This window comes from Stenella coeruleoalba (genome assembly GCF_951394435.1).
Source record: "Stenella coeruleoalba genome assembly, chromosome: 12".
Classification (NCBI taxonomy): domain Eukaryota; kingdom Metazoa; phylum Chordata; class Mammalia; order Artiodactyla; family Delphinidae; genus Stenella; species Stenella coeruleoalba.
This window is the reverse complement of record NC_137158.1, coordinates 67,122,580-67,194,668: the sequence shown is the minus strand read 5'-3', so window position 1 is coordinate 67,194,668 and position 72,089 is coordinate 67,122,580.

The window sequence follows — 72,089 nt, the reverse complement described above, 5'->3', positions numbered from 1 at the left end:
GTAAATCTTCCCTGAGTAATGCCTATTCCAAATAGTTGCTCATATTTTTGGATTGTTGGACTTCATATTATTGAGTTATAAGTGCTTAAGATATTCCAGATAAATTCTGTTATCAGATATGTGATCTGAAAATATTTTATCCCTTTCTGTTGGTTGTCTTTCAAGTGTCTGTTGAAGTGCAAAATAATTTTTTTTTAATTTGAAGTCTGATTTATCTATTTTTTTCCTTTGGTTGCTCATCTAAGAATCCACTGCAAATTCCAAGGTCATAAAGACTCTCCGTTTAGTATTCTTCTAAGAATTTTATGTTTTTTGCTATTGTATTTAGGTCATAGACCCATTTTCAGTTAATTTTTGTATGAGGGAAGGGTTCAGATTCACTTTTTTGCATGTGGCTATCCAGTTGTCTCAGCATCACTTGTCGAAAGATTATTCTTTCCCCATCGAACGATCTTGGCACTCTTAGAAAATCTATGTGTCTATTCTTTTGACATGAATGAGACTATCTTGATTTCTGTTGCTTTGTATTAAGTTTTAAAATCAGAAAGTGTGAGTTCTCCTACTTTGTTCTTCTTAAATATATAGTTTTTGGTTATTCTAAGTCCCTTGCAATTCCATATAAATTTTAGAAACAACTTGTCAATTTGTACAAATAAGTCATCTGGGATTCTGGCAGAGACTGGGTTGAATCTGCAGAACAGTGAAGAATACTGGCATCTTAACAATAAATCTTCTGATCCATCAACCTCAGATGTTTCCCCATTTATTTAGATCTTCTTTAGTTTCTTGAATGATGTTTTGTAGCTTTTTGAGTATAAGTTTTGTACTTCTGTTTATTTCTAAATATTTTATCATTTCTGACGCTATTGTGAATGAATTGTTTCCTTAAATTTCATCTTTGGATTGTTCATTGCAAGTGTGCAGAAATACAATTGAATTTTGTATGTTGAGCCTGTGTCCTGCAACTTTGCTGAACTCATCTATTAGTACTCCTGGCTTTCTTGGTGGATTCCTTGGTATTTTCTATGTAAAAGGTCATATTATCTGTGAAGAGAGATAGTTTTACACCAATCTAAATGAATTATTTCCTTCCTAACTTCCCTCGCTAGAACCTCTAGTACAAAGTTAAAGAGAAGTGATGAGAACAAACATCCTTGTCTTTTTTATGATTTTCTAGGGAAAGTTTCCAATCTTTCACCATTAAGAATGTTAGCTGTGGGGTTTTCATAGATGCCTTTTATCAGATTAAGAAAGTTCCCTTCAGTTCCTAGTTGGCTCAGTATTTTTATTATGAAAGAGTGTTGGATTTGGTCAAATGTTTTTTCTATATTGATATAATCTCATTTTATTTACAAAATTTGTATGATATAATATATTACATTAATTATTGTTTGATGTTAAACTAGTCTTGTATGCCTGGGATAAATCTCACTTGGTCATAATGTATAATTATTTTTGTGTATTGCTGGATTCAGTTTGTTAGTATTTTGTTGAGGATTTTTGTGCCTATATTTTGTGCCTATCTCTAAAGAGACATTGGTGTGTAGCTTTCTTGTGATGTTTGTCTTGTTTGGGCATGAGGGTAATACTAGACTCTGAATGAGTTGGGAAGTGTTACCTACTCTTCTACTTTTTAGAAGAGTGTGTGAATATTTGGTATTATCAATATTTCTCAATATTTCTATCTTAAAATGTTTGGTTTAATTCAGTCGTGCAGCCATCTGGATCTGGGCTTTCTTTGTGGATAGTGTTTTGATAATTAATTAAATGACTTCACTTAATATATTTTAATTAGAGTGTCTAGTTCCTAAGTCAATTTTTGTAGTTTGCCTCTTTCTAAGTTTTTTTTTTTCATTTCAGCCAAGCTGTCTAATTCATTGACATACAATTTTTATAGAATTCTTTTAAAATACATTTTATTTCTCTAAGGTGAGTAGTAATGCCTTGTCTTTTATTTCTGATATGATTCTAGTGATTTGAGTTCTCTGTCTCTGTCTCTGCCTCTGCCTCTGTCTCTCTGGTCAATTGAGCTAAAGATTTGTCTATTTTGTTGATATTTTCAAATAATCAGCTTTTACTTTCATTGAACTTCTCTATTGCTTTTCTACCCTCTATTTCATTAATTTCTGTTCTAATCTTTATTTCCTTCCTCTGCTTGCTTTCTCCTTTGCCTTAAGGTAGAAGGTTAGGTTATTGATTTGATATCTTTCTTCTTTCTTAGTATAGGTATTTACAGCTTTTTAAATTTATCACTAAGCTCTGCTTTGTCTACACCTCATAAGTTTTGCTAATTTGTCTCTCATTTTCATTCATTTCAAAGTACTTTCTGATTTCCTATTTGGTTTCTTCTTTGATTCATTGGTTATTTAGGTTATAAACAACACATTTATATGTGTTGTTTAATTTGCACGTATATGCAAGCATTCTAAATATCTTTCTGATACTGATTTCTAATTTCATTCCATGTTGTTTAGAGAACATATTTTGTATTATTTATAACTTTTTACTTTTATTGAAGATTTTTTTATGGTCTAGTATATGGTCTATCTTGGAGAATGTTCTATGTGCTCTTGAGAAGAATATATATTTTGCTGTTGTTTAGTGGGTGCTCCTTATAGATATCTGCTAGGTCTAGTTGGTTTACAGTGTAGTTCAAGTCTATGTCCTTGTTGTTTTCCTGCCTTATTCTATCTATTACTGAAAATTAGATTATTGAATTTTCCAAGTATTATTTTTGAATTTATGTATGTCTCACTTCATTTCTGACAGCTTCTTTTTCACGTATTTTGGTGCTCTGTTATTAGGCATGTATGTTTATAACTGTTCTACCTTTCCAAAGGATTGGAACAATTATCATGCTAAAATGTCCTCTTTATAATTAGCAACACTTTTTGTTTGAAAATGTATTTGTCTTATAATATCATAGCCACTCCAGCTTTCTTATAGTTGTTGTCTGTATATCTATGTCTCTGAATCTAAACTATTTTTAAGAGCAAATAGTTGGACTTCCTTGCCCCACCCCAGTCTCTGCCTTTAAAAGCCTTCCATTTTGTACAGCCCCTTGGAGCTCCTCTCTACTTGCTAGATGGGGTGCTGCCTGATTTATAAATTGTTGAAGGAAGCCAATTAGATCTTCAATAAAAAGCAAATAGTTGGATCTATTTTTCATTCAGTCTAACTTTGGATGGTTAAGTTGATTCACATTTAAAATTATATTGATTTAGTCAATATGACTGCCATTTTAATGTTTATTTTCTATATGTCTTGTGCCTTCTTCCCCTCTATTCCTTCTTTACTATTTTCTATTGCATTAACTGAATAAGTGAATATTTTTAATGTATCATATACATTTCTCTTATAATTTTTCCACTAGATACCTTCAGTTATTTCTTTAGTGGTTCCTCTAGGGCTTTCCATATACACTTTACCATATCAATATCAGTTTTAGATTTATACTAACTTAATTCCAGTTAGATATAGAAATGTTACTCCTCTATTCTCTTTCCTCCTTTTTTGTGAACTTTTGTTCTACATATAACATCTATAAATATTACAAACCCAACAATACATTGTTATAATTACTACATTCTATAATTTGATATCTTATAAAGAAGCTACAAGGAGAAAGGGGAGCAAGTAAATATTTACAGCTTTTGTTTCATTAACCTTCTGATTTACCATTTCTGTTTCTCTTCATTTGTTCTTATGTATTTGAGTACCATCTGGAGTCATTTCCTTAGCCCAATGCAGATTTGCTCCCACCTGTCTCTTTAGTGTCTTTTTTGGCAAGTATATTACATTTCTATACGTTATAGGTTCAACAGTGCAAATATATATATATATATATATATATATATATATATATATATATATTTTTTTTTTTTTTTTGTATAACTGTTTTTTAAATCGGGGCTTCCCTGGTGGCGCAGTGGTTGGGAGTCTGCCTGCCAATGCAGGGGACACGGGTTCATGCCCTGGTCCGGGAAGATCCCGCATGCCACAGAGCAACTAAGCCCGTGCACCTACAAGTTCAGAGTTCTACAGCTGGTCTTCTAACTTCCCATTTCCAAAATGTGTTATGTTTTAGTAAATAAATTAAATAATTAAGTTTTGAATAATTGAGTGGTCCATTTAAGATACAATTAAGTTTCGTTGTCTTACTCTTTTAATTTGCTTTCCTGTTTTTTTTTTTTTAGTTCAGGGAAAGTAAAAGAAAAACAAGTATGACACTTTATTTCCTTGTGAACAGAATTTAACTGGAAAAAAGCTAATAGTGTTATGAAAGTTGGGGTTGGAGGAATGTGTTATATTTAATAACATATGTAGGAAATTAGAAGACTGGATGCTACAACATTTCTTTTTTAAGTCTTTTGCACCACTGCTTTTAATAAATGAGTCATTGAATTTGTTTTCATACAACTTATAATTTCGAAGTTTTTGAACAAATTTGAGACTATCAATTGTCTTTTTCCAAGTTCTAGAAATCTTGGTAAATTTATTTACACTTAAAGAACAACATAGCTATATCATGGTGTGGATTCTTAGCTTCAACTCTTCCTATGATGTTAAATTTCCAGAAAAAAATGTAATTGTTATTTTTGAGATTCACAGTAAGGATTTTGGGAAATAAGGTGGAAAATAAAATGAAGAATAGTAGCATAGATATCATAATGCCTAGATTTTATTAAGCTTTGAAAAGTACTAGGCTAGGGACAGCAAGTATATCACTGGCGGAAAGCAAATCAGTGTTAATGACTTATGCCAATAGAGTTGATTTGGGGCTCTTACCATATCTATGCGTGTGAATTTTCCCCCAATAATTGGATATAATGACATTGCAATTACTTTTGAAATAATTGACATTGTCTCAAGAAAGATTTTCTGGAAAAGACCGTTTATGACTACTATTTGATAGTAAGGGAACAGAGTGCCTGAGTTCGAGGCTTTGAGTGTGCATACAATTACTATTTACACAGTGTTTTAATCCTCCTTGAAGACACAAGTACAGGGGCTTCCCTGGTGGCACAGTGGTTGAGAATCTGCCTGCTAATGCAGGGGACACGGGTTCAAGCCCTGGTCTGGGAGGATCCCACATGCCGCAGAGCAACTAAGCCCGTGAGCCACAACTACTGAGCCTGCACGTCTGGAGCCTGTGCTCCGCAGCAAGAGAGGCCGTGATAGTGAGAGGCCCGTGCACCGTGATGAAGAGTGGCCCCCACTTGCCACAACTAGAGAAAGCCCTCGCACAGAAACGAAGACCCAGCACAGCCAAAATAAAAATTTAAAAAAAAATAATAATAATAATTAAATAAAATAAAATAATTAAAAAAAAAAAAGACACAAGTACAGTATATCACAAAAAATAAACAAAGAACCCATGTAGCATCTCTCAGCCAATATAGAGACAACAGAAGAACGCATGTATGTGTGTATAATTAATACTCTATTACATAAATAACATTCTAATTTATAGCACATCACACTGTTGTGTTACCTCATTTTTTTAGGCCTGGTTATTTTTAAAATCATATTTTAATATACGTGATCTCTTTTCATGAACTTGAGGAAAATTTTAAGTGCCTCACAATAACATGAGATATGTTATGGAACATAATTCAATTTTATATAATAATTAGCTTTCAGTTTCTTAGCAAATTAAATACTTCTTTCTTCTGAAATATATTCATATTTTAAAATTAGATAAAATTATTAATATATGTTGTATTAATAGGTAACATATAATAAAAATAGGTAAAATATAGTTTATCGTACATGAGTAAATTTACACATTAAAAAGATTAATTAATAATTAAAAAGTAAGGTGACACACCAAAAAAGTGGACAGCAGAAGCCCTGTAAGCTAGATAGTTTTATTGTTAGTAATTGAAAAAGTAATATGTGAAAGCAAGGATGGTAATGAATAAAACCATAAAAGAAAAGAAAACACAAAATTATTTCTTCTTTATTCTCTAAATATGTTGTAATGTTAAAACAAATAATAATTATGTAATCCATAATTAACTGATGAAGTTCAATAAGAAAACTTGTCAATAACAAAAGTCCAAAAGAAGCAAATTAAAGAATTTCAAATGTCCTAGAAATTTTAGATATTTTAGCTTTAAGCTCATGAAATGATATGTTAATTTCTAGATAATCTTAGAAGTTATATGCTTCATAGCACACACACACACATATAAATACTATAAAGTATAATGGATTTTATATATGATATATATTATTTATATATATATATCACAAATTCTTTGGTCAAATACTGACAACTAAATACATGTCTTGCCATTACTCACTAATTAATAATGTGTCATGATAATGTGTCCTCATAGAAAACCTATTATCCCTATTTCATAAAATCGTATCTCGAACAGAGAAACAAATTGGCATTTACAAGATAGAGGGTACAAACAAATATTCATATTCATTGAAAATAACATTCCAGTTATCACAATAGATATACATCTTACAGAGTCACCAAATCAGATGTGTTGATGAAAATACATGCTTGTAGTTTCTAGCTTTCATAGAAAGCCTTTGGATATATTTTGAGAAATGTGAGTTTTATCTATTCTAAATGTATTTGTTTTAGCAATTCCTTTTTATTATAGAGTATCTCTGAGGTTCTTGAACTTGAGCACATGAGAGTTTGATATTTCTCTGCAGATATTGATTTTGTTTACAAAGATCTTCTTCCAGGAAGGAGTACAGTGTTTGAATTTATCTTGTCATCCTTGCTTTGTCACTTGCCAGTCAACTTGCAGACATATATAACAAACTAGACATAAAAATGTCTTAAAAATCTAGCTGTATAAATGATCGTATTCATAGGTTTGTGTTCCTGTTTTTATTTGTTTCATTAAAAATAGATGCAAAGCGTAAAGTCTTGTGGGAACTGAAATGAATGTATACGGCATCATAGTGACCTCTAATTCTCTTTGCAATACACAAATTTTACTCTGTTGCTCTGTGAAATGTTAATTTTCCTCTCAAAGGTTATTAGCAAGTCTAATGAACTAGAGTATGGCAATATGTTTAGTGACCAAAAATCAAGCTGGAAGCCAAGAATATCTTTGGTTTCTGAAACTTCCTCCACCACTTTGTCAATGCTCACCAAGAGGAGATTGAAGGAGCCACCTTTTCAATTCCTATGGTGAACACAAAACAAGATATTGATGGATGAAATGGTTGCATACAAAACAAATTTCAAGTCAAAGCACTCACTTTAGGCTGAATAGAGTCTGACTGATCCACAAATAATCAATGTCTTAAGGTAAAGATTGTGTTATTGTTGACTTGTTGCTAAATATAATCCATAACAAGTGTAACAGTCACTAAATGTCCTTGTGATATAGTAAACTATTATTAACTTATTTGAAATATAAAAGTATTTTAAAACTATATAGTTATTATAAGATTTTTATAAAATTATCACGTCAGAAATGGTATTGTCAGATTTATCACTTGGCATTATCTTCCTGTGTTTCTAATAATTTTTTTTGATGCAACGTTTTTAAGAAGTTCCCAATAGTGATTGCTTTTGGAAATCTCTGTAAGTGTAGCCTATCATTTCATATCTTGTTATCTTTGAATTTTAAATATATAGTTGCTATAGTTGCTTGTTTTTTCACACGTAGTGTGTGAGTATAACAGCTGCACCATGGTACTCAATTTTATTCCATTCACTTATTAATGAACTACATTTGTGCTTGGGAAGGTATTTTTAGAAATGCACTCACTGAAAATGATCTCTCATCTATAATTTCTACCATAAGGCAGCTAAAATTCCCTTTTGAGTAAGATACATGTGCAAATTTAGTATTTTAATGAGAAAGTTTAAATTTATTTTCAAGAACACTTCACTTAGCCTGGGTTATTTTGAATGTGTATAAATACAAGCACTCAATGCTTCAAACAGGGACCACTAGTTGATTATAGTTCTAGGATGTAAGTAGTCAGTTTGGGCACAATATAATCTTCCCTGAAGATCCCTTTACTATGATTTCTTCCACAGAATGTTCTATTTATTTACCTTTGAATGAGTTTTACTCACCTCTGAATGACCTCTGTTTAGATTGTGCACAATATCTTTCTGTCCCTGGAGCTAAGCTGATAAATACCCGAGGAAGACCATCCAATCCTCCAAGCCCTCTCCTGAGGATCTCTCCAGAGAGATGTCTCAATCCCAGGGGCAGGGATACAATACTTGAGCTAAGCAGAGTAACTTAAGTCTATAAGACTTGGAAGTTGGGCTCACCACTCACTGACAGAATCCACATGAAATAGCAGTGGGGAGATTTCTTTCTCTCCCATTTATGCTAATGTTTGAATACAATTTTCTATATCCAACATGTTTATAAAGAGTGTATTTGCATGTTTATACACATTTATAAATTGCATGTTTATAAAGAGTGTATAAGATGAAGATAAAAAGATGTATATAAACATATAAAATAATAACATCTTTTATTGGGGAAAGTGTTATAACCCTGATTTTTCTTAAGTCTGAGTTATTGTCACAAACCAAAAAGAGATATATAGAAGTTGACAGATGATTATACTTAAGTTGCAAAGACAACTATCTCCAGCTTGGAATGAAAGTGATGACTTCTATATGCCAACTGTCTACTTGGATCAAAATAACATTGAATGGACCAATTAATAAAAGAGAAAAGACATAAACAGATGAAACTAGAAGAATATAAAGACAAAATTTCCATATAAAATATAGTGCTGGGTTATAAAATTATATTTCTTTAAAGCATATTCCCACACAGACACAGAATTGTGTGTGTGTGTGTATATATATATATATATATATATATATATATATATATATATATATACACACACACAGATTTATATGTATAATGTATATATTATGTATGAAATTATTTTCTTTTTCAAAAAGGTTTATGTTCTGAATTTGAGATATTGATTCCCTATAGACATTGAATCCTAGATGAGAAAAACACAGGAGACATTTATCATAAAAATTACCTTCCAGGAACAGATGAACTCCCCTTCCAATTAGCACTAGGTCAAAAACTGTATTTTTGCATGTAGAATTTTTTTTTTATTTGCATTCATTTTCTATCTCTAATCAAAAGGGAAAATAGACCCAAGTAAGATCAAATTTCTTTTAGGGTATCAGCATATCTTTACAACAATGAATGTATATATAATATTTGTAACAATGAAAGTTAATATTTTCTATGAGGATAATGTACATTTTAGAGGGTTACCCATCATTATATTTTATTATTTTTCATATATATATATAAAAGTAGAGAGACTAATATTGTAAAATACCGTCATGCATGGTCACTTAGCTTTAACAATTATCAACTTATGGCTAATTTATTTTTACTCTCCCACTTCTCCTTCAAAACTTTTGGGGGCAAATCCCAGGTGTAATATTATTTAGTCCATAAATATTTCAGCATACATCTGTTAAACATAGAAACTTTTAAAAAAATACAACACAATATCAATATAATACATAAGAATTACAACCTCTGTATATTACCAAACACATATTCAATGTGAAAATTTTCATAATTAACTCAAACATTTCTATTTTTGTTTTCATATGTGAATCAGATATTCAAATAAGTTCCATATGTTCAAACTAGTTGATGTGCCCATTATGTAAGTTTTTATCCATAGGTTGTCTTTCATCTCTCTATTTTCTTTGCTTGCTATTTAGGAAAGAACAGAGTTGATTGTCTTTATAGAGTTTCCCACAGTTATCATTATTCTATCTCTACTATAGTTCTTGTAAATTGCAGCCATGTTTAGAGGATTTATCATATCAAAGTTTTTTTTTTTTAATTTTGGTAAGAATTCTGCATAGACCCTGTTGCATTATTCCATCAGGAGGTAAATAACATATAGTTACTTGGTTATCAGCAATTGATAGTTATTGCATAGATACGTCAGTACACTAAGCTTTTGAAAACACTTTTATAAAATTGGATTACTTCTTTTTCACTTATTAGCAGAATATTTTTCTGATGTAAAACTTTCATCATTAACTATTTGGTTACACTGAAGTGTAGTTTGTATAGAAAATGTGGTATGTATCCTTGATTCTTTTCCTTTTATAACATTATTTTTTTCAAGTGTTGGTTCCCTAACATCTTCCTAATGTGACTGTTCCAGGTATCCACTGTCGTGGAATAAAACACAGTAAATCTTAGTTGCTTAAAACAGTGACTGTCATATTTCTTTGGGTTGTGAATTAGGGAGGGGCTCAGCTAAGCAATTCTGGTGCTTGAGATCTCTAATATCGTTGGAGTCAAAGAGTGGCTGTAACTGGAACAGTAAATGATTAGATAATTGGGGCCTGGCCAGGCACCTGCCTCTGTGTGTGAATTTGACGTTTCCATGTGGACTAGTTTGAATTTCATGTCAGCTTAAGGGTAGTCACTATAGACTGAATGTTTGTGTCTTCCCAAATTTATATGTTGGAACTTAATCCCCAATGTGATGGTTTTTGGAGTTGGAACCTTTGAGAAGTGATTAGGTGATAAGGGTAGAACCCTCATGAATAAGATTAGTGCCCTGATAAAAGAGACCCCAGAGAATTCACTCATTCCTTCCACCAAGTAAGGATACAGCAAAAAGACGACTATCTATGAACCCAGAAATATGTGTTCATCAGACACTGAATTTGCTCATGCCTTGATCTTGGACTTTCTAGCCTCCAGACTGTGAGAAATAAATTTCTGTTGTTTATAAGCCACCCAGAATATGGTAACAGTCAAAATGCTTACTTGGTGACTGACTACCTCCAGAACAAGTATTCAAAGAGAAAAAGAGGGTCCTGTGTGGAATTTTGAGGATAGCCCTGAAAGTCAGTCACATAGCATCACATTGGTCCTATTCAATGGATAGGGGTAGTCAGAAAGGGCCACCTAGTTTCAACAGAAGGAAACATAGACTCCACTTCCTAAAAGAATGTTATATTGTAAGAAAAGCATGTGGAATGAGAGATTTTTGTAGATACATTTCAAAGTAACTTAAAAACCATATATTATTATGAACTCATGGATTTAAGTATATTTGATGTGGTCTAATCTGTTACAGTTATAATTCATATTGATGTTCAAATTATTCCGTGTTTGGCTGATGAAAGGAGATTATTCAAGCTCTATACAGATCTCTATAACATGACTTAGTTCTCCCTGATAACTTTGTATTTTCCTTGATTTCTATAATGACAAGTTGTCTTATGTATATCTTGTGTACTTACCTTCCAATCATTGCTCACTACTACTAGGTTGGTCATTTCTGAACATTTTTTATGGTCATACCTAGAAAATATTTTCCTTCTTATTTTTAAAGAGAAAATACATTTGGTGTTCATACTTCTTCACTCAGCACAAATTAAAAATGACAGAGATTTTACCCAAGTCATCAATCTTATATCTCTATAACCTTTCTCTCATTCATAAATTCTAGTTCTTAATGAGACAAGTATAATTACTTATTTGCTTTCACATAATGCATACTCAATCTCTTTATTCTCAGGATGAAAACACAGATACATCAACTACGATTATAGAAAACAGATAAAAATATTCTGCATTTTTGTTTGTCCTATAAGTAAATTTTACTCAGAATATCTAATCAAATTATTATGTTTTTAAGTCATCTGGGACACTTCTCTGTGTGCTACCAATTTGATATGTTTGTTCATTTGTTTTATTCTGCTTTCAATTTTAAATTTAAATCTTGTTTTTATAACTGTAAAACATTTGTATATCCCCAAAATATAATGTATAAAAATATATTATACATATGGCTAAACTCTATCTCTATCACCTCTCTTCCACCTATAGATAATTGTTCTTAAAATGTTGTGATTTATTCTGCCATATTTATCATTTAGGCAAACACACACACACATGAATATCCACATTGCCCTTATATACAGCTTGGACAATACTTTATGGAGAACCAATAAATGGTAGTACATAAACACATTCATCATTTTTTTAAAAATTTCAACTGCATTGGGTTTCACTCTTTAGATATTATTTAGTTTATTTAATGAGTCCTCAATTAATGGTCATCCAGTTATTTCTGGTCTTTTGGTAAGGAAAATTGTGTTACAATATATAGAAATCTCTCATATTAGATTTAGAATGCATAGATTTTTATATTATGTTTTCCCTAAAACTAATCTTATATTGATAATCCTCAAAGACATTATAGCTAAATTTTCAACTGTAAATATTTTGACAAGAAAAACAGTTTAAATTATTTATAGTAAACTTAATAATTCAGTATCTACTCATATATCTATTTTTAGGGAAAAGTATAGGCAGAAAAATTTAGATTTTGTGCTGGTGAGAAGTGTACTGAAAAGTGTAATTGACATCCAGTCCCAAAGTGGACATATCTAAGAGAAACACTTCCAGATAGAGGTGGCACTAGGCCTTTTCTTGTGTGAGGTGTCACATGTTACAAATTCATTTCTACTATGATATCTATCTACATCAAAGAGTTTGACAGCTTTCCTGTATTTAACAGGTGCCTGCATTCTTTTGAATTGCCCTAGTTTTTCATCAAAGAGATATGCTAAATGCAAACAGAGCAATAGCCTGTTAAAATAAACTTAATAGCATTAAGTATCTTCTAACAATACTCAGTATGTCCAGGTAAAGAAAATCATTTGTCACACAAAGCACCAGGAAGATCATAACTTGAATGAAAAAATAAAATTAACTCATGACAATATCAACAGAATCAGTTGTTCAAGATATTTGACACAGGTTTTAAAGCAGCCAACATAATACTGCTTCAATAATAGTTATGAATTGCCTTGAAACAAATGAAAAAATTAAAAAGTCTCAGCAAGGAAATAAAAGTCATAAAGAAAAGAATTGAAGAGAAATTATAGAACTGAAAAATATGATAACACAAAAAGGAAAAGGAAAAAACAAACCTTGCTGGTTAAGCATTGCAATAGAGTGGAGATTACAGAAGACAGAATCAGTGAATTTGAGAACAGATCAATAGAATTCACTTAATCTGAACAACAGAGAGAAAATAGTCTTAAAAGTAATGAACAAAGTCTTAGGGTCCCCTGGAACAATAATAATAAATTTAACATTTATATCATCAGAGTCCCAATGTAAAGGAGAAAGAATGTGCTGCTAGAAAAGTATTAAATAATGGCTGAAAATTCCACAAATTTGACAGAAGACATATACCTACAGATTCAAGAAGCTGAGTAAACTCTAAATATTGCTACACCAAAAGAAATCCAAGCCAATGCATCCTAATTAAACTTCTGAAAACTAAAGACAAAATAGAAATCTTATAAGTAACCACAAAGCAGTTTCATATAGAGAAACACTAATTTAAATAACAATGGATTTCTCATGAAACAACTGAGTCCAACTTTTCAATCATATATTTAAAATTTTTTCCTCACTTTTTAAGAGTTCCTTATAAATTATATATGCCATTCCTTTATCTGTGGTTTATGTTGCAAATATTTTCTCCAACTTATTTGTCTTTTGATTATCTTTATGGTATTTTGATTTATATGTAATCTTAATTATATATTTAAATGTATCAATCTTTTATTGTGCCTGGTTTTAAGTCACAATTAAGCTTTTCTTTTTTAATATCCTATTTATAGAGGAATTCATCCTGTTTTTTTCTAAAACTTGTATGGTTACATTCTAGATCTCTGATCGATTTCAGTATTGTGTAATGTATGTACAAATTTTATCTTGTTTCTCAAATGCTCTTCCAGCTTTCCTAGCACTATTCATTTTTAAATTCTGTTTTAACTCCAAAGAGTGTGATTCCTTTTAAAATTTTCTAATGAACTTCTATTATCTGCTTGTCAGCATGCCAGTATCACTTTAATTATAGAAGCTTTATGTAATATTTAAATATCTGTCAGTGTTAATATTCCTAGCTTTTCTTCTTCAAAGTTCTCTTTGCTGTTTTCGAGAATTTATTTTTCTAAGCTTATTTTATTTCTATAACTCCATAAAGCCTTGTTGGTATTTTTATTAAGATTATATTGAATGTGATGTTGAGTGATCCCCACTCAGGAACAAAGGAGTCTTTTAATTTGTTCCAATCTATTTTGTACCTTTCAGGAGTGTTTATAGCCATATTTAAGTAGATTTTGCACATCTTGTTAAATTTATTTCTAAATATTTTAGTTCTTTTGTACTACTTCATATGAGGAACTCTCTACGTTATATTCTCTATCTCACTTTTATGTATATGAAGGGCTATTGATTTTTAAATGTTTATTTTATATCATTCCACCTTACTAAAATATTTTATTTTTAGAATTACATTAAGCCATTCATCCTCTGGGACTTTCTAGGTATACGATCACACATCTGTGTAGTGGATACTTTGGCATGCCTCTCAGATTTACCCCTTCAGGATTTGTACTCCAGTTGCTGGAGTATTGGAAGATGCTGGCTCCCAGTGAGTCCTACTCCATGAATTCTTTCATCTAAAGGGAGAAGGCCTTATCCTAAGTCACACTCGCTTTGGTGATACCCCATATCCAAAGACTACTGCATGTTGGTATATGAAGCCTCAGTACGCTTTGCATAAAGATAGGTCATCTCTGAAGCACCACCCCAGCTCTAAGACTCCCTGTAGAAATGGAATCAGCTGAGGACTATGTTGCTTCACATTTCTACACTTCCCTCTAACCAGTCCTACATGTTTTGCTCCTTGACAGGTATTAATTGCAAAGACACTCCCTCTAAAACATCCTAAATGCAAATCTCCTCATCTATGTTTACTTCCTGAAAAACACAGTCTAGGACAACCTTCAAAAAGAAATATTTTCAGATCTTCTTTTCCTATTCTTAAGACTCTAATTGACTTGATTCATTAGCTAAAATCTGTAGTGCAATGTTGAAAAGTAATGGCAATAGTGGACATCTTGCTCTTTTCCTGATTTTTGTGGCCATGCCTCTAAAATTCCCTATAAGTGAGGTGATAGCTTTATGACTAGGATATATATTCAGAAAAAGAATATCCATAAATTCTTATTTTATTGAGTATTTTAAAAATTATCAATGAATGTTGAATTTTGCTAAACATTTTTCAGTATCTATGGATTTTTTTTTGCCCTTAGATCTACTAAAGTGGTGTATGATGTTACTAGATATTCTAACATTCAATCAGCTTGCATTCTAGGAATAAATCCACTTTGGATGGCACATATTTTTTAAATGTGTGTTAAATTATTTTGCTTATATTTATAGTATATTTTTGTATAAATTTTTACAAATGATACTGATCTGTGATTTTGTTTTTGTGCTATCTTTATCATGTTTCAGTATTACCTTTTCTGCTGAAATTAATTTTAAATTTTTAGTGTTTTCTCTCCATTAGCTATGCTGAAGGTGTAGAATGTGTGTTGTTTCTTTTGCTCTTTTAGTTGATCTGTATAGTTTGTGGATATTACATGGAAAGATTTGTTTTTAGGCCATTAGCTGAACTATCTGAAAGTCCAAATGTTTTATTTCATAATCTATGATGGTAATACCAAGAATTCACTTGGTTAAAATTCATGGAAGTGTGGACTTACAATATTTGCCCTTTATTTAAAGTATGTGTATTATAGTTAAATTGAGATAGTTTATATGTACCAATAGTATTCCCATTTTACAAGGGAGGAAGCTGGCTCCAAACATTTAAATGACTTGCCCCTGGTCACACGGGTAGCAGAGCTAAAATTCAAACCCAGAGATTCTCTGTACCTGCAACTGTTTGGTAAAAGCTACCTGCTATGAACTGGATGCTTATGTCTCTCCAAAATTTATATGCTGAAGCCCTATTTCAAAATGTGATGATACTTGGGGTGGGGCCTTTTTAAGGTAATTTAGGTTCAGATGAAGTCATGAGGATGGAGCCCTCATGATTAGATTAGTGTCCTTATAGGAAAGGAAAGCCTAACAGCTCTCTCTCTCTCTTTCCACCATGTAAGGATACAGCAAGGAGGCAACCATTTACAAGCCAGAAAGAGGGCTCTTACCAGAACCCGACCATGCTGGTACCCTGATTGCAGAATTCCCAGCTTCCGGAATTGTGAAAATAAATATCTGTTGCTTAAGCCAATAAATGAATGAATAGATAAATAAATAAATACATGTTTACCATGAAAGGAAAATAAAAAAGAATGGGTTGTATTGTGGGAGTTAAGTCAAGAGTCTAATCAGGGAGATGAGTTAAATGACTGTTGTAACAGTAAAGTCAGTTGATCGTACCAAAAACTATAATGTTGTAACTAGAGTTACAGAGAAGTAGATGGATTCATGTCATACTATGCATACAGAGTGTGAATTTGGAAATAGATTAGATATGGATAATAAGAAAAATGACAAAAAGTAATGATTACTCAGAATTTTTATTCCATGGACTGTGTTCTTTTAAACTACTGGTGGTGGGATAGTTATTATGAGCACTAAGGACATGGGTGAAGATGTGGAAAGTGGATAATAAATCACAAAGCAAATAGAACAGTGAGCAAAGTATTGGAATTCAGTTAATATTGAACATTTACTAGGCACCTATCATGTTTTGAAGAGAACAAACATCTAATATATAAGAAAAATTTTTCAGAAGAAATTAAGTTTTATACCAAGTAAGCATCCAAGAAAATCTGGGCATTATGCATTTTAGGGTTTCCATTAGGAAGTTCACCTTTCAGTTAAGATAGAAACACTCACATTCATCATTAATTCAACAGATGTACTTTTTGTGTGTGCTAGAGATGCACAAGCAATGAATGGGGCACATTTTGAACTTCTCCTATGTTATACCCCTCACTGGTTATATGGATATATTGGGATCTAAGAGATTTCTCAGTTCCACATGTCTTATATCATAAGACTCTTACTGAGCCCAAATATCTCAGCCCTCACCTTCCTTGTGTCTTATGTCTTTGAAGTTTTTGAGAGAAGCAAAAGGATCTCTTTTTCATACTGTGAAGTGAGGTGGTGGAAGTTTGAGACAATAGAAAATATGTCACTGAAAGGATATGTGAGTTACAGAGCGTACAAAATCTTTAATGTAGCTGGCAAAGGAGGCTACTTCATTGAGAGGCATGAAGGAATCAGTGTCAATAACTAGACAACGAACAGGCAGGAGACGTGTGGCTCTTCATTGCCACTCAGTCTGAAGCAGCACACAGGGATCTAACAGCCTTGGCTATAGACCCTGGAAGGACTCTCACATCTCTGTTATGAGGTTTTAAGCTGTGGGATTAAGGAATACTACCCTCCCTCAGCATCATGGATGCTAGGATCCCAAAGCAGTATAATATAGCAGAATCCCAGCCTGCAGCCTTATTCTTTCACTTCAGCATTCATGGTTAACGGATATCTGTATATTCCCCAGTTTGATCCAGCTGTGACGTCCAAGACCCATAACTGTAGCTTTCCGATGTACTATACCTTTGGTGTTGGATCCTGACCGTCCATTTCTTTAGAGCTCCATGGGGCTCTTCAAAAGGACAACTGTCTCTCTGGAAGGCTAGTTTACAAGGAATCAATCTTGAACAAATTAACACATTTTTAAGCAAGTGTGCAATGTGGTGGATCAGAAGGTATGGTTCTTGCAGTGAGGTAATAATTTCATTTTTAGCTCCAAAAAGACATGGAGAAAGTGGGTCAAGTGATAGGAAAGTGGCAAATGACATGGGATAGTCACTCACTGATAGCTCAGAAATTTAGGAGTAAGCCTGAATCTTCAGGACAAGGCATGAATCTGCAGAATAGAGAGGCAGTAGAAATAAAGCAAGAGATGACAATTTTGGCAAATGTGCCAAGCTTTCACTATTTTCAAAACTTAAAAAAAAAATAAATTAAAAAAGCTAATGGGGCTTCCCTGGTGGCGCAGTGGTTGAGAGTCCACCTGCCGATGCAGGGGACACGGGTTCGTGCCCCGGTCTGGGAAGATCCCACATGCCGCAGAGCAGCTGGGCCCGTGAGCCACGGCCGCTGAGCCTGCGCGTCCGGAGCCTATGCTTCACAACGGGAGAGGCCACAACAGTGAGAGGCCCGCGTACCGCAAAAAAATAAATAAATAAATAATAAATAAATAAATAAGCTAATGACCAAAGTTCCCTATGTGGATGGAAGAAAATGATTTTAATGTTATTCTTGGTCCACACAGTGTATTTTCCAATTCTAATTTGTATATTTTAATTGTTCTTTTCACAGCATTCATTTTATATTGTCATCATTTTGTTAGTTTCCTAGCTTAATACTACTAATGTCCCTTAACTATTTTTCTAACTCTTTTTTGTTGTCTTGGATATATATTCTATTGCTTTGAATTCAAAAAGACCCTTTTAATGTTTTTAATTTATATAATTTCTTTTGAGATAACATCAGGTGCACAGGCAAAGAGCCAGATGTGCAATTTCTGCAGAGCTCTGAAACCGTGTGAAAACAGGGAAGGGATAGATTTGTTGGCCTTGCTCTAAAATCATGAGAAGACAAGGACCTTCTGCAAAGGAAATTCATGTTTTAAATAGCAATGTTCTGAGGAAATTTTATTTCAGTACTATTTTAAGAAATTAAAAAATAAAACTTTATTGTTTTATATGAGAGATATTGTGGAAGAGAGAGAAACGACTGAGTTTTAAATTGACAACGGTAATGGAAATTTTGCATTTTGACTCATGATATAATGTTGTTAATATTTATGTAGAAAGGAGACATTTTGAGACTAAATAAAACCTGTTTCTCATCATGTTGCAACCCTTTTAAGGTATGTGTTTCTTTCATAATCATGTATACTTTGATTTTCCTCTTCCCCTCCCACTTGTCTTTTCCTATGCAGTAGTTTTGTATGTGCGAAGGAACAGACACTCCATGTCTGGACATACTCCTTTTCTGAGGCACCAGAAAAGCCATTATTGCTTCAGAATAATCCCTCATCCATCATACTACTGATGCCACTGTTAAAGGTCTATTCCATCAACTTCATGAAATGCAAATCTCCCTGGGAAGGATAACACAAAAAGTTTAAATGAGTCTTTCAGAACATAGTATAAATTAAATTGGGGTATTTTTTTCTGAGAGCAGAGGTTACTAGGTAAAGTAGGGAAGGAAAAGATTATAAAATCACCAGGTACCCAAGGAAGAACAGTGAAGAGGCCAGGGCCATCAAGGACTAATTCCCCCTACTTTCAATTTTGGACAAGGCTAAAGAGTATGGAAGGACTAAATCATAATTTTTTTGGAGGCTGATAACTATCAGGCATAAATTTTAGTAACTAAGTCTACTCAGTTGAGAGCAAAACACTCCCGTTTTTTAATGCTTTGCCATAGGAATATTGCAAAATGAAAACACAAAGCTGGCAACCAGGGGAATGTTGACCATTTAAATAAAGTCAGACTTTACCATTCTGGAGAGATGCAGATTTGAAGGAATTCTAACTGGGCACTGATTTTTTTTACCCCACTATTACACTGCACACAGATCAAAGTCAAGAGAGCTAGTTCTTTTTACTGGGGGAACACTGGATCACCTTAATTTTCCTATCCAAAATGATTGACTTATCTGCGGTATCTGAAATAGACAAACTATGGAAGCAGATAATTCCAGTTTAAGGGTTATTGCATCAAACTTCTATAAAAAGTTCAACACACCATGCAATTTCAACCCTAAAAAGGATCATCTTGCATAGACACTGCAGTTGTGTTGTAATAATATCGCTTTCATCACACATTAAGTAAATATGCTTTAAAGCCTGCTTTAAAAAAGAGACTAATGGATGAGGGGATTATCTTCTTATTTTCTTGACGTTGAAGACATTTGGACAAAACTTCCAAAGGTATTCTAAAGCTTTATTGAAGTGCATAGACTTCTTCCTAGACGTGCAAAAATTGTCTGGCTTTGAGTGTGAGCCACCAAACTCAGCCCACTAATGAGAGTAGGGTAACTAAGGGAAAAATGGCAGCTTGGGCTTGGTGATTAGAGATAACCAACTCCGCACCGATGCTACTGATGATCTCCCATGTATTCTTGGGTTTCCTCTTCACATCACACGTCCCTAAGGTGCCTCCAGATCAACTTAGTTCCTCGCTTTTATCTTAACTTTTAACCATTTCCATGCGAAGCATGGCCTTTAACTCACATTTCTTCAGGCACATGGCAGGGTTTTTATCACCAAATTTGTACTTAGGGGACCTGCGTCATGGAGTCTATTCATAAATAGGTTGATTACCTGCATTCTAAGTCCTATGTGATGAACCTGAGCTGACATTTAATGGTAAGGATGGCTTATGGCAATGGATGTTGAATGCTGTATATTAAAAACCCTCAGTTATTTTAGAGGTATCTTCACCTTTCTAAAACTGGAGTAATATCATTTGCTGACTTGATTTTTCTAGGATTTTTGCTTTGGGACCAAAAATCTACATAAAACACAAGTGTTTGAGGGTTTTTCTAAGGCAATTATAATCTTATCTTAGTTTCAATGCTTATAAACAAATATGAAAGGGCTATGTAGATTAAAGTACAATAACTTACGAGTTGTAGTTACTATATTTATTGTTTATACACCACTCAAATTGAGTGAGATTTGTAATATTTAATGTAGAACTATATCATCCAATTGTCAAATAGCTCTAATCATCTCAGGACTTGACAGATATTGATAGAACATTTATAAAATAAGTATTGAAAAGTATAGTTTTCTAAAATATGTACATAACATTTAGTTAATGAATTGCTATTAAAGAAAAAAAGTTACTTAAAATAATACTGTGAATCTAAATTAAAAATTCCAGTGCCTAGGCTGGTATACAAATAGGCTTTAGTAAAAACATTTCATCTGTGATTAAAAATCAACACTCTAATAACAGAGATACCAAACTCCTATTTACTTGAAATATTGATAGAACATTATAATGGAATATGAGCAGGCTAAAAAGGCATAACATACAAATCAATACAATTTTCAATTGAATAGCTAAAGAATGAAAAATATCTAGACTATATAATTTTTAAATACAAGAGATGTGTAATAGTGGTATTTGTTAACATTATGATGATTTGTCTCACATATTTCTGTATGAATTCAAATATGCTATTTTCTTTTATAATTTTTGTTTCATGCCATAATGCTATATATTCTTCCATATCTCCCAGTTTCAGTAATTTGTTGAAATAAAAACTATTTGAAATAGAAATTTAGAGGATAGTATAAAATGCACTCATCTCACCACTGAGATATATGAAATGTAAACATTTTGCCATTTTTACTTTATAACTTTGTTTTGAGAAATTTTTGTTGAAGTCCACTTTGTACCCTTTCTAGATTTCATTCACCTTCACACCTCACTATTTAAGATTTAATGTGTTTTCCCCCTTTTCATTCTTTTGTTTACCAGCTGGCAAGAGCTTTGGGAGCAGAGGCATCATGTCCTCAATCTCTGAACTGCAACCATGCCTGTTGCCCTAAGATAACCATCAGAACACAATGGATTCTGCTTCTATTCTATCTTCCAGATCTAGCTCCATCCCTCTTTTTCTCAACTATAAACTAGAAATACATTAGAAGGGAGATTCTAGGAATTGTACTTCTAACCTAGTTGACAGTTCAAAACCACATGAATATGACAAGTCACCTTCCTCTTTTGTTCTCTTCCTGCTTCCCTTTTTCTCTTTATTTGTCCCCACAAATTTTGTTGAAAAAATGTGTTTCCGTGAAAGTCTCTGAGATTACAATGGAAATTGCCTCAAAGTTTTAAACATATCTCCATTTATTTGCACCCTTCATTAAAATTTTAACATGTTCTTTCTTGACTTCTGATTGCATTAATCAAAACAGTTTAGTACTATGTATTTTACTAGTATTGTAAATAAGGTCTTTATTTAAAAAGCATATCTTAGAAATAGTCTAAGCTTGTGTACAACACTCTTGATTTTATTGCTCATTTAAGTTTTATCCTGCCACATTGCTGAATTTTCTAATAAGATCTATTGGACCTATAGATACATTGGGTTTTCTGTGTAGATGGTTACATTGCTTATAAGAGCCAATATTTTGTTTCTTCCTTTCGCATAACTATCTTCTTTAAACCTTTATTTAGTGCAATCTTTATTAGTGTGTGTAGTAGCAGTATCTTTGTATTACTTCTGAATATAAAACCATGATGCTCATATTCTACTCTTAAGTATATCTCTTTTATGTAGGTTTTGATGACAGCCCATTACTGGGAAGTGGTCACTTTCTGCTTTTAGTTTGCTGAGAGGTTTCTACTGCTTAATTTTTGGTATTGGTGTGTGCATGTTATGAGTGTGTGTATATGTAACAGTAAATGAGTGTTGAAATTAAATGTTTTCTCTATATATTGAGGTATTTTAAATATTTTGGTATTTTAAGAAGTTAATGTGGCAAATATCATAATATATTTTCAATATAAAAGTGTTCTTGCATTCTTAAGATGCACCATACCTATTCATCATTTGGTTGTTTCCTGTCTGTTGCTGGTTTTGTTGCTGGTATTTTATTTTGGATATCTGTATCTGTGTTCACAGTTTTCCTTCCTCATGATATCTTTATTTTTTTCTGGTTTGTAATAAGAGTTTATGAGGCTCATTAAAAGTGTTGGGGAAATGTTCTAACTTCTAAAGCATTGAATATGAGGGAACAGCTTTCTGATCCTTGACCATTTAATAAAATGAACTATCAAGCCATGTGTACTTGATATTGTTGAGATTTTAGATATGTTAATTTGTCCTGTGGTTAGCTTTTGTGTGTATTTTTTTTCTTCTCTTTTAATTGTTTTAATTACAGGCTTTGTTAGGTATTCTTTCTCTTGAAGCAGTTATAAGTAGGTTTTCCAATACAATGACTTAATTAAATTAATTTTTCTTGCATTTATTGACCTCAAGCTCTTTATTGTGTCCTTATATAATGTTTAAATGTGTGTTCACATCCATATCCCATTTTACTTTCTTAATATCATGTGTATATGTCTTCTCTCTTTTTTTCTTGATAAATCTTACCGTCTTTGACCAACGGTATTTTTGGAGTCTGCTTTCGGTTTTGTTATTCCACTCTGCTTTTGCTTTGCTTTCTGTTTCATTTGTTAAATTTATTGACGTTTCTTTATTTTACTTCCTTTGGTTCTGTTCTATGTCTTTTTGAAGTTATCGATTTGAGTGGCCAAATGGCCAACTTAACAATATTTCATTCTTTCTCATTTGTTAATATAGGCATTTAAGGCTCAAATAGTATTCTAGCTTCATTCCACAGAGTCCTCATTATTGTTCAGTCCTACTTAAGTGTAATTTCCATTTTGTTTATACATTTTCTTATTAAGACAGATTTTTTTAAATGAACCTACCAAATTTTGTGAGGCCTTATTATTTTCTCTAAATTAATTGTGTCATAGCATGTAAACAAGGTGCTTTTCTTAGTGATTTTTTGCCCTTGTTGAGACTGCCTTTGCAGATTAACACATAGTAATTTTCTTTGACAATTCTGTGTGGGCTTGAAGAAATATAAAAAGATGTCCCTTATATATTTGGTGCCAGTGCTCTATGTTCCTTTGATAAAGTTTGTTAACTGAGTATTTCAAATCTTATGTACTCAAAACTCTTTGTCTCCCTGCTTCATTAATTTTTAAGAGAGTTATAAAAATCTACTTTTATAATTGATGAGTTATGAATTTTTCTTAATTCTGAAAATTTTTATTTTATTCATGACACTATAATCATTTTGTCTGCATTTGGTATTAACATATTTTCTTCATGGATTTCTACATATATCATCAACCACCTTCTTTATATTTAATAGTATTTTGGCTTCAAAAGCACTTCATCTAAAATTTTTAAAGCTAGACCTGTTTTTGTTTTGTCTTTTATTTTAAATTGGAACATTATATATACATATATGTTTTATATATTTTATATATAGTTTTTCAACTTGCATAGATAATCCCAAATTGTTTCACAAGGTGATTGTATACCACGAGTGTGTCAGTTTCCAGTTGCTCAACATTCTTGTCAACACTTGATACCGTCAGCATTTTTTGATGTGTATTTCCCTGATCATTAATAAAGCAGAGCTTTTAAATGTGACCATTGGATCCCCTCTCTGCTGATATTCTTGTTCAACTCTCTTGACATTTTTCTATTGGTTTGTGTATTTTTGTATTTATAGAACTTTACTGTGAAAACTGGATACGAATTCCACAAATATCTTTTCCACTATGTGAATTGCCTTTTCACTTTCATACTCTTAATTGTATGTATTTGTGTGCGTGTGTGATGAGAAGTCTTAATGATTTACTCTTTTACCAACTTTCATATATAACATACACCAGTGTTAATTATGTTTATCATGTTATACATTACATCCTATTATTTATTTATCTTATAGCTGGAAATTTGTACATTTTGAATGCCTTCATCCAATCTCTCCCCCTCACATTTCTGATAGCCACAAATCTGATCTCTTTTTCTATTAGTTTGTATGTTTGGTTTTGAAGTATAATTGCCCAGCAAAATTATGTTAGTTCCTCTTACACAACATAGTGATATTTTGGCGGTGCATTTCAAAATGATCATCACAATAAGTCTAGTTATGATATGTCACCATACGAAGATATTACTTAGTTCTTGGTATATATCCCACACTGTACATTCCATACACATGACTCACTTCCTTTGCAACTGGAATTTTGTACCTCTTAATCTCCCTCACCTATTTCTTTCCACCGCCTACTCCCCTCTCCATTGGTAACCACCTGTTTGTTCTGTTTCTATAGCTCTGTTTCTGTTTTGTTATGTTTGTTCATTTGTTTTGTTTTTTAGATTCCACATATAAGTGAAATCATGCAGTATTTGTCCTTCTCTGTCTGACTTATTTCACTTAGCATAATACCCTCTGCGTAATCCATCCTGTGACAAATGGAAAGATTTAATTCTTTTTTATGGTTGAGTAATATTCCATTGTGTCTGTATACCACAACTTCTTTATCCACTCATCTATTAATGGACACAGTACCATTTATTGAAACTACTATTCTTTCCCCACCCCTTTATATTATCATTTGTTTGGTAAATAAACTAATCATACATGCATGATTCTATTTCTAACCTATTCTGTTCCATTGGTCCACTTATACATAAAAAGACAACAAAAGAATTGAAACTATGGAGAAATGTTCTTGAGTCAATGCCATGTTGTTTAATTTAATATAGATTTATAATGAACATTTATATCCAGGAAAGCAAGATCTTCCACCATAGTTCTCTTCAAGCATGAACTATTTTTTTTATCATATTTTCTTAATCACCTTGAGAAGTTCCAAAAAACAATGAAAAATGTTGAATTTTTGATTGGGATTACATTTAATTCACACTTAATTTGGGGGACATTTGACATCTTTGAATTTTCCAACTCATGGACACCTAGTTCATATTATATTTTTACAATATTGAAAATCTGCAAGATCTATAGTAAAGAATTTTTTTTTTTATTCCTGATGTTGTTTTTTTGGGCTTTCTCTCATTTCTTGATAGCTCTCTTCAGATCAAATTTCAGAGGACTATAATTTAACTTTTGGTTCTGTCTGTTGTACATTGGTTTTCTGTTTTATTAATTTCTACTCTTATTTTTCCCTTCTTATATTTTTTGGGGTTTAATTTTCCAAATTTTTCTAACCTCTTGAGATGCACAGTTAGCTCAATGAGTTTCAACTTTTCTTCTTTTCTGAAATATGAATTAAAGCCATAAATTTTCTTCTAAATACAGCTTATCTGTATCTCATAATCTTTAATGTATAATAATTCATTATGATTAATCTATACTATTATTATACCAATTTTGAATTTATTTTGATCTATGGCTTATTTAGTAGTACATTTCTTAGTTTCCAAATTATGATTTTGTTAGCAATCTTTCTGTTTTTGATTTATAGCTTAATTTCATTGTAGCCATAAAACATACTCTATAATTTTACTTTTTTGTAATTATTTGAGACCTGCTTTGTGGTGAAGCATACACTCAGGGTTTTTTTTGTTTTTTTTTAAGTTCCAAGTACAATTTAACTATTGAGTATCTTGCTTTTAAGTGTGTACAATGTTTCATATATATCAGTCAAATTTGCGAGTTATATATTGAAATATTCTATATTCTTGATTTTTTTTTGATCCACTTACTCTGTTACTGAGAGAAGTATATTAAAATCTCTTACTATAACTGTAGATTTGCCTTTCAGTTTTATAAGTAGTGTTTTGTATCTATTTGAGGATATGTTAGTAGGTTTTTAAAATATATAATTTCCATGTTCTTGGTAAAATTAACATTTCATCATTATGGTGTGTTTCTTTTTATTATATGTGTCTGTGTATATGTGTTTATGTGTGTGCTTTGTGTGTATACTCTAATAGCCATTGTCTTTTAATCTGCACATTAGCTGAGTTAAAATTAATGCAGTCATTCATATGTTTGAGTTTAAACCTACCATCTTACTTTTTGCTTCTAATTTGTCCCACCTGTCCTCTATTTCTTTTTTCTTTCTTTCCACCTGTAAGAGAATTATTTTTTATGTGTATTTAATTATATTTCCTCCTCTATTCACTCAGAAATGTTACTCTTTCATTATTGTTTAATGCTTAGCCAAGAGATTACGACATATGCCCTTCAATGACTTATGTCTAATATTCATGTTTACTCTGTTCCTATTCCTGGGCAATGTAAGCACCTTAGAAGAATTTAAATCAGTCATTTTCTCCCAAATTACATACCATTGCAGTCATATGCAAGTTAGTCCTGTTCGGTTTTAAATGAAACAAGATATTATTATTGCTTATGTAGTCAATATTTATTTATTTATCCCTATTTTCCAATAGGGATATTTTTTATGCTTGAATAATATTTTTTAGTCCTTTCATAGAGATCTGTTTAAGCTGAGTTCTCATAACTTTTATTTGTCTAAAATATCTTTACTCACTTTGATTTTTCTCATCAATTTGCTGAGGAATAATTTATGTACAGTGAGTTATATCCATTTAAAGTACACGACTTTTTGAATTTTGACAGATGTAGAACCCCAGACAATACCACCAAAATCAAGGTACAGAACTATTACATCACCCCCAAAAGATTTATCATGCCTCTCTGTCCCTCTCTGTGCCCCTGGGCCTAACCAAACTGCTAAGCTTTGCATCAGTTTATGTTGGTTTGCATATTACACAAATTATAACTTGTGCTTTGTATTGTCTGGCTGTAAATCCTTCTTCCGCCTCTTATGTAGTGGACCCAATAAGCAAATACCTACTTTTTAATATGAAATTTAATTTTCTTTAAGGGAAATGTCCTTTTAGAATTGATATTCATCCATATTATCTTTAAACATTTCTCTGTAGTTTCAATTCTTTTGTTATCTTATTTAATATTCTTATCTACTCCGATATCCAACAACTTATCTCACAATTATTTACATACATTCAGAGTACATACAAAATTGATGTGAGATCTATGAATTATTTAAGGACTTCAAATGATCTAAAAGGAAATCTGTATTTTAAAAACAGAACAAATTTATATTACATACACTTTAAGATCAGTATCTGACAAATAAATTTCCTGACAAGAAAGCTACTTATTATCTTGACAGAAATACTAGAGTATCATAAATCTGTAATAGTATTTCATAACTTTCCACATAGATTCAGTGCATCTAAAATTGATGTTATTTGAAATTTTTTTTATTGATATAATAAAAAGGCTAAAGACAGATAGCATATGAATTTATTTACCAATATTTATATATAAAAATTTTCATCTCAGAACCTCAGTAAGTATTCTTTTATTCATTCAACAAATATTTTCAAACACCTTCTTTGTTCCAGAAACTGTCCTTTGTGTTACGTACAGTTTAATGAACAAAACAGACAAAAGTCCTTGCCTTCATGAAGCTTATATTCTCATGAGGGGAAATAGACCATATGCATAATGATAAACAAATTTTTTAATATTTATGGAGGAATAAGTGCTGGGGAAAATAGAGCAATAAGGAAAATGAAGAGAACAGACAGGAGAATTGCAATTTAATTAGAATACTTTGTCATCATTGAAAAAGTAGCATTTTCAAAGCAAAATGATTTATTTGCATTATAAACTTGTAATTGCCAAGAAATCAGACTAGGAGCACATGTGTTAGAGTCATTCCATCTGAATGGAAACTGGACGTGTGGCTGTTACAGCCATGGCCCAGACTTCCACGGCTGGAAGTGTGATTCCACTTCCAGAATCACAAAAACAACAAAAATGAATGCACTTAGACTTGGAGTAGGACTACAGCTGATCTTACTACTTTAACATGCAGTTAATAAAATCCATGATTTTGATTATAGGATGAGAGCAAACTGTGGGAATGTTTTGGTCATTAACTTGCCTCATGGTAACCTTACAGTCTTGTTCAGATTTTCTAACAATTTATGGGAAATTATATATGTCGCCATTGATTTAAAAACAAAACTGTGTTGTTTGATAAAATATGAATCAGAAAAAGTTGTTTCTACATCATCGCACTAAGGACTAATATTTTATTTAAAACATTCTATGAATATTTAATTTTCATCATTGACATGTGTTCATTTCTTAACAAGTTTGAAGGCAAAATTATATATTTTCTTTTAAAAGAAAAGAGAATTGCCCTCATTTTACCTTATTACAAACTCTGAACCCTTTTGTGGCAAGTCCCTCATATATAAACACTCCAGCTGACACCTTTTCCATAAGAAATATTCACTGAGTTCTGTTTGAATACCATATATCAAGCGAACATGTAAGTGTCCTCATTATTCATGAATCAGACAGCACCCCAAGTGTACCTAGCATTAAATTGCTTTTGAACCATCTATAATCTCTAGAAATGTCTGCTTCCAAAATACATTTTGCAGAGCAACTCAATTTGAATTCTGCATCTACTGTAGCAACACACAAAAGTCTAAAGATAGGTTTGAAGGTCACTTTGACTTTGTTCCTTTAAGTAAAACTTTGCTCTATTTATGGAACAAAACCCAGGAATGTTCTGCATGTCACAGCATAAGATTATAAGATGCTTGCATGGTCTTTTCTGAATAAAAAGTAGTAAACTCACCCTTTTGTTAAAAATAGTTGCTTGTTCTTTCTAAAACAGAAACAACACACAGCTTTGAAGGAGACAAGCTGAAAGCCATGAAATGAGTCATCAGCTGTGTTCGGTTACAGTGGGTTTATCTGTGACTGTGTGTGAAAAACCACTCACAAGAAGTCAGCAAAAGTGCAGCCAGTTGCTGCGAGCTAATCATGCTGGGTTATTCTTGGAGGAGGCTGGTGTTTGGAGGGAGCACTGACAGTTACCAATTATTACCTCTACTTGGCAAAATGGATGGGTCTGAACAGTTATCTTGAAGGTGTTCTCAGCAAGAACTATATTTAAACTGCTGACACCAATAATTGTGTTTCACTCACCCAATCCTGAGTTTGATCTTAAGTGTTTTACAGTAGGCAGTCAAATGCGCTTACCTTGGGTTTTCAGTGTCCCCAGAGTGGGTCTGATAAACAGCTTGCACTAAAGTGCATGTTTTACAATGTTCTTTTATCTACTTTCTGTTGAGTATCATAGGAATGAAAGGAATGTTTTTACTGTGGTTGCTACTGAAATTCTCCAGTATAAATTTCTATCATCAAACCATTTCTAATCCTCATAAAATGGTACCCTAGTGCATAATAATATCTATATGTGGTTTTAAACTGATAATTTATAACTGTTGAGATACAATAATAAATTTGCCTTGGGAAATATAGTCAGTGAAAGGGGTGAATTTATTTCTGTTGATTACCTTGAAGGTACACAACATAAAGGGAAACATTACTGGTGTCTTTGTCATTATAGAAGAAAACCTCTCCTTCCTTGTTTGAGGTTGTTGTAGTGATTATTGCAATCAACAATGTGTCCATCATCGGATGAATGGATAAAGAAGATGTGGCACATATATACAATGGAATATTACTCAGCCATAAAAAGAGACGAAATTGAGCTATTTGTAATGAGGTGGATAGACCTAGAGTCCGTCATACAGAGTGAAATAAGTCAGAAAGAGAGAGACAAATACCGTATGCTAACACATATATATGGAATTTAAGAGAAAAAAAAATGTCATGAAAAACCTAGGGGTGAAACAGGAATAAAGACACAGACTTACTAGAGAATGGACTTGAGGCTATGGGGAGGGGGAAGGGTAAACGGTGACAAAGCGATAAAGAGGCATGGACATATATACACTACCAAACGTAAGGTAGATAGCTAGTGGGAAGCAGCCGCATAGCACAGGGAGATCAGCTCGGTGCTTTTTGACCACCTGGAGGGGTGGGATAGGGAGGGTGGGAGGGAGGGAGACGCAAGCGGGAAGAGATATGGGAATATATGTATATATATAACTGATTCATTTTGTTGTGAAGCTGAAACTAACATACCATTGTAAAGCAATTATACTCCAATAAAGATGTTAAAAAAAAAAACAACAAAAAAAACAATGTGTCAAAGAAGCTTATTACTTTTTGTTGAAACTTTCTACTTCTGATTTTCCCAAGATACAAGTAAAATTTAAAGAGAAGAAAAAATAAATTATAGGCATAACATGACTGCAAAAAGAAACATTATTTTTAAAATGCAGTATGAAAAAAATAATGAATTAGGACACAAAATCAGAGGAGTAGAGAGCAAACAACCACCCTCATGCTGACCTGAAGGAAAAGCAGATCAAGGCACGTCTACAAGCCAGTGGTGCTGGCCCATCTCCATTCATGTCTCGCCTCTATGATCAGTGAGATCATATGTCATTTTCTTCATTTTTTTCTCTCCTTCTTATTGGTTATTTTAAGCTTACTATATTTTTCCACTGACTCGCAAACCCTCTATTATCATTTCATAGGAGAAAATCCACAGGTATGGATAGTTGTTTATTTTGAGGAAAAGTACTTACATTTTCTGTTCATTTTGTTTTTAGCTGGCAAAGTGAGGTAAACTTAGGAAAATACAGAGAGTTATAAAGAGGAAATTTAAAAATAAATGGTTTCCATAAAAGGATGATTTCCTTGCTTGAAATATTTTAAGTACACAAGTAAATAATTACACTCTTCGATTCCATTAACTATCATAAATGCTGCTCAACTGTAAAGAACAGTATTGACTAGTTTAACATTATTTGGTTGGATATCTCATTCTTCTTCAATTCTTTTTGTCTATTGTTTTGTAATTAACTAAGTAGAAGAAGTGAAAATTATATTAACATATTTGCTGGTTTGTTTTTGGCATTGATTTAGGAAAAAATTAGTTTTGTACCTTAAAATGGCACCCTTGAAAATGAATGCAGCAGACTATTGCTGCCATGAGGATGTTCCCAGGGATTGTCTTTATTCACTGTGAAGATAATACAAGATGTGTTACACTTGGGTTCTTTAAATAGGACCTATTTTAAAGAAACTCCTACTTGCCTGCAGGGATTGTGTGACATTCCAAATCTTCTAATGCTTCTCCCACCAGATTGAGTCTCCCTGCCCCCATAGTGTTAATGAATGACCATATTTACAAGAATTTCTGAAGACAATAGAATTTTGGTTTATTTAGGGTGAATTTACACAATAACATATGTTGTTTATTTTGAACAGAAACAAGAATATGGCCTGACTAATACAGAAAGTAATGTGTAAATTTCCAAGCAGGCAAATCTCATGCCAACTGAGCCACTCAATCATTTGAGGAAACAAAATTTTGCATAAGTGTGAATCATATGCTTCCTTCTTTCTCAGTATTAGCTTTCAGTTGAGCAATTTTTCCCCAGTTGTATTCTATGACCAACTCTCCTTTGTCCAAGAAGTCAGAGAAGAAATTGTTTTATATTTTACATTTCTTAAAATACCACCCATCTGCAACAGCATCTGCACTGCATCTCTCATACGTTTCTACTAGGGATGTAAAATGTTACAGTCCCTCCAGAAAACAGTTCGGCAACTTTGTTAATAGTTAAACATACGCTTAACCTACGACCCAACAATCACACTCCTGAGTATTTATCATAGAAAAATAAAAGCTTATGGATATGAAAATCTTTATATGATGTTCATAGCCACTTTATTTGCAATATCCCAAACTGGAAATCACCCAAACATCCTTCAACAGGTGGATGTGGATGGACTAAAAAAGCCATGATACATCCATGCAAAGGAAAACTACTCAACAATGAAGGGAGCAAATTATTGATGTACAAAACAACTTAGATCAACTCAAGGGCATTATGCTTAGTGACAAAAGCCAATATCAAAAAATTACATACTGTATTTTGATTCCATTTGTGTCACATTCTCAAAGTGACAAAAGTGTAATGATGGAGGATAGATCAGACAGAAATTGCCTAGGTTGAGGATTAGGGTAAAGCTGTGACTTAAATTGTTGATATAAGGAAGTTTCTCTGTAGTGATAGATTAGTCTTTATCCTGATTGTGGTGGTGGTATTGAGTCTGTGCACATAATAAAATTTCATATTATTACATATCACAACACACATGTACACACATGCACACGCACACATACACACACACACACACACACACACACACACATCCCACATATATTTGAGTGCATGTAACAACTGGTAGGAATTCTGAAAAGATCCATAATTTACTTAATAGTTTTGTACCAATGTCAGTTTCCTGGTTAAAGTGTACTATGGCTAAGGAAACTGTTATCAGTGTGAAAAAATGAGTACCGGGTCCTAGGGGATTCTCTGTACTGTTATTGCCACTTCTTGTGATTCTCAAATGTTTTAAAAGTACACTACCTATTGAATCTCTATATAGCCATGATGGGGTGAAAGTTTGCAATTGCCTACTAAGTCACAGGTATTGTGTTAGGTATTTTATCTCTCTGAAAAAGGACAGTTTTCTCTACATTTTATGATAGAAGAACCTAAAACTCACCAGTTATATTTTCCCAAAATCACACCTATAAACTGGGCCCACCATCCAAGCCTGGGATTTTTTTTTTCCTCAAAATTTATCCTGTTTTTGGTCTTTCCATTCTATTCTCTTGTCTCTTTTTTTTCACTAAATATTTCCAAGATCCTTGAAACTTCGTTTCCCACTCCATACCTCTTCAGTTTTTTAATGCTTTCTTTCCTTGTTCTCGAGGAGAACTCAAATATAACATGTTCAGAGTTCTTTCTCAAACTTGGCACAGGGCTCAAGCACTCTGGAGGTATTTTCCTGTAAGTTATTGCCCAGAAGATTTATAAAATCAGGAACCATTGTGAGTTCACAGAAATGTGTCATCAAAACTAGATCTGAAAATGTGCCCTGGTCTCCTGAGAACCATTCAGGACACTCTCACTATGTAATAAGAGATGTTCTGTAAAGCACATTTGATTGGATAGGCCTAATCTCAACAACATTACTTTCTATGTATAATTCCATGACTTAACAAAAGTGAAACTTCCCATTGCTCAAAAACCTTAAAAAGAAGTCAGTTCTGTTAATAATTCTGCTGAAATTATTTTGAGAAGAATAGAGATAAAGGAACCTAAGAGCTGTAAGCTTGAAAAAATGTCCTTTTTGAAATATTGATTCAATTTTCAAACCTTAAATATAGTTTTAGAGTTTATATTTTACTCTGAAGGCAATTGCATACATTTTTCTTATTATAATACATATTTGAAATGAATTTTAAAGGAAATACAAATTTTGTGGAATCAAGAGCTAGTGAAAAACATATATTGCAAACCCAGGAGAGTAGCATATTGGATAACACCATTTTTGATCCAGACTAATATGGGCTCAAACCTTTGCGCTGCCATTTACTAGTGTTGTTTTCTTTAAAAAATCTTAGAAATCTTTTATTTCTTAATCCCATTAAGACCCTACAATACTAAGAGAATGCACATTTTACATGTACTAGATGTTAGTCACATTGTGATAAATAAGCTCAGTATCAAAGAGCATTATCACAAATTGGTGAGAAAATTGATCCTCCAAAAAAAAAAAAAGAAAACCAAGTCATTCTTCAAAACAGTTGTTGAGTCATAGTGTTCTATATTAGTAATTCAAACAAGGCATTGGAAAAATATTAACTTATGTATGGCATAAAGGGAGCAGATAAGCCATTTTTGTCCCATAAAATATTAGAGAATATAAAAATTGTAATACTGTGGGATATTGAGTATATTTTGTACATCATATTTAATCTAAATGCTAATGTTGAGAAGAAAAAACTGAATTATTCTAAAAATGTGTTGTAAGCTTTAAGAGTAATGTTTCTAAAAAGGTGTGGGACATTTACATGTGGAAACCTTAGTTTTTAATAGAATTTTGTATTCGTCTTCTGATAGAATTATTAAAAGGAAATGTTACTAAAACAGTCAGCTAGGTTCAAATTAAAAACAAAATTATATAGATTTATAAAATCAGAACCTACTAAACATAAATTATACTTAATGGTGCAACATTAAAGAAAATTTTAATGTTATTTAACTTTAAATACAATTTAACTATGGGTGAATGAGTGTTATGCATGCTCACTATTCATTTAGCTTTTAATCAAGCCAAGTGTTTGTTCAAACCTACTAGTAAAGATTATTAAAAGAGTTTTCACTAGTTTTAATTAATCATCAATTGCTTTAGAGAAACTTGAATTTTGTTACCAGTGGGTTAATCTACCTTTTGTCTGTGGCATTATCTTTCCAGAGTTCACCAGGTGTGTGTAGGTACTTTTAGAGCCCTGTTTGATTCCCTCATGCCAGAGAATCAATTAACAAAAGACAAGGAAATAGAATAGATTTATCAAATTAAGAAAACTGTATGCCCATATTTGGCCTAAATGAATATGGAGCCCTTGCAACAGAGTCCTGAAACTGAAATGAAGCCACTTCTGATCAATCTTCTCATTGACAGAAAAGAATCAGAAACCTTTAAAAGGAAACATCACATAATGAATTAATAACCACAAGTTGTGTGGTGGAAAGTTAGTATGACATACAAAAACTATAATTATAAAGCTTTAGGTGAATAAAGGAAACCAAATAGGTCATCACAGTCTCTGTTCTCAATGGATTATGGATGCTCTTCCTCCTCCAACTTTTTCCTTTCTTATTGCTCTTTAATCAGTCATTTTTTTGGTTGCATGTTTTATGTTTCATCTTTTATTACATCTTATTTGACAAAAGTACTGTTTTCTTTAATATTTGTTGCAAGATTTTTGGTTTAGATTACATACCCTAGTATTGGTATTGTCAGGGCAGTAAAATATAAGCACACTTTCTTTCCTCTATATTGCTGAGAACCCGGGTTTCACAATCAAAATGACCTAGTCTAGGCTCTCATCTCTGTGTAATGCTAGCTGGTTACTCTGGACCATTTACATAAATACCTCTCAGACTTAGTTGCCTCATCTGCAAAAAGAAGACAATAATACAAACTATATTACAATAATACAAACTAGGGAAGACATAAATAAATGCCACAGACTGGGTGACCTAAACAGCAGAAGTTTATTTTCTCACAGTTCTGGAGGCTGGGAAGTCCAAGATCAAGGTGTTGGCAGATGGCGGCCTTCTGGCTGTGTCCTCACCGGGCTTTTTCTTTGTGTTTGCATATTCCTGTTGTCTCTTACTTTTCTTACAAGAACATCAGTCTTATTGGATCAGGGATCCATGCATATGACCTTATGTAACCTCAATTACCTCCTGAAAAGCCCTATCTCTAAATAAAGTCACACTGGGGGTTAAGGATGCAACATATGGATTTTGGGGGACACAGTTCAGTCCTTAACACAAACCTTGAAAGGTTTTTTAAAAGTATATAATTTTTAGCAATACATTGGTATACATAAGTGATCAACAAATATCAGCTAATGTAATTTATATTTTACTTTGGTGAATTAGGATGCAATGGTAAGTAAGTTGTAGAAGAGAAAAATCAGTAGGTTTATTAGTTAGCCTTTGGTGCATGAAAAACAATCCAAAACTTAGTGGTCTGAAACAACTGTTTAATGCATGATTTTGTGGGTCGACTATTTGAGCCTGATGGCTCATCAAATCTAATCAAGCTTAGCTGATCTCAGCTAGATTTATTTTGAATTTTCAAAGAGCTGGTGGTTTTTTGAAGCTGGGAAGTTTATGATGGTTTTGTCTGGGATGGATGGGATGAGTGTGGTCTCTCTCCAGCTGGTATCCATATAGTCCTTCAGCAGATGAGACCAGGCTTCTCCACGTGGCTATCAAAGTGTTCTAAGAATAGCAAGAAAACCAGCCCATGCAAGTGCATTTCAGTATCTCCTTGTGTCACATTTGCTAATGTTATATTAGTCTAAGTATCATGAAAAACCCAGAATCAAGGGGTGGAGAAATAGAATCTATATCATGGGAGGATCTGCAATGTCCCAAAGTATGAAGACAGTATGTGAAGACAGGAAGGGGAAGATTTGATGAAAATGGGCAGAAGAGCTAAATAGATATTTTTCCAATGAAGATATACAGATTGCCAACAAACACATGAAAGGATGTTCAACATCACTAATCATTAGAGAAATGCAAATGAAAACTACAATGAGGTAGCACCTCACACCAGTCAGAATGGCCATCATCAAAAAATCTACAAACAATAAATGCTGGAGAGGGTGTGGAGAAAAGGGAACCCTCTTGCACTGTTGGTGGGAATGTAAATTGATACAGCCACTATGGAGAACAGTATGGAGGTTCCTTAAAAAACTAAAAATAGAACTACCATATGACCCAGCAATCCCACTACTGGGCAAATACCCTGAGAAAACCATAATTCAAAAAGAGTCATGTACCACAATGTTCATTGCAACTCTATTTACAATAACCAGGACATGGAAGCAACCTAAATGTACATTGACAGATGAATAGATAAAGAAGATGTGACACATTTATGCAATGAAGTATTACTCAGCCATAAAAAGAAACAAAACTGAGTAATTTGTAGTGAGGTGGATGGACCTAGGTGTCTGTCATACAGAGTGAAGTAAGTCAGGAAGAGAAAAACAAATACTGTATGCTTACACATATATATGGAATCTTTAAAAAAAAAAAAGGTTCTGAAGAACCTAGTGGAAGGACAGGAATAAAGATGCAGATGTAGAGAATGGACTTGAGGCTACAGGGAGGGGGAAGGGTAAGCTGGGACAAAGTGAGAGAGTGGCATGGGCATATATACACTACCAAATGTAAAATCAACAGCTAGTGGGAAGAAGCCACATAGCACAGGGAGATCAGCTCAGTGTTTTGTTACCACCTAGAGGGGTGGGATAGGGAGGGTGGGAGGGATACACAAGAGGGAGGAGAGATATGGAGATATATGTATATGTATGGCTGATTCACTTTGTTATAAAGTAGAAACTAAAACACCATTGTAGAGCAATTATACTCCAATAAAGATGTTAAAAAAAAAGTCTATTACAGACAAGACCTTCCAAATGGCTTAGGAGTAAGACATAGAGATCACCTTTCTCCCCATAAATACATCAGATATATATCTACATGTGGAACAACTCCTACAGAACACCTACTGAACGCTGGCAGAAGACCTCAGACTTCCCAAAAGGCAAAAAACTTCCCTCATACCTGGAGCAATATGGCTGACAGCGTCTTGATGTTCCGGCCGGGTGTCAGGCCTTTGCCTCTGAGGTGGGAGAGCCGAATTCAGGACATTGGTCCACCAGAGATCTCCCATCACCACGTAATATCAAATGGCAAAAGCTCTCCCAGAGATCTCCATCTCAACGATAAGACCCAGCTCCAGTCAACAACCAGCAAGCAACAGTTCTGGACACCCTATGCCAAACAACTAGCAAGACAGGAACACAACCCCACCCATTAGCAGAGAGGCTGCCTAAAATCATAATAAAGTCACAGACACCCCAGAACACACCACCGGACGTGGTCCTGACCACCAGAAAAACAAGATCCAGCCTCATCCACCAGAATACAGGCATAGTCTGCTCCACCAGGAAGCCTACACCACCCACTGAACCAACCTTAGCCACTGGGGGCAGACACCAAAAACAACTGGAACAACGAACCTGCAGCCTGCAAAAAGGGACCCCAAACACAGTAAGTGAAGCAAAATGGGAAGACAGAAATACACACAGCAGGTGAAGGAGCAAGGTAAAAACCCACCAGACCAAACAAATGAAGAGGAAATAGGCAGCCTACCTGAAAAAGAATTCAGAAGAAGGATAGGAAAGATGATCTAAAATCCTGGAAATAGAATGGAGAAAATACAATAAGCATTTAACAAGGACCTAGAAGAACTAAAGAGCAAGCAAATAATGATACAACATAATAAATGAAATAAAAAATACTCTAGAAGGAGTCAATAGCAGAATACTGAGGCAGAAGAACGGATAATTAACCTGGAATATAAAATAGTGCAAATAAATACTGCAGAGCAGAATAAAGGGAAAAAAATGAAAAGAATTGAGGATAGTCGTAGAGATCTCTGGGACAACATTAAACGTACCAACATTTGAATTATAGGGGTCCAGAAGAAGAAGAGAAAAAGAAAGGGACTGAGAAAATATTTTAAGATTTTATAGTTGAAAACATCCCTAATATGGAAAGGAAATAGTCAATCAAGTCCAGGAACTGCAGAGTCCCATCAAGATAAATCCAAGGAGAAACACACCAAGACACATATTAGTCAAACTATCAAAAATTAAATACAAAGAAAAAATATTACAAGCAGCAAGGGAAAAACAACAAATAACACACAAGGGAATCCTCATAAGGTTAACAGCTGATGTTTCAGCAGAAACTCTGCAAGCCAGAAGGGAGTGGCAAGACATACTTAAAGTGATGAAAGGGAAAAACCTACAACCAAGATTACTCTACCTAGCAAGGATCTCATTCAGATTTGACAGAGAAACTAAAACCTTTACAGGCAAGCAAAAAGTAAGAGAATTCAGCATCACCAAACTAGCTTTACAACAAATGGTAAAGAAACTTCTCTAGGCAGGAAAATCAAGAGAAGGAAAAAACCTACAATAACAAACACAAAACAACTAAGAAAATGGTAATAGGAACATACATATCAATAATTATTTTAAATGTAAATGGATTAAATGCTGCCACCAAAAGACATATACTGGCTGAAGGGATACAAAAACAAGACCCATATATATGCTGTCTACAAGAGACCCACTTCAGACCTAGGGACACATACAGACTGAAAGTGAGAGGATGGAAGAAGTTACTCCATGCAAAGGGAAAGCAAAAGAAAGCTGGCATAGCAATTCTCATATCAGACAAAATAGACTTTAAAACAAAGACTATTACAAGAGGCAAAGAAGGACACTACCTAATGATCAAGGGATCAATCCAAGAAGAAGCTATAACAATTGTAAATATTTATGCACCCGACATAGGAGCACCTAAATACATGAGGCAAATGCTAACAGCCATAAAAGGGGAATTTGACAGAAACACAATAACAGTATAGGGGACTTTAACACCCCATTTTCACCAATGGACAGATCATCCAACATGAAAATAAATAAGGAAACACAAGCTTTAAATGATACATTAAACAAGATGGATTTAATTCATATTGATAGGACATTCCATCCAAAAACAACAGAATACACTTTCTTCTCAAGTGCTCATGGAACATTCTCCAGGACAGATCACATCCTGGGTAAAAAATCAAGCCTTGGTAAATTTAAGAAAACTGCAATCATATCAAGGATCTTTTCCGACCACAAGATATGAAAGTAGCTATCAATCAGAGGAAAAAAACTGTAATTGTAACAAACACATGGAGGCTAAACAATATGCTACTAAATAACCAAGAGATCACTGAAGAAAGCAAAGAGGAAATCAAAAAATACTCAGACAAATGACAATGTAAACAAGGTGACCCAAAGCCTATGGGATGCAGCAAAAGCATTTCTAAGAGGGTAGTTTATAGCAATATAATCCTACCTCAAGAAACAAGAAACATCTCAAATAAACAACCTAACCTTATACCTAAAGCAATTAGAGAAAGAAGAACAAAAAAACCCCCAAAGTTATCAGAAGGAAAGAAATCATAAAGATCAGATCAGAAATAAATTAAAAAGAAATGAAGGAAACAATTGCAAAGATCAATGAAACTAAAAGTTGGTTCTTTGATAAGATAAACAAAATTGATAAACCATTAGCGAGACTCATCAAGAAAAAAAACCGAGGAGACTCAAATCAACAGAATTAGATATGAAAAAGGAGAAATAACAGCTGACACTGCAGAAATACAAAGGATCACATGCGATTACTACAAGTAAGTATAAGCCAATAAAATGGACAACCTGGAAGAAATGGACAAATTCTTAGAAAAGCACAACCTTCCAAGACTGAACAAGAAAGAAATAGAAAATATAAACAGACCAATCACAAGCACTGAAATTGAAACTGTGATTAAAAATCTTCCAACAAACAAAAGCCCAGGACTGGATGGCTTCACAGGCAAATTCTATCAATAATTTAGAGAAGAGCTAACACCTATCCTTCTCAAAGCCTTCCAAGATATAGCAGAGGGAGGAACACTCCCAAACTCATTCTACGAGGCCACCACTACCCTGATACCAAAACCAGACAAAAATGTCACAAAGAAAGAAAACTATAGGCCAATATCACTGATGACCATAGATGCAAACATCCTCAACAAAATACTAGTAAACAGAATCCAACAGCATATTAAAAGGATCATACACCATGATCAAGTGGGGTTTATCCCAGGAATGTCAGGATTCTTCAATACATGGAAATTAATCAATGTGATACACCATATTAACAAATTGAAGGATAAAAACCATATGACAATCTCAATAGATGCAGAAAAAGCTTTTGACAAAATTCAACACCGATTTTTGATAAAAACCCTCCAGAAAGAAGGCACAGAGGGAACTTACCTCTACATATTAAAAGCCATAGATGACAAACCCACAGCCAACATCGTTCTCAATGGTGAAAAACTGAAGCCATTTCCTCTAAGATCAGGAACAAGACAAGGTTGTACACTCTCACCACTATTATTCAACATAGTTTTCAAAGTTTTAGCCACAGCAATCAGAGAAGAAAAAGAAATAAAAGGAATCCAAATTGGAAAAGAAGAAGTAAAGCTGTCACTGTTTGCAGGTGACATGATACTATACGTAGAGAATCATGAAGATGCTACCAGAAAACTCCTAGAGCTAATCAATGAATTTGGTAAAGTAGCAGGATATGAAATTAATGCACAGATATCTCTTGCAATTCTATACACTAATGAAAAATCTGAAAGTGAAATTAAGGAAACCCTCCCATTTACCATTGCAACAAAAAGAATAAAATACCAAGGAATAAACCTACCTAGGGAGACAAAAGACCTGTATGCAGAAAACTATAAGACACTGATGAAAGAAATTAGAGATGATACAAACAGTTGGAGAGATGTATCATGTTCTTGGATTAGAAGAATCAACATTGTGAAAATGACTATACTACCCAAAGCAATCTACAGATTCAATGATTTAAGTCAGAAAGAGGAAAATAAATACCATACACTAACACATATATATGAAATTCAAAAAAAAATGGCTCTGAAGAACCTTGGGGCAGGGCAGGAATAAAGACGCAGACATAGAGAATGGACTTGAAGACATGGGGAGGGGAAAGGTAAGCTGGGAGGAAGTGAGAGAGTGGCATGGGCTTATATATACTACCAAATATAAAATAGATAGCTAGTGGGAAGCAGCCACATAGCACAGGGAGGTCATCTCGGTGCTTTGTGATCACCTAGAGGAGTGGGATATGTATGGATGGCAGGAGGGAGACACAAAAGAGAGGAGATATGGGGTATATATGTATATGCACAGCTGATTCACTTTGTTATTAAGCAGAAACTAAGACACCATTGTAAAGCAATTATGCTCCAATATAGATGTTAAAAAAAAGAATCTATTACAAAGACCCCGACCAATATTCATGGTGCTATTTACATAATGCCTGTGATCATCAGTCAAGATGCCTGATCAAACTGTGCTGTGATAAGATCATAGATTTTACATCAATGCCACTATGTTCTTCAGTTGTTCAGAATAGAGCGAATGATGTGCTGTTGCTTAGGAGTGTTTTCTGAAGGTTTTACAAAGAAAGACACTATTTCTCTTCTTAACTTCTGACTTCCTGCCTTCCCATTGCCAGGATAATAATAGGCACAGAAAAGAGACGGGACAATATAATGGTTTTGAAATCATCGATTGTAGTCATGTTAAATCGTTAAGAACCTAACCCTAGGAAACAAACATCTATATATAAAGCTCTACTAATTTAAGGATACGGTTTTTTCAGTCTTCTATTTGTGGCTGAGATCACCACATTTTTTTTTTTTAATTCCCAATTCCTTTCATAGTCCTTTCACATGTTGCCTCAGAGGAGAGTCAAATTCTGGAATGAAAGAAAGAGTTACATCTTGACTTTTTAGTTTAAAAATATTTCCTGTGGTTAGCACTCAAAGGATATAGAAAAATGTGATGAGCCAGAGCAGATTCTGTCTTCCCCTTAGATTAGAAATAGATCTCCAGATTCTGGAAGCTTTCAGTAGAACCTTCATTTGAGCTGAGAATCTGAAAACAGAAGACATCTATGTCAAGATACCCTCAGGTCAAGTCTGGGTCATAGATTAAGTACCAGGGTCCTTCTATGCCCTGTGTATAGGTACCAGAATACATTTTCATGTTCAGTGTGTAGGCAAATGGAACACCTCTTCGGAGTTTCAATATGCATCTGACAAAGGATTACACTCAGATGAGGCATTGGCTTAGTTAAGGAAGATAAAAGGATGGGAGAGGCTGTGTGGTTGTTACTGAGCTGCAACAAAACATCAGCCTGCAGTCATTGAAGCTCAAGGTCCAGAGAGGGGAAAAGCCTGTATGTGGATGCAGCTTGGGGGGATGAAAACTAAGGAGCAGAAGCCCCCATCAGAATTGTGAAGCTAAGAACATAAATACCCTAGTCTTAAATGAGAAGTTATACTGCTTATACTGTAGGCATTTTTGAACGCTAATTACCAAAGTGAAATTCACATGCCTTAAAATTTACCGTTTTAACATGAACAATTCAGTGGCAATTAGATCATTCACACTGTACAACCACCATTTATATCCAGTTTCAAAATATTTCCATCACTGCAAAGTAGTACCTTATACCCATCAATCAGTTTCTCCCCATTCCCTCTCCCTGCCCCATCACTCTGCCTCTGGCAACCACCGATCCATATTCTGTCTCAATGAATTTGTCTATTCTGGATATTTCATGTAAGTGGAATCATAAAATATTTGATCTTTTGTGCTTGGCTTTTGTCACTTAGCTGTTTTGGAGGTTCATCCATGTCGTCACCTGTATCAGTACTTCATTCCATTTTATGGCTGAATATTATTTCATTGTATGTATATATAACAATGTGTTTATCCATTCATCTATTGATGAACATTTGAGATTTTTCTGCCTTTGACTATTGTGAATAGTGCTGCTACGAATATGTGTTTGGGTACCTGTTTTTAATTCTTTTGTGTGTATACCTAGAGGTAAAATTTCAGTGTTATGCAGTAACCTTAACTTTTTGAAGAACCACCAAAACTTTTTTCTTTTCTTCTGACAGATGAAAGACTATAAGAAAATTATTAAAAGATTTGGGTGAACCAAATGTAAAAGAGTATGAAAAACTAATAATAAATGAAGTTAATGATCATTATCTCAAATATGACTCATAGAATATAGATTTAAGTTGCACAATTTAAACACACCCAAATTATGTCTATCAGTCTATCTATCATCTATCATCCATTTATCTGTCTACCCACACACACTATTTTTAAAGCTATAATAATGAGAAATCTGCTTCAATACATAAAATAAAATCTACATTACTAAAAACCTGTGTCATAATAATACAGATAAAATATATAGAATTGACTAAAAGGGAGGCATATTAAGTGGATAATACTTTTCTTTGTCAAATCTTCTAAGCAAATTGGTAGAAAATGCTCTTTTAATATTAAGAAAGTTTCGTGAACAGCTCAGATGCCATGGTAACACTCCATATAATTTTTTTAAGAATTCTAAGAAATCGAGATTTATGCTGCATCTGCATAAATGTCATCATTTAGTCTAGATACAAGGTGTTCCTAACAATATTGTACCAACAATTCACTTTTTACTTTAAAAAATAGTTTTTAGTAAACTACGAGGTGCAACTTTTAAAAGAAGCATTGATAAGTACATTTTTCCTAAAGTATATACAGACGGATAATGAAATTTATTTCTTACTCATAATCTGATGTCTACTCATTTTTTTCTTTAATTTAAGTGGCATTATAAAATGTTTTCCAAATATAAGACTGTTTACTGAGCTAATAAAGTAATTAGTCTGATTAAACTGATGGTCAACTCAGGCAAACAAATTCTGTCAACATAATCTGTGTGTTAACACAGAAGATATTTATCATTTAAAACAAATGTGTTCAAATAAAGTAATTTATGTAGATATGGCTCTGGCCAACAACAGAGAGCTAAACAACTTTTTGAAACATGCTTAAAAACCAATTAAAAGATAAATTTGACAAAGATTAAAGAAAATTAATCACGTACAAATATCAGATTCATGTACAATAATTTCTTTTACAAAAGGTGTGCAGTTGACCTGAATCTGAAGACATAAATGACAAAGGAAACACATGTGTTAGGCAGATTAATGGTCCACCCAAGTTGTCCACATCCTAACCCCCCACTTTGAACCTGTGAATATGTTACCTTACATGACAAAATGTGCAGATGTGACCAGTTTAAGGATCTTAATTAACCTGGAATATCCAGATGGACCCAATCTAATTACCAGAAGTCCTTGATGGTTGAAAATGGAGGGAGAAGAAGAGAGTCTGAATGATCCAATGTGAGAAAAACTTGACCGAGCATTGCTGGCTTTGAAGATAGAGAAGGGGCCACAAGTCAAGGACTGTGAGTGCCCTCCAGAAGCTGTCAAAGTCAAAGAAAAAGAGACTCCCCTAGAAGTTCCAGAAAGGAGTAGAGCAATGCTGATACCTTGATTTTAGCCTAGTGAAACCCATGTCAAACTTATGACCTACAGAATGGTAAGATAAAACATCTGTATTGTTTTAGCCCCTAAATTTGTAGTAATTTAGTAGCAATAGAAAACTAATAGAAATTAGTTGTTATAGTAGCAATAGAAAACTAATACACCAGAAATGGGTGACAGTGACTCATGAGTGTAAAGTCTAAGTTATGAGTGTAAAATCTAAGTTATGAGTTTAAAGTCTAAGTTATGCCTTCTTTGAGGCATTGTTTTCATTACTCAGCTGTTTATTTTCATTCTGACACCAACACAAAAATAATGGCATTCATGCAACTAGGTTAAATGCTTTTTAAAAATTAGCAAAATAGATAAACCACAGAAACGTCTATTGTAAACAAAAATGACATAGTACAATAATATGTGCAAAATGGTATCTACAATTTATTTATGCTAAAGTTGGAAACATCAATGAAATGAATGATTGTAGATACTACACAGAGAAGTCAATGAATCAATAACTAAGAATAACATTGAAGAACTCATAAAAGCATTTATTAATTGTCAGTGATGAATTATTTAATTTCTCACAGAACAAATTAATTGATATTTTATAAATTGTTCCTGGTCATAAGAGATAAGAAGCTCTATAAATCATAATTTGGAAAAAAAATGTGCAGTGCAGAATAATTAGCACAGAAATAGAAGTGTGGTTTAACAATTATTAGTAATTTTCAAAAAGAGGTGTAAAGACATTCAATATTAAGGAACTACTAAGATCATTTACTATGTGAGTAAGTCAGATAAAAACATTTTATCCTCAAGCAGTTTGACCAACTTTATTTGACAAAGTCAACACAAATTCTTATTCAAAAGTATTGAGAAAAACTAACAATAAGTTTACTTTAACAATAAGTTTACTTTAACAATAAATTTACTTTTCCTTTTAACAATAATTCTTACAGTAAATAATTTAAAGTAAATAATAATTTACTTTCAGCAAAGGAAATTATAGTAAATGATGAAATATCAGTAGAATACCTATTAAAATTAGGAAACCTAACAGGATATCTATTATAAGCATCATTTTAAGAGTATTTTTGAAACTTATGCTTCATGCATTTAGAATGAAACAGAACTAAGAGGTCTATAATCTTTTAATCTTTCTAAGATTAAAAGGCCATTATTTTATACAATGCGTGTACACACAAAAATCCCAAGAAAATACATTGAAAAACTTTTCATAAAAAAATTCAGTACAGTATCTTACAATAGGGTACCTACACAAAAATCAATAGGTTTGCTGAGGTAGAAAATAAGTTGTTAATATTCCACACTAACAAGAACAACAATCACAATAATAAACCTTTTTGTTATTTATAGGAAAAGGAATATATATTACTTATAAGCACAAAATTTAAAAATTAAGGAGCTATGTCATGATTTTTTCTAAAAAGTTAAAATATTTTAAGATTCAATTAAGTTATTTGAATTCATAGATGAATTCAATCTTAATAATTAGCCTATGGAGAATTTCTTGCTACTCAACAATATGGTTTTTAATATTTAATCATTATTTTTGACAAAAGCAACAGAGAGATATCAAAAATAATGAGATTGTTTCATGGAATATTATAAAATGAACCTCATTTGCATTCTCACTATATTGAAGGATATAAGACATTCTCCCTGTTTTTGGTTAAAACTCAAATATTAAGCCTTCTAATTTAAACTGGATGTTTGGCAAGCTACATGTTGTAGACTGAATGTTGGGATACCCTAAAATTCATATGTTGAAATTTTAACCCTCACTGAAGTGGAGTTTGGGGTTGGGACCTTTGGAAGTTAATTAAGTTTAGTTGAACTCATGAGGGTGTGGCCCTCAATAGGAGAGTAGTACCCTTATAAGAAGAAAAAGAGATGAGTGCCCTCTCTCTTTCCATGAGTCCACATCAAGAAAAGGCCAAGTGAGCACTCAACTAGAAGGCAGCTGTCTACAAGTCAGGATGGGAGCCCTCATTAGACACCGAATCTGCCATCACCTTGATCTTGGACTTCCCAGCCTCCAGACCTAAGAGAAATAAGTTTGTTGTTTAAGTCACTCGGTCTTCAGTATTTTGATATAGCAGTCTGAGCAGAATAAGACACTACAGTTTGTAAAGTCTCCTTCTCAGAACCTCACTTGGAAGATATGTTCCTAGCTTCTTCCAAGCTCAGAAGTCATCAGCTTTCTTTGTTAGTAATTTTTTTTACCAGTTTGTTAAAATTTTCTTAAACAATAGAATATGGCAAGAATATGACCTCCACAGCATACTCCCTGCTGATACCAGGACTCTTCCTATCTCTAGCCCAGATTGTATCATGTTTTATTTTGGATGCTAGATTATACTACCATGAGGTCCTCTTAGATCATTTTAGTAGATCATAGGAATTTTAGTTGTCCAAATCTTTTTGTAAGAAAAAAGAAAAATTCTCTGCCACTGCAAAAAAGCACAATTCACCTAATACAGTATGAGTAGCCCAGTTTTCTGACTGAAAGAGACCCAAAGCTTCAGAGTTAATAAAAATTAGAAAGGTAAATAACTTCTTTTCATCTCTCAGATTATCAGGCAATATCATAGACTAAGTGTCAGACCCCAATCTCTACTAGAAATCATATTTGCATTTTAGCCAAATCTCTCTGATGGGAGGGTGAAAAAAATTTACAGGTTTCAACTAATAAAATGTTACTGTTTTCAATAATATTCCATCATAATTGAAACTCATTTAATACTTGAAAAAATAAATCTTACAGTAAATAATTTAAAGTAAATACTAACAAAAGTTTGTTTTGCAAAGGTTTTCATATTTGGAACATTCTTTAAACCAGGGTGGCAAACTAGTGCCCTCAGGACAAATCTATTCCACTGCCTGTTTTTTAAATAAAGTTTTATTGGGATACAACCTCACAAATTTTGTTCTGTACTGTTGTCTATGGGAGCTTTCACATTGCAACAGCAGAATTGCCTAATTGCTGTAGGGACCACCTGGCTGGCTAAGCCAAAAATATTTACTGTCAGGCCCTTTGTAGAAAAAAGTATTCTGACTCCCGATCTGAACAATATCTGATATTGAATTCAATGATTTTAGAAAAGGCAATGTAATTCCTTTCACATATTTACTTAAAATGAAATACAATAGAGCAGATGAACACTCCATATGCTTGTCAAATGATATTTGGTAAAACTATCTTATGTTTGTACTGTTTTTGGTTATAATTAAACTTGTGGCATCAAGAAACTGCATCACCAGCTTGTTGCCACTTAGTTATTGTATTTCAGACATGTATTAGGTGACAGAATAACTTTACATAATTATCATGTTTCTTTTCTAAATTAATTGGAAAGAAAAAATTTTAGTGTTCAAGTAATCTTTCAAGTACGAACAAAAAATATTGATGTTTAAGACCCCTAAATCTTTATAATATCTTTACATTATAAATGAGATGAATGAGGACAAATGCTGCTTTAAAAAGAGTGCTTTTGGGTCCACTAATGAAGCCAAGTTTCAATACAACCTTTATAGAGTAGTTGAACTGTCCTAGAAGATTTTAGCTAAAAGCCCACAATAAGGACAGGATATCTTTTTCATACTTATTGTTCTTTTAAGTTATTGCTTAGAATATTTGCATAAAATTAGCTCATCTGCTTCTACTAAAGTCATATTGGTATGATTATGATACCCCATTTAGTTACTGTGGAAATTATAATGATATTAGAAACTGATCATGACTTCTGAATGAGACAAGCTGCAGGATGAGGCTAAATATATAAACCATGAAAAGAATGTGTTTTCATGCAAAGTCTTGAGTGTCATTAAAGAACAAAGGAAAAAGGAACAAGGAAATGGGAAGATACAAATAAAAATAATGAGCAATTATATTCTGCTTACCAAAATTCCCCCTGCAGTTTCAATCAATGTCTCTGCTTCTGCTTTCTGTTCTAAATAATTGTGCTAGTTCTGGTAAATATATTCGGCATGATCCAAAACAGCTGTGACTGCTTTCCTGTGATTAATTAATTAATTCTTACTCTTTTTTGTTTGTTTACTATTACATTAGCTTTTATTTCTGGTCCAACCTTGCAAGGCACGAATGACTTAAAGAGATAATTCTGACTCCAGGAGGGGAGGAGCTATGTGTGGAGGATATGCACAAAAGAAGCTCTGCACTTAAGTAATCATAGGCAGGTTTCTAGACCTCAGTACTACTCAGTACAAAAAGGGCATACAAATGTCACCTACCCCATGGAATTCTTGGGTGGTTAAATGAGATAATACATGTACAAAGTGGTAAGGTCCATGCCCAGCATGTGGGGAGTGCTCAGCAAATGTTAGTTATTTTAGTACTAAACTTCGAAGCTCTATGCTTCATCAAACAATGAGTAATCACTAACATACTTGAGTAACTTCTTCTCTAGATTACTTAAACAAATAGAAAATGCTATCCACTTACAATTTATTGTTTAAAAAGCACCAAAGAGTATTATGTTCCTTGAATCTCCACTTTTCTCTGCAGTATTGATGCTGAGTTACTATTGACTATTGCCTGAAATTGAATCCATGTTGGAAGAAAACTGCTAGCTATAAAACCAGAATCTTCACAGTGGACCCTCTTTTGTGACAGTGGGGAGGCAACACCTGCAAATAAAGAGGACTCAGTGAGTGGCCCAGAGAGGTGCTGAAAAGAGAAATGGTCATCAGTTGATGTCATGTGCCCAGGAGGCTCCCAGTTATAAATGGGTGAGCCTCTGAGAGAAGACCTTGTGTTATGTAGGTCTCCACTGAAAGGAGCCACTGGAAAATGATTTATAAAAACTAATCTCATCCTATTTTCATGCCCAAACTGATCAATCCCAGATAATATGAAATACATTGATAAAATATTCCTAACTAAAACTGATCTGCATTGAACTTGCACCAACTATGAATGGAATACTGGCGTGACCCCTTAATTAGTATACCTACCTTCAACGTTACAACCCTCAGACTCAGAGACCCTGCAGCTACCAGCTCTTATATGAAAACAAAACATAGCTAGGCCATGTCCAAACTCAGAATCTTTGTTGTTTTCACATATAGAATAAAGCTCTGGCTTCTTAGCATCCTCGCCCTGTCTTCTTCCTCTCCAGCCTCATTTTTCACACCTCCCCCTGTACGTCCATGCTAAAAGGCTCTTCCTCAGAGAATCCTACAGCATGAAACACTGAACTGAATTTATCTGGTATGTCCTGGGTTGTGTCAGCTTTATTTTTGTTTCAAAGCAGACAGTTTGCCTCCTATTAGATTGCAGTCAATAAACATTTATTCAATAAATGCGTTTTGGTTTTCTTATTATTCTCATAGTCAGGTTGTATTTCCTAATGATTTGTCTGAATTTTTCTTTTAAAAATTCAAATGCTTTTCTTGCAACCTCCCCCTTAAGGAAATGAAGATTAAATCAAGAATCATTGCATACATACTTCCGTATACTTGAGGGTTGTTGCAGAGCAAGAACGTTTTTCTTAAACCATTCATAGTGTCTATCTTAGAAATTTGCATATTAATAGTTGTTCAATAAATGTTTGAATAGCGAGGGTGGGTGGAGATTCCCTTTAGACAATTTTTCTGGAATAATATAAACAAGACTTAGAGACTGAGAATCGTATCTTTTAAAAAATGGATAATAATCATCACTTTGTAAGAAAATGAGAAAACTATGAAATAAATTTTAAAAATATTCATATATATCCCAGTGTGTCAAAACATGACTGCTATATGCAAATGTGGAAAGCTTGATAAATATTACAATTTATTCTCTTAAGAGTGTGGGCATCCTTGAGTTATTATTTTTCCTGAGAGCAGTAGTAAAATGGGCAGCTGCTACTCACACAGGATACACATAACAGCTTTCCCACAACTATGATACAAATTCTGACATAATTGGATTTTTGGATGAGGTGACAATTACTTCCAAGTTTTCTGTCAGGTATTCTCTAAGGTGTTATTTAAAATACTGCATATAACAACTGGTACATAAGTGCCAACCAATCAGAGCACACACCTACCCGTTCAGAACAGACACCAGCCGTAAACAGCCAACACAGCAATGTGGATTGAATAAGGCTTCAAAATATACCTCTCTAAACATAAAGGAAAGAAAATTCACCCTTGAGTTTCTTCTCTTACTTTCTTTTTTCTTCAAGCACAATAATTTGTGAAGAACTATTCTCATTTGTGGATATTATGAGACGGATATTGAACTGAGACCGGAAAAGTTGCTAGGCATGCTACTTTTTGAGCATGTAAAATTTTAATAGTGCATGTAAAAATAGTACATGTAAAATTTTTCTACAGAATACAGTCACGTGGCTAGTAAACTTCAGTTAAAGAAAAATAATGCCTTTGGGGAGAAACTTCATCTTGATGCTATTGTAATGTCCCTCTTATACCTCCACCTATAAGTTGAAATAACGCATGTGAAGATTTTCATACAATTTTTAAAAAAAACATAGTAAGTATTCTAAAAATTCCACTACTGCTATTATTATTGTTGTTTGTGTTTTTGTTATTGACACCAAAGGGCAAGCTCAGGGTGAAATTGTGCAGTAGAGAAATGGATTTCATGACACTTGTTATTCTTCCTTCCCTGGCCTGGGTACTTCTCCACACCCTCATCACCATCATGGACCACATCTTGGTAAAAGTTCTCATTCCTGATACCACCCTTTCCTCTCTTCTCCATGCAATGATCATATGTATCTTCTTTTTTTCCCAAGTTCTGATTGCAATTGAAAAGAAAATCATTTGAAATTATTTTAATGGACAGTAATGATTAACAGTATTCCTGTTCTCCTTTGCCCCAACATGCTCATATTTCCACAAGGATCTTATAGAAACATATTGGGAACGTTATTCCAAAGAAACCTTGGCAATTTCAGAGAGGGTGGCTGTAAGAGGAAGAAATATTCAGACATACACTCACCCCCATGGTACAGAAGGGCCACTTATGCCTTTTTTTTTTCTGTAAAGAGGAAACAGAGTTCTAGTTTATTATACCTTCATATGCATATGGTATTTATTCAGTTGAAACTCCTATTAATGGTGACATGAAACCTCAGGTCAGGAACAAGCTAGTTTATTTTGAATCTTTCCATTGTGTTTTCATAGGAGGTTTCTAAGAATAACTGAAGGTTATAATCTATGGGAACAGCCTTTCTCAATTTAGTTGGACATTTCCAGTTTTATTCATAAAGGGCTTCTTTTTTCTCTTTTTTTGGTTCAGAATAAGAACTGTAGGGTTGGATCCATTAAGTTTATTTTATCACTTTTAATGCAAAGATTATTACTGTAATTTACATATCTGAGTAAGAGCCAAAAGCTTCCTGCTGTGGCTTTTTCCACCAATGTGCTACAAATTAACAATCCAGCTACATTAAAGCAAATGAAAAAAAGTTAATTCTTTTCAATATAAAGAAAATTATCTGCCCACAAGACTATATAATTCCCTCAATAAGATTCCCAGAAACAAGAAAACAAAATTTTTGTGTAAACTACTTTAAAGTTTTAGTCCCATGTGAGACAGTAACATATATCTTAAGAAAATGTAGTAAAATCATAGTGATCACCAAAAATGAAAGCATTAACTTTGAAGCTGTGAACTATGCTTAAAGTCATAAGAGAAAAATGTGCATCAATAATATTTTCGAGAATCACTGAGTCAAGATTAAGAATCACTTAATCGTGTAGAAATTATTGAAGTATGAGTTTTCTTATTTCTCATTGGTATCAAAGCATCAACTTTTGGTAAACAACTAGTCTAATACTTCAACAATGAGTTCCCACAAAGAAACAGCCCATCTAGAAATCAGGTTAATATGTCATTACTCAAAATATACCAGTGGAGTAATGGACACTTTCTATGCCTTACGTCTTGATGGAAATCCCTAGACCACCTAAGTGTCCCATCTCCCACTGTCACTCACAGGCTTTCTCAAGATAAGGGAAAAATAACTTCAAGAGTCTGTCAACAGGGACCAGTCTTCCAATGACCTGAATTTGCTCCTCCCCAAATTCATATGTTGCAGCTCTAACCCTCAATCTGATGGTATTTAGAAGTGTGGCCTGTGAGAGGTAATTAGGCTTAGATGAAGTCATGAGGGTGGTTCCAGTGATGGGATTAGTGGCCATGCATGAAGAAGAAGCAGACCAGAGATTTCTCTCTGCCATGTGATGATTCAAGGAGAATGCAGCCATCTACAAATCAAGAGGGCTCTTGCCAGGAACAGAATCTGCCAGCACATTGATGTTTGGACTTTCCAGCCTTCCAGACTGTGATAAATAAATGTCTGTTGATTAAGCCATCCAGTCTATGATATTTGTATACCTTAGGCAGCCTGAGCTAAGACATTTACTAAGGACTTATAGTATGCTAGGCAGACACAAATTAATAACATTTTTCTTATCTCCTTTAATGTTTAAAACAACCAAATATTGTGTTGCCACTATTCTTGTCATTTTACAGATGAAGCAACTGAAACAGGGAGATTAAATAATTTGCCCAAGTTTATACATATAGTCAGTGGCAGAAAAATCTTCTGACCTCATACTATTATATTAATCATAACATGCTGCTATCCCATAAATTTGTGTTATGTAGCTTTTCAATTAAAATCAGAGGCCATTTCTAATAAATGACCTCCAAAATTCAGAGTTACATATCTCAACAGCATGTAATCGAGAATATGTAAGGTGGATTTTATTGCTGAATAAATAGCCTTATTTTAGATAGCAAGAAACAGCTTTGAGGGTGTTATTGTGGAATTAAAATACTTTATATGTCACATATGCACTATTATAACTGTGTATAGTAAAATAGGCTTATATTCATTCACTATTTTATTCATTCAATTTATGTAAATAAGACCAAATAAGAACCATATATAGTCCTTATATTTAAGAAATTCAATAATTAAACAGGAGGCCAAATTATTTATTAAACAATATTCATGGGCTAATAGAGCAAGACAATGATATAGAAAAACACAAAATAACTAAGTCTGGGAAGACAGAGAAAGTTTCCAATCAGATGTGACATTTAATTGACATTCAACAATGAGTATCATTTTGCAATCAGGTGATGTCAACATGAAAGTTGGAAGACCTATTCAGGTTGCCAGCTGATAGATCGTTAAAAATAATTTTTGCTGACTCTTCACTATATGATTTTTCTAATATAATGCAAAAGGAGGTTATGGCAATGATGGTGCTGTAACATTTATATACATAGTATCAATAGATTTAGTGCTTATGCCCATAAAACTTAAAGAATGTATTATAAATAATGTTGAACCATTCCTTATTTAAACAAAGTAAACTTCGTCAATGAATGCATAGGTGGATTATAACAAAACACAGTCTCATCTATTATTATCAAAAATTGTAATATAACAATGATGTATTGGTCAATTGTATACTAATTATAATTATAATGATAATCAAGAGCAAAATTTTTAAATGTTAGGGACTTATAGTCATAAAAATTAACATCTTTAAGGATTATACTTGAACTGCTACATGCTTGAGTAATCAATTATATTTTTAAGTGAAATGCTGTATTATATTTGCATAAAATCAGGTGGGGGAATTTAAATGGGAAAAGGAAGAAAAAGCAGAATGTAAATATTCTATCCGGTAGTCATGTATGTGTGAAAATGAATGATAGGAGCTAAAAAAACCCTTTGGTATTTAGATTTAATTGGCTCCATTTTAAAAAGTAATGTTAACCCTCTTGTTTGAAAAAGGCAATATTTTCAATAAGCTGGAAATTGCACTTTTGCATGTTTAAACTTATAAGGAAAAAATTTAGATAGAAACTAAAAATGCTAAAGGATTATGTACTTTTAAAAATTATTTTATCAATAACACAAACAAAATATTTTAATCATACTTATCTGAGGAATGAAGGATAATCTGTGAGATAATATCACACTAAAATATGGCAGTAAAGACATAATGTAAAGGGACATATCAAGCTGAGAATATAAGGCAAAAGAGAGCAAGTGATTTGAGTAGGGCACTTTAAATATCACAACATGCTGTCCATTTCCACTCTAAAATGTGACACAATATGGCACAGTTAGTTTTTGATGCAACTGTTGGAGCTACTAAGTTGTAATTTTATTACCTGCAGTCATATACTTAGCCATGTCTAATAGGCATATTTTCCTAAGCTTTTCTCCATTGTAGCTTACATTGGTAAATGTCAGTAAGATCTAGATTTCAACATATGTGTTGTATATGTAGAAAATGAATGCTAAAGTTATCTTCTGAACATACATTGTGTATCATTCAAGGTAATACACTGCAGGAATTCTTCTGTGTCATTGTAGGTTGGAGTTGATGCATGAACTGTGTTAGACAGGAAGACAGAATTGTTTTCAATGTAATCCTCAGGAAGTCCTTCAGAAAAGGGAAAACAATGATTTTGAAGGTTCATTTCAGTTCCAGCTGGCAGAGATCTTAAAGGTTATTCCATTTTACCCATACTACATAGTTATTTAAATGTCTCCATGTGCAACATATGAGAGGAATGCGTATTTAGAAACATTGGAATTTTAAAAATGTGTTTATAATGGCAAGAAGTGAAAAGCAGGAAACTATACGCTAAATACCACTTTATTTAGCCACATTGCATTAATATTATTGTTTTACAAATATTTAATCTATTTTCATTAAAAGATTGAACTCCAAGCCTGAGATATTTAGCTCTATCTTAAATGGCAGCTGAAGACCCACGTGGACATCTTCTATTGTTTCTATTTTCTACCAAATTAAATATTTATTATATGGGAGCCCTATTCTAAAGTCTAGATTCATTTGGTCAGAATAGGTTTGGAGGTGAATAAAGCGATATTGAAAAGATGGGTAATTCACTTAAAAATAAGCAATCTAGGGCTTCCCTGGTGGCGCAGTGGTTGAGAGTCCGCCTCCCGATGCAGGGGACACGGGTTCGTGCCCCGGTCCGGGAAGATCCCACATGCCACGGAGCGGCTGGGCCCGTGAGCCATGGCCGCGGAGCCTGCGCGTCCGGAGCCTGCGCGTCCGGAGCCTGCGCTCCGCAACGGGAGCGGCCACAACAGTGAGAGGCCCGCGTACCACAAAAAAAAAAAAAAAAAAAAAAAAAAAAAAAAAGCAATCTATTGAAGAAATCAAGTGTCATAAGTGGCTTTATTCAAGAAATAGTTCTTTAAGATTAACACAGATTCAGGATAGCATTATATATAATTTTACACTTACTTTTTAAAAAAATGTTCAAATGTTAAATCACCATAAATAGTAAGTGTACAAATAGCCTTCACTTTCTTTTTCCTTTTTTTTTTTTTTTTAATTTGGTCAAACAATATTTTGGCTATTCACTAGTAGAAGACATATATGAATGTTCCCTTGGCAGAGACAGCTTCATGGACATGCAACCAATGAGATTTCATAGGGTCTCATACTTGGTTTAATGCTCTGTTGCCATCACTTAGAAAGGCATAATAATTTATAAACAAGCAGTCTCACATATTTATTTTACACTGGACCTTGCAAATTAAGTTCCAAATTAATTCATCTACTCCAGCTAGATGAATTTGGGTGAAAGTAGACAAATGTATTTTAAAACAAACAAAAAGGCTTTTTGTTATATATAAAACAGTCTTGGTTATAGTGAAGATAAAAATATGACATTGCTTAATACTTAAACATAGAAAAATAATTCAATTGGAATATTTTGTCTGCAAAAAATTTCATAGACAATATTGTGATGAAATGTGTTAGTACAAGAATTAAGCACTGGACGTGTGGGGAGCTTGGGGAGGTGACTGATGAGGCACAACTAACCTTCTGTGGAGTTTCACTGAAGAATATTATCAAAACAATTATAAATGCCTGTGATGAGAAAACTGGCTTAAATGCAGAATATCTACAATCTAGCTTGCCTCATAACTCAGTGGTACGTATACTTTCGTGCATACAACAGTATTCTTGGTAGATTTTTAAAATTTAAGTACCTGATTTATTGGATCAAGTATAAAGTCATAGCAAACTTTTCTTTTTTTTTTTTTTTTGCGGTACGCGGGCCACTCACTGTTGTGGCCTCTCCCGTTGCGGAGCATAGGCTCCGGACGCGCAGGCTCAGCAGCCATGGCTCACGGGCCCAGCCGCTCCGCAGCATGTGGGATCTTCCCGGACCGGGGCACGAACCCGTGTCCCCTGCGTCGGCAGGCGGACTCTCAACCACTGCACCACCAGGGAAGCCCCATAGCAAACATTTTTAACAAACACGTCCATGTGGTTCTGAATGAGGTTCATCCATGAATCATACTTGGAAAGATACTGATTAACTATCATAGTATTCAATTGGTTTGAAGATAAAAATTAATTTTCTACCCATTAAACAGCGCCATCACTAGTTTTTTTTTGGTTTATTTGTTTTATTTTGTTTTGTTCTATTCAAGGCTTGGTTGCATTAGGTACACAATAAATGTTTTTGAAGAAATCAACATTTTTATCTGGGATTATACATTGGGTTTTACACAAAGTTTTCCTTCAATGAGAGGAAAACTCAAAAATCTTCAATTAAAGAGCTAGATAGATAACGTAATGGGATAGCTATAGTTACATCTAACAGAAAGCATCTGGAGAACTTAATACTTTTCTTTATTGAAATTAGCCCCCGAGTTTCCAAAAAGCATCTTTTAAGACAAGTAATATTTGGAGTAAAATAAGAAAATGGGTAGATCATAGTGGGAACAAAACTAAGTCATACCGATAAGCAAGTTTTTCCATTGTCTATAAACAAGGCTGGATTAATTTAATATGCAATGATGTTATTAAAAAATATGTTTAATACTTTGCATTTTTGAAGAAAGCAGCATTACTCAGATTAACATCAAGGTTTATTTGGCTTTTCATATAAGTGACTAACACAGTTTTATTTTGCAATCAAGTGAAATTGCTATAGAACCAGAAAATATTCTCATGTGTGTGTCTTTTTCCTTCCTCAGCATCTAATTATAACCAACAGGATTATTTTAAGTATCATTCAACATTTGAAATGAAAAATCTGCTTTTTAATGGAGAATTTGCATTCATCATAAAGATAAAACAAAAAAAAGTCTTTGGCAGAAGTTTTCTCCACAGAAGCAGACTATTTTTGTCCTGTACATCTAGCAAGTTGTAAAAATATAAATTCCAGAAATTATATCTCAAGAATTTAAAAGACAAAAAGAGCATACATGTAGGAACCTGTATTTAGTTCTTTCTATTATTGTTAGATAATAAAACTTTCAGGGTGACATTATTATAACTCCTTTTAATAGTCAATCATTTGTAAAGGTTTAATTCATAGGGAAGTTTAGAAGACAGTAAACAACAAATATAAGCAATGAAATGAGACCAACATTGTTCATTATTTGCTTATTTGGGGAAAATATGTGCTTAAAGGAGGTGATAATGTATAATAGGTAGATCCTCTGATCATGAAGTGAGGGGAAGGGAATATTTGATTAGTATTTTTAAAGTTGATGTCAATATTACTAACAATATTGTTTCCTAAACACATAAGATACCATGTTGATGATACAATGGAACAGAGAATTTACGTTGAATTACGTTAGTCAGAACTTGAGAATAGTTTGTTGTTTCAGTAACAGTAACACGTTACACTGTGTGTAAGAAAATGTCTTATCTATAACAAGGTGATAATCTGCAGAAAACACAAATATTTTAAGGATAAATTGTGAGCAGATACAACTGACAGCAAATTGAATGTGAATGAAAAAGTATTGGATAGTTTACTATCCTGATTAAAAATAGAATCAAACCAAGCTTATATGTGATTTTATGTTTTGATTCTAGTTGTATGTCAAATGATGACATCAAAAACACTACTTCCCTAGTAAAACTAGTAATTTCTGCTTCATAATTACAACTCAGAAATTTATATGCAGTGTTATTACTATCATAAAATATAAAATAAATACAAATAAAGTGACTAATTCATTCTACAGAAATAAAAAATTTTAACCATGCATGCCCTGTTAAACAGTTAACTCTGATTCTTCAAAGCTAAAGTAATTTCAATTCTTCCTTCACTATATGTCACATCTCCACCTACAAGAAAGAAAATAATATGAGAACTCAAATGAAAAACTGTGTCTTAAATTTGTTAACACCAAGTAGTTCATTGACACATCAGTATAGTCTTGGTTGTATTTATGCGCAGTCTCCATAGCAGACAGGTGACTATCTTCTAGAGGGACAAAGCAGCAATGTTATTCTCTCTATTATTACTATTGTTATTACTGTTATTATTACTAACCAAACTCCAGACATTTTTTGGATGTCACCAGTTTTGTCATTATTGTCCTTCTTTCTGTTTCATGATCCAATCCAAGGTAACACTAGGATGTTTTAAATTGTGTAAATTTTGAAAATTATGTCCGATCTCTACTACACATTTCTCTCACTTTGCTTAGCCAATTGTTTTTTCCTGGGTCCAACTATAATAACCATTTCAAAGTGACTTTCTTCCAGTAAATCATCAACCCTTTGATAGAGCTCAGCAAATTGTCAACAATCTATGTCTCCATAGACTCTATTTTCACCTCAGAACCGTGTTTTCTGTATGTTACAAGTTCCTTCTTTGTAAATTCCACGTCTCTTTCTTGGAAGTGTCCTTTCTTTTTTTCAGCTTCAAATTTTGCACTTATATTTATCTGTAAATCTGTATCAGCAAATTTTAATCTCAAAACTGAATTCTAGGTGCATGTCTCCAACATTTTGTCTGGAATTTCATATTGCACATACCATCAATAGTTAAGGAAACTATTCAATTAATACTTTTCTTCTTAACATTAATATCAGATTTCCACTAATGGATCAATTTCTCCAAACTCAGACTTAAAAGCTTAAAACACCTCTGATTTTAACCTTTTATCTCTCATATTCACCAATCTCAAAATCTCATCAAGTATTTCTTAAAACATCTTTCTTTCAGTTCTTTGCATTTCTACTGACCCCACTAACTCATGACTTTCCATGTTATTACCAGTTAGAAATAAAACCTAATCTTTCTTCATCAAAGCATTCTTCAATAATTCATCTACAGTTACAAGAATACATTTTACAAATCTTATTTTTCCAGGTTATTCCTCTAATCAAAATATTGAGGGATTTCACCTTATTCATGGGACAAAAACCTAAACTTTCAATACTGCCACTTAACTGCCTTCCCCTTTCCAGAATCTGATTTCAATTTACTGTGCCAGTACTCCCTAGCTGCTTTTATTATTCTATTCCAGCTAGCATATTCACATATGGAGCATCCAGCTCTATTCCTGTGGGAGATTGCCTTCTGGAATGGAGGGTGGGGGGGTGAGAATCTCAGTGAACCTGCCCTGCCCAAAAAGCAATGAAAATACTGACAAAATAGTAAAAGCCAACAATTTCAGAACTCTGGAGATTAACCAAATTTCACAGAATAAGTGAATAAGTGAAAAACATCTACTCAAGATATTCTACTGAACCGCAGCAACTACAGCAGGGACTGCAGGATTTTAACTTGGGGCTACTCCCCTTCTTTCTAACTCCCCAAATCAGTGGCATGGTGGGAATGAGAGCCAGCAGATTTATAGCCAACAGAAATGACTAATCTCTTTTGGGGAGCTCTGTTGAAAATCTCATCCCAGAGTACAACCTATAGTTTGACAAAACAAAAAGCTTTAGGAAAACCTCCATTCTCAGAGCTTTGAAGCAATTTGATTTAACTTGGAGCTTAGCTCTGAAAAACAAAAACAAGAGCAAGAGCAACAAAAAAGCACCTATTCCCAAGAATTACTGAAGACAATAGCATTTTGCTCTAACATCACCTAAGACTGTGAGTACAGTTGGGGCAGACAAAAACCTGGGCAAAAATTTAAAGGAAACCACTAAGTTGTTTATCTTCTCCATGGTTTTTCCTTTTCTGGAATAGCACATGAATAGAATCATATACTATGCAGCTTTTCAGACTAGCTTCTTTCATTTAGAAATATGCATTGAAGATTCATCCACGTCTGTGCATGCCTTGAATACTCATTTCTTTTTATCACTGGAGAGTGTTCCATGGTATGTCATGCCACAGTTTGTTTTAATTCAACTACTGAAGGTTGTCTTGCATGCTTCCAGTTTGACAATTATGAATATAGCTTCTATAAACACCCACAATAGGTTTTTGTGTACACATACGTTTTCAGATAATTTGGGTAGATATCTTGGAGGGTAATTGCTATGGTAAGACTGTGTTTAGCTTTGTAAGAAATGCCTGTTTTCAAAACAGCTGTGCCCATATGGTCACCTTATCTCTTATAAAGGAGGCAAGAATATTCCATCAAAAAGACAACCTCTTCAATAAGTGGTTCTGGGAAAACTGGACAGCTAGATGTAAAAGAATGAAATTAGAACATTCCCTAACACCATACACAAAAATAAACTCAAAATGGATTAAAGACCTAACTGGAAGGGCAGACACTGTAAAACTCTTAGAGGAAAAAATAGGCAGAATACTCTATGACATAAATCACAGCAAGATCCTTTTTGACCCACCTCCTAGAGAAATGGAAATAAAAACAAAAATAAACAAATGGGACCTAATGAAACTTAAAAGCTTTTGCACAGCAAAGGAAACCATAAATAAGATGAAAAGACAACCCTCAGAATGGGAGAAAATATTTACAAATGAAGCAACTGACAAAGGATTAATCTCCAAAATTTACAAGCAGCTCATACAGCTCAATATCAAAAAACAAACAACTCAATCTAAAAATGGGCAGAAGACCTAAATAGACATTTCTCCAAAGAAGATATACAGATTGCCAACAAACACATGAAAGGATGTTCAACATCACTAATCATTAGAGAAATGCAAATCAAAACTACAATGAGGTATCACCTCACACCAGTCAGAATAGTCATCATCAAAAAATCTACAAACAATAAAAGCTGGAGAGGGTGTGGAGAAAAGGGAACCCTCAAACACTGTTGATGGGAATGTAAATTGCTACAGTCACTATGGAGAACAGTATGGAGGTTTCTTAAAAAACTAAAAATAGAGCTACCATATGATCCAGCAATCCCACTACTGGGCATATACCCTGAGAAAACCATAATTCAAAAAGAATCGTGTACCACAATGTTCATTGCAGCTCTATTTACAATAGCCAGGACATGGAAGCAACCTAAGTGTCCATCAACAGATGAATAAATAAAGATGTGACACATATATACAATGAAATATTACTTAGCCATAAAAAGGAATGAAATTGAGTTACTTGTAGTGAGGTGGATGGACCTAGGAGTCTGTTATTCAGAGTGAAGTAAGTCAGAAAGGGAAAAACAAATACTGTATGGTTACACATATATATGGAAACTTAAAAAAAAAAAAAGGTTCTGAAGAACCTAGGGGCAGGACAAGAATAAAGACACAGATGTAGAGAATGGACTTGAGGACATGGGGAGGGGTAAGGGTAAGCTGGGATGAAGTGAGAGATTAGCAGTGACATAGATGCACTACCAAATGTAAAATCGATAGCTAGTGGGAAGCAGCCACATAGCACAGGGAAATCAGCTCAGTGCTTTGTGCCCACCTAGAGGGATGGGATAGGGAGGGTGAGAGGGATACACAAGAGCGATGAGATATAGGAATATATGTATATGTATGGGTGATTCACTTTGTTATAAAGCAGAAACTAACACACCATTGTAGAGCAATTATACTTCAATAAAGATGTTTAAAAAAAATCAGCTGTGCCATTTTTCATCTCAGTGAATGAGAGCTCCTGTCACTACATATCCTTACTAGTAATTGGTATTGTCGTTTTTTAAAAATTTCAGCCATTCTAATAGGTGTGTAATGGTATCTTATTGTTGTTATTTGCACTTCCCTAATGCCAAATGAGGTTTAGAATCTCCTCATGTCTATCAGATCATTTGCCCATTTTTAACTAGGTTGTGTCTTAGACAGAATAAAAACCCCTTCTACTCCCAATATGTGGACATCCAAATCCTTGAAACTCTTAGAATTAATTTTGTCAATACCAATAAGCTATTGATTTGGGGAGTATTGAGGTTGTTACCTATAAACTTGCAATAGTTGCTCATTAGTTCCAGGAGGTCTTATGTAGATTCTTTGGTGTTGTTTATATAAATAATCATGTCATTTGTGTAAAAAGAAAATTTTATTTTTTTCCTTTCCAATCAGTGTACATTTTATTTTTTTTCTTATTGCACAAGCTAGAACTTCTAGTATGATATGGAATTGGAGTGGTGAGAGAGGACATCCTTGCTTTTTTCCTGATCTTAAGAGAATAAGTGTCTAATCTCTCACCATTAAGTACAATAACAGCTGTAAGACTATTGTAAATATTCATTTTTAAGTCAAGGAAGTTCCACTCTATTACTAGTTTGCTGAGAATTTTTATCCTGAATGTCTGTTGGATTTTGTCAAATGCTTCTTGTGAGTCAGTTAAACTGATCATATGATATTTCTTTAGCATGTACATATGGATTATTAAATTTGATGATTTTTAAAATTTTGAGCCAGACTTGTATAGTTGAATTAAATCTCACTTGGTCATGTAATAAGTCATAGAATAAATGCCATAAATATGAGTCGGTCTGGTCACCCCTCTTTCATTTCTGATATTGATCATTTTTGTCTTCTCTCTTTTTTTCTTTATTAACCTGGCTAGCTATTTCCTAATTTTATTGATTTTTCCAAATAATCAGCTTTTGGTTTTGTTGTTTTGTGTGTTGTTTTCTAATTTGTTGATCTCAGTTCTAATTTTTATTATTCCCTTTCTTCTGCTTGTTGTAGGCTTCATCTGTTTTTTCTCTACATTCCTAGAGTGGAAACTTAAGTTATTAATTTTAGATCTTTCTTCTTTTCTAATATATGTATTTAATACTATAAATTTCCTCTAAGCATTGCTTTTGCTGTATCCCACAATTTTTGATAGCATGTATTTTCATTTTTATTTAGATCAAATTATTTTTTATTTCTCTTGAGATTGCTTTTGGACCCATCTGCTACTTATAAGTATATTTTTTATTTCCAAATATTATAAGAAATTTTCATTTATCTATATGTTATTGACATCTACTTTAATTCCACTGTGATATGAGAATATACTTCGTGAGATTTCCTTTTTTTAATCTATTAAGGTGTACTTTATGGCCCAGAATATTGTTTACATTGATGAACGTTTCACGTGAAGTGGAGAAGAATGTATATTCTGCTCTTGTTGGATGGAGCATTCCATAAATGTCAATTAGATAAAGTTGATTGATTTGTGCAGTTCAGTTCATCTACATCCTCATTGATTTCCTGCCTGCTTGATCTATCAATTACTGACAGAGGGGTGTTGAAGTCTCCAATTATTATTGTAGATTTGTTTATTTCTCCTTGCAGTGCAGTTCTGGTGGTTTTTGCCTCATGTATTTTGATGCTCTGTTGTTAGGTGCATACACATTATGGATTGTTATGTTTTTTAAGGAATAGATTTCTTTATCATCACGTAATGCCCCTCTTAATCAATGAGAATTTTTTTATTCTTGTCTGCTTTTTATAAAATTAATATAATTACTCCAGCTTTCTTTTAATTGATGTTATCTTTATGACTTCCTTTAATTTTAACCTATCTGTACATTTCTATTTACAGTGGATTTTATATAGACAACATATAACTTGGTCTTGTTCTTCTTAAGATGATCAACTAAATAAAACTATGTTTATAGAATTAAACTATGGCAGCTATGTTTCATCAAATGGAGAATTTCAAAAAATTATAGAAAAACAATAATAATAAACATGTTTTTGGGGGGTTAAAATTAAAGTATAATATAGAGATTCTGGAGGTGAACAGTACAATAACTTAAATGAAAAATTTACTAGAGGTACTTAACAACAAATTTGAGCTGGCTGAAAAACAAAACTAGTGAAGTTGAACATAGAATGATGAAGATAATCTAGACTGAGGAACAGAAAGAACAAAGAGAACAAAGAAAAATTATCAGAGCTTAATAGATGTGAGGGACAACATCAAGCATGGCAACATATGAATAAAGAACCAGAAGAAGAGAACAGTGGTAAATCAGAAGAAAAAATATTTGAAGAAATAAGGAATGAAATGTTCCCAAATTTAATGGCATTTAATCTAAATATACTAGAAGCTCAACAAAATCTAAATAGAATAACCTCAAAGAGACCCCTGCTACTTACATACTTCTTAGTAAATCTAATGAAACTCAAAGATGAGGAGGAAAGATTAAAAGTATCAAGAGAAAAATGAGTCATCATATACAAGGATCCTGTATAAAACCAGCAGCTAACTCATCTGAAATCATAGTGGCCAGGAGGCAGTAGGAAAGGAAAAGAAAGAAAAAGACTTTCAGCCAAGAATTCTATATCTTATACAATTATCCTTCATGAATAACTGAGAAATTAAGACAACCGCAGCCAAGCAGAGACCAACAAAATTACTATACATATTTTTCATTTTATGTACTGTGTACGACAGTTTCTAATATATAATAGAATAATATTCATAAAAAAGAAACAATCTATGGATATTTTCTGTTACATGAATGAACTTCAAAAATATTTTAGTGAAAGAATCCAAAAAACCATATATTTTATGATTCAATTTACACAAATATCAAAAGAGAAACCCCACAAAGCTATAAAGATAGCAAGTACATTAGTAGCCACCCAGATAGAGGCAGGGAAGAGGAAGGATAAACAACAAGTGTGCACAAACAGAATTTTGTGTTAGGGTGCTAAAACGTTCTAAAATGGATTTATTGTGATGGCTTCACATTTAAACAACAATGTATTCATTAAAAATCATTGAATTGTATATTTGAAAAGAATGAATTATATGCTATGCAAAATATGGCTCAAAAAGTCATTTACATCAAACAAAGGGGAGGTAGGAATTGTGCTAGAAACTGCACATATAAAGATGGATAAGACAGGATCCCCACCTTTATTAGCAAACAATGTAGTAAGTCTAGAGAGAGAGGGAGAACCAGAAACCACTCCCCTCACCATCAAAGATTGAAAAGAAGAAAAAAATTCCATCAGTGGATTCCAATGGATTTGTTTTTGAAAGAAAGTTGAGTATTGAGGTTGCAGATTGTCATGTTTGAGGAAGTGGAAGTTCCTCTTATTTATCTTTTATAAAACTGTAGTATGATGTGGGCGGTCATGAGAAGTGAAAATCATCTGACAAGTTTGAAACAGAAAGACATCTTTTGTGTAGTGTGTAGAATCTATTATAACAGAAAAATACTGAAAACTTGCAGTAACGCATATAAGAAATGACAGTTGATTGAACTAAGATAATGGCAGGGACGACCTTAAACAGAGGTAGAAAATAAATAATATTTAAAAGATATACTTGCTATAATTTAACATAAAGTGACGTGATAATTATCTAAGAGTAAATTTAAGGCATTTTATCATGTTCAAATATCTAAAGAAAGATGATTCTGGAAAAAACCTATATTTGCAATAGTGCTTAATTTTTAGATTATGACTCAAGGATAAAAGTTTATGTAAAAAGTGTAAATATGCTGTTATACTGTACTTTGCAGTTGAGACTATCATATCTTCTTCTAAATTACAACAGTGGTTGATATTGATTAAGAGTAGTGGGTATAAACCCACAGAAAATCTTCCACAGAAAAACTCCTACTCATCAACACTTAAATATAAGCTACATTAAGTTAGAGATTTTTGTTTATTTTGTTTAATTCTGTATCTCCAAAGCTGAGAACAATGCCTATATATTGTAGGTAAGATATGTATTTTTGTTGAATAATTGGATATATGTAAGGAGTCAAGGGAAAAACCTCTTAAGCAGGAAGTCACTGAAGATATCAATGTTGAATGAATTGTTTGAAGTGAGATATCACAAATTGAAAATACATTCATGAAGAATTTGTAATAGAGTTAACCAGAAGGGGTCAGTACCATTCTACCTTGGGCCCAAACATGATGAACTAAACCTATACAGCTAGAAATATAAAATCCCTTCAAGAAGAAACAAAGAGGAATTTAAGTATCTAATCAGATGAAATATCCTCATATCACTCACAGAAACTCAGAGACTCCTATAACTGTAGTACTAATGAAAGCAAATAATTTAGTAAGACTTGTGAAATAATACATATGTCCTATGCATAATGCACTTGAGTAGCAATCCTGTCATTGCCTGAAGGCAACCAACTCATTTGGAATTGCAGGAGAGGGTGTGTGAAGATTTTCTGCCAATGTTTATCAACAGGTTTCACCATCACAATTCTCATGATGATTTGTTGAGACTTCCTATGGGCAATTAACTATTGTAAATTCTCTTTACCATTATCTGACATAATTCCAGCAACAATCTATAACGTTGTTGTACAGATGAGGAAACTGAGAATTTAGAAACATTATGCAGAATAATATAAGTTTCAGGATAGGAGGGATTCTTGTCTGTTTCATTCAGTGCTATATTCCCAATGCTCAACTGAGGTGCCTGTTATAGGCTGAATTGTGCCCCACCCACTTCTACATTTACACGTTGAAGCCCTAACCCCCAGTACCTCAGAATGTGACTGTATTTGGAGATAGGGCCTTTAAAAAAGGTGATGGGATAAAAATGAGGTCACTAGTGTGGTCCCTAGTCCAATTTGACTAGTGTTTTTTTAAGAAGAGGAAATTTGGACACACAGAGAGACACCATTGGTGCTCCTGCATAGAGGAAGACATGAGAATGCATGCATACAGAGGAAAGATCATGTGAGGACACAGCATGAAGTGACTATCTGCAAGCTAAGGAGAGAATCCTCAGAAGAAATCAACCCTGCTGACACCTTGCTGTTGGACTTCTATCTTCCAGAACAGTGAGAAATAAATTTCTCTTGTTTAATTCACCTAGTATGTGGTACTTTGTTACAGCAGCCCTAACAAAATAATATAGTGCCCACAAATATCTGTTGTATAAATTAAATATTTTCCCAAATTCATAAAATCTAGCGTGTCTATAATCAGTCTGCAGATTCTAAACTGTTATACTTACCACTAGAATCTTCTGGCTTGTAGGAGCTAATCTTTTATGTTATTGCAGAAGCCAGATTCTTTAAGGGAATTCTAAATTAGGCACCTTCAAACTCAAATTTCCTTTGCCATAGGGATTTTTCTACAATTTATAAAATGTTCATATTGTTTGTAGTCTAGATGTCTGAAACTACCTTTTCATGTTGCAAAGAACTTTATCATAGACCCAATTGCAAGACATATGTTCAAGCAAACATAGCATTTAATCTTCAGGATTCCCAAGAACTAAAGAATGTTCCCTCAAACCAAGAAATCAGCAGGCAAAATGTAGATAAAATTAAACTAAATGCTGATCCACAGATCCATAGAAACTTAAAGATAAACTATGTATTTATATATTACATATATATATATATATATTTCTATACAGCATGAACACAATTACAATGTTGGGACACTTTCTCAACCACAAAAATAGACGTATTTTAAAATTTTCAAGGCAGTAAAGTGTTAGAGTCATTCTAATTACTTTTACTGAATTTATCTCTCAAAGAGGAAAAGATTTGGTGGGCCAGATCTTAAACCTGACTCTACAGAGATGTTGTGGTTTAATAGTAGATCAACTCCATCTGAGCACAGAATTACCTGTAATCAGTGGGAGCACAGAGTGTGATTGAATCACTCAACTAAAGAATGCCAGGAAGAAAATAAATTTATAGGAGCAGAGACAGGTGTAGTAGAACAAGCTACACAGTAGGTCTCGGTGGCAGAAACAATAAAAAAAAAGAAATAAAATACACAGTAGTATTGCCTGAATTTATTCCGGAACTAGCAGAGTTTATATTTTTTTCTCCATAAAGAATTAAAGCTCAACTCATATATTCTTTAGGAGAAGGCTGAAGGACATGGTCAATATTTATTCCCAGTTGTGAAGGCAATCACACTTTTGATTCTGCATTCAGCTCACCTCACAGATTTCCTACAGGGAAAGCATTTAATAATAATTTTGTAGGTCTTTGCAAACATAAATAGCTTCTTAAATGTGACCACTGGATAGTGCTTAAGTTAGATAACAAGAATCTCTTTCTAAAACTTGTATTCTGTTGCTTTAGGGGATTATAATGCAATATATTCAGGAAGTTTATGACCAATAAAATGTGTCACTGATCAAAGACTGTGTGTGTGTGTGTGTGTGTGTGTGTGTCTCCTTCTTAGCCTCTGTTAGCAGCTTACCTGTTCTGATGAACTGGAGCAGGCTTGTGACTTCTATAAATAGCTTGCCAAAACCTCAGATTCTATTATTAGCAATTAGATATATAACAACTAATCAGTATTCACTATTCTAATTGCACTGCATCTGGTTTCTTCAAAGCCCCCTGCAGTTTTGTCTTTTAAGAGTGTAAAACGGGAAGCACAAAATCTACACTCTTATTTTGTACAATTTTGTCAAAATTATGATTTAATAGCAATAGAATCTTCAACAGCTAGGTAATTTCCCCCATTTTTATCCCAAAGTCACATCAAGTGAACCTGAGTCCGTGATGAATGTCTACATTAAAGCTATCATTGCTAATGGTATTCCATATCATTTGTCTTTGGTTCTGTGGGATCAAATTACAATCACCACATGACTGTAGCTTATCTTGTGATTAATGATGGTTTAACTAAGTCACTGACAGTGAAGCTTCTGGGAGGAAAGTGGTAATATGGTTTGAAATTTTAAATTGCACATTTAAAAAATCATTACCTGGTTTCAAAGAGGTGGTTAATTTGTACATGATAGGGGGTAAAAACTAGTTCTTTTAGCCACCAGAGAAAAGAATTTCTCAAGACAATTATTCCAATTTTTAAAGGTCATAAGTAAGATGCTATGAATAACAAGATGTATCCAAAGGAGACTCAAACATCTCTCAGACAGGATGCTGAGGGGTTTTTTTTCAGATGAATAAAATTTTAATTCACAAAAAGTGCAAAGACTCAGATTCACACCAATAGCAAATAAGATTGGGTGATATGTTAAAGAGTATTCTATATGCTATATTGTAGGTTCAGAAAATTGCTCTGCACCATTTCCTTGAGAGTCATTGGTGCACATCTAAGTCATTAGTGAAGGAATATTATCAGCATTCATTGGACTTTTGATGTTTTCTTCTAAATTACCTCAGCCTCAAAGCTAATATGAACTTACATTATTACCACGGGACTAATTGGCATTAGTTCACCATAAGCAAAGAGATTTTTAAATTCATTTTGCTTCAGGAAATAGATGGCCAATACCAGAGAAATTTGTTTTGATTGCAACTTTATCTCACTTTCTACATGAAATTTTAAACGTTTTTTGCAATAGTAGCCTCAGTTAAGTTCCATGATAATAGACAATTTGCAACTCAAATGCCTATAAAATAAACTTAAAACTCTGAAGATAAGTCATAAATGGTTTTGTCCTCTGATACTTTGGTATAAATATAACAGAAGAATCAACCTCCATTTCTAGTCCTTCTATGAGTCAATTGACCATATCTTCTCTGATTGAAATGGTCAAAATATGTCCATGTCTTAAAAGCCCATAATCATCCAAGTGAGTGCAACACTAACAATGCCAGCTTAGATTGCTATTTTATTTCTGTGCTTTTCATGCCATGTTAGCTACAGAAAAATACTTTTCTCTAGTAGTGTGTTGATTCTTTACATGTTCTTGGGCTGAAATATTTCATCTAATGTTTGATATGTATTGTCTGAAAGAATAAAAGCATCCAAGAATTGAAACTTTCTTGACATTATTGTTCTATACTTAAAAAGAGCATATGATGGTGGCATCTGTTTTTAGTGAGACTCATCAAAATGTTGGGGGCCACATTGTTAAATCTGGGCAAGTGATCAATCCTACTTGTGCTCACTCTGCTGTTTAGAAGACTAATTATTGTAGCATTTTAGATGATTTTAATGTTCTAAGAGCACTTAATGAAGACTGTTAAACATTTATTAGAAGCATATTCATATGCTTCATATCTATGAAGGTTCATATGTATGAACCTCTAAAACAAGAACAGTACTGCATGCTAACCATTTATTTCTTAGTGATGCTGTTGGTGGTGCTTATAAAGCTATTTAATATTCTTGATTAATATAATCATTTAATGTGTTATTTCAAATAAAAAAGAAGATGGAATTAATGATGTAGTCTGCATGAGTGATGACAATCAACTCTTATGCTATAGTTTTTTTTTTTCAAAAGGCCAAGTTAAAGAGACATTTGAGGCTATTACCCAAAAGAGTAAAGGTAATAAAAAAAGAAAAGAAAAGAAAATGTATTTATTAAAGAACAGTCACTGGCATGATTGCATGATGAGCTCTGTGGACCCACTTCCCAGTGGAATAAGTGAAAACAAAACAAAACACAACCATTAAAATGTCTGGAAATGGTGCTAAAGGCTATAGCCAGTAAAGAAGTATTTATTTTTTAAAATCTACTAAAGTTCCATAATAGCAGTGAGAGACTATAGTATTTGGACAAAGACTGCTCCCTCCTTCCCCTTTCCCAGCTCAACCAGATGGAAACTCTACTAGAGATTAGTAGCAGCCAAGAACTCAAGACTGCCTCTATTCTCACCTCCCAATTGAAGGTCTACTTTCCCTGGAGGGTCAGGATGTCAGTCTTTCTCATGCTGCCCTACAAATAACTGAGTCTAATTTCTAGGGAAGAGGTGGGGGGGAAGGGCTCCATTTTTTGCCTAGCACCTACTGCTGTAGAGGAAAAAGAAAATCATAGAAGAGATAGCTCTTGGTCTCTTCCAAAAATAA